Genomic DNA, 72,089 nt, shown 5'->3' with positions numbered 1-72,089 from the left:
AAGACTCCTGACCGAAAGAAATCAATCTCTGAGAAGCATACCAAGCAATGAGTAGAGGGTTACCTAGAGACCCTAGAAACCCTAGAAAGAAATTGAGCTTCGAACACATATTAACAAAGCCAACATACAATTGCAATCATACAAGCATAAGAATCAATATAAATACATTGTAGATACATTGGAAAATCATTGAGAGAGGTCAAAAACACTGAAAACAAGAAGAAACCCTATTTTTATTCTATCCTTTGGGATTAGAGCACCTATTAAAGGAAAAAGGGTGATGCAAGGAAGATCAACAGGACTGTAATTAAAAAATCACCACCGACAAAACTTCTGTTGGAGTAGAAAACGCGTTGGGTGAGAAAACTAAGGAAAAATAAAAAAAATCTTCAAGATCAGAGCTAGCTAAACATTCTCACGAAATAACTAGTGACTAAAAATAGCTATATTGATACACACAAGCGAAGAAAATGAAGGTTGGTTAAACTCATCAGAGAATCTTATTGAAGGAATGGATGGAAAGAATTATAGCTTCCCTAATAGAGTTGTCATTTTGTTGTCTAGGAAAATCCTCTCTGCAGACAGAGACAATCCCTGTAGCCCAATGAGTGGGAATAGCAACCTACATGACAATCTACAAGGCACTCTCCTAAATTACAACTGAAATGAGAGAAGAGGAAGATGGCCTACCTTGTTTTGATGCTATAACATACTCCTTTGTTGATGACCTCAAATCACCTACGCTTAAAGCTAAACTCTACTGCTCACAACGTTTGGATACCTACAGAAGCGATTAAAGACACAACATAGAATACAAGTGTAAATAGCATAATTGAAAGTAATCCACTTAATAGATCAGGAAGCATTAAGATAAATGATGCATTAACATAAACATTTATGAAAAGTGAACCAACAGTTGTATATATTAATGAAATAAAGGAGGAAGCATACAACTATGCCTTGATGTTAATAAGGTCTCCTTGAGTGAAAGTCCAAGTCCAAGCTCAAGCTCTCCAAGCACTCCTTCTCTAAGCCAAATGAGTAGCATGTACGCACTATCTCAGCATAAGGGTGCAAATAGCCAATGACTAACCATTTGTGAATGGGAGAAGATGAATATATAGATAGGGAGAGGGAGTTAGGATCTATCCAAATATAGGGGAAGGCCCTCATCTCAAGGAGGTAGCTCATAGGGATAATATCAAAGGCCAATATTGGGAGAATTCAAGCACATCCACACTAAAAAACCTCCAGCTTGTCGTTCTTGAATCCTTTAGATCATGAAGCTTCTTGTCCTCTTTGGGAAAATTTTCCTTTTAGGGATCATCATGGGTATCCAAGAAAAAATAGAGCTGGCATCTTGTCCTATTATAGTGCAACTAGCAAATTGCATGAGTTGCCATTGTCAGGGTCGTTCTGATCCTAAAATTATGGTTTTAGAGCTCTCATCTTCAGGGGAGGCTCAAGGAATTTTTCCATTAGTGTTTTAAGGATGATCTGAGCTGCATATCAAGATGGGTATACTGCATGATTGCCAATTTTTGGGCACTTCGGGGTATGACACAGGGAAGTGCAGGGGGCGTGACAAATACTACGTAACAATTAGGCGCAACCCATCTTGGCCAAGTCTTGGTCAAAACTATACATTTTAGGGAGCAGAGTGTGTGGTACTGTGGAGCTATGTACCACGCGATGTTTTAGGGGCTTCATGATGGGTCAAATTCCCTTCTTTTTGTAACAGGTTTTGGGTAATAGTTGATTGTTCGTAGGAGAACCATGGTATTTTGATGTACCCGTTGATGTAATTAGTATATATAGGAGAAAATATGTAAGTTGAAGTAAGGAAGAATAGTAAGAATGATATGATACAAATGTCTTTGTAATCTCTTTTGGGTCTTGGAGGAAAGGCTCCATAGCTGAGTGCACGAAGACCTAAAGTCTGTAGCTGAGTGCACAGACACCTGTAGCTGGGTGCACAGGTCAAGGATTTGTATGTTCTTTCAAAGAATTAATATAAGAAGTACAATTTTTATGGACATAACTTGTGTATGATTATTGTGTATCTTTTTCTTTCTGTTTAGTATTTATTATATTTTACTTCCACATAGTATTGTTTATGGTTGTTAATGACATGGTTAAGTAGATAATCTAACATTGCGAAGTAATCTATGTATGTTAAGGATAAAAGAACATAAAAAGGCCACCTCACATCATCCTTCAAGGCTACATAAACCTGGGTCTACATCCTCCCATAATCAATTTGGGTGAGACTTTGATCTGCTTGTAGGTCATTGTCGATAGGGCCAGTGATTGAGGGTTTTTTTGGTGCACAGTAGTCTATGAACCTCGATCAGCCCACCCAAAGCCAACAACATCATAGGAATGCATATAAAAATCCCTTTTTGAAGCTGGATGTCAAGTTTGATTTACCTGTATTTAGTGGAGAAGATAATGCAGAAAAGCTATATAAATGGATAAGACAGGTTGAAGCCTATTGTCACATAAAACAAATCAAAGAGGTTGAATCCAAGTTCTAGCTAGCATCCCTCTGATTGACTAGCACTGCTCTTGTCTAGTGGGAAGGAAATCTATAGCAAGGTGGTAAGAGTAGTCGTAAACTTCTTTCCTCCTCGTTTGAGTTCATTTATGCTTTAAGAGGATTCTTTTACACATTGGGTTACAAACATAAGGCCATGATGGAATGGAAACATTTGAAACAATGTAAAGGTAAAAATGTTCAAAATTTTACAGAGAAGTTTAGAAAACAAGCATTCGCATTGAATGTTCCACTAGACACTTCTGAGACATTGATGAAATATATTGGCTCTTTACATAGTTATTTGCATCATTCATTGTTATTATTTGATCCTAAGTCTCTTGATCAAGATAGTGTGAAGGTTGTACATCTTTAAATCAGGGGGAAGCATGGGAAATATGACTGCCTAAAGAGGGAAATAGTAGCTAAGAGAATATAAGAAAATCCCTCTTGTACTCATTATGATAAATAAGGGCATGATGATGTGAATTGTGGGACACTGCATCCAGAATTGACGCCTAAGAGGAATGACAGAAAAGAGAAGCATAATACAGTTGCAACTGTGTAGCAAGACCAAGAATTTGAATCAAAGGATCACAGCTGTAGGATTTGCAGGTGTTGGACCAATTGACCTAAGATTGGATTCAGGTGATGAAATGAATATTGCATCCGTTGGGATCGTATAAGATGGAACTATGGACTTGGGGTGCGATTTGGATGCTAAGACAAATATTTCAGTAGATGTTATGTCAAAAATGAAAAGGACACCAAATGCAGCATGGATCCAAGAACTCAAAGAGGTCAACCAAAGAATTAAAGAAGATAATTCTGAACTAAGAGAATTCCTACAAGAAGAAGATAAGGAGAAACAAAGGTTGTAGCATTAGTTACAAGCCAAAGATGATGCCTTGGAAACATTGCAGCATAACAAACCTGAGGGAAAAAGTGATTCTTCAATTTCATGTACTTTTTATGATGATGATTTCGTTGCTTTTGAGAAACATACTACAGGAATTGGATCAAAATTATTGAAGAATATGGGGTATTAGGGGAAGGGCGTTAGAATTCATGGCTAGGGCATTGTTAATCCCATCAAAGCAGATGGATTGCCTCGTTATGATGGACTTGGGTATGTCAGAAAAGATGTTGGAGAATGCTCAAGGACAACCAGTGACCAACCAACAACAGATGATAGGAGCACCTCATCACGTTCCAGTGATAGTAAGGGTTCCATGGGAACTTATCAGAGGAACTCCAGGAATAAGTGTTCCACGACAATATGAAAAGTTTGGAGGAGGAAGAATAATTATAGTTACTACAACGAGGATGGACATGAGAGAGCCATGAGTCAGACACTCCATGCCCAGAAAGCACTGCTAAAGAAAACAGTTGGAGAACATGTTCAACAAGTGAATCCACAACATTCATGGTGGTCCACATTGTTGAGTAAGAGATGTTTTTACTAAAAATAGTAGGTTTCCATGGCTGCATTTTGTAAAGCATGCATTGCAAATAATTGTAAAAGTGATTATATGTTTTCCATCACTTGTTAAAGAAACAATGATTTTTCTGGCTTTTTTGTTGATAGTTCAGGTATTTGTTTCTATTATGATGTAAAATTAACCAAAGAGTGTGTTTTATAAACGCCTTGGCAAGAGTGTGTTGTTTGAGTCATGTGTGGATTTGTATGTGATTGCAAAGAATGTACTAGATTTGCATGGAATGTAGATGTTGAAAGTGTGGCTTGACAAGGACATAGGTAGTGTGCAGAATGTATGCATTCTTTTGGAGGACCAAAAGATCCTCCATGGGGAGGAATGATCCAAGCTCCAGAAATAAAAGTGGCCTTGAAAAGGCTCAAAAATAAAATTCAACACATGGAAGCAAAACTAGGAATAGATCATAGTTGTCCTTGCCCTAATTCCAACATTGTGAATGACACTTAAATCTGAGTTCATATGCTCAAGATATAGTAAGTCAAAGTAAGCCAAGTGGTAGTCACTAAAAAGGAAAAAAATTGGTAGAGTCTTGGCACACAGAATATTGGCACTAGAGTGGATGAATTTATTGCCTCTTTATTTCACCCAGTGACCCTTAAAAACAGGATCCAAAATTTTAACTACTATGTTATCAAAAATAAAATAAAATATTAAAATTTGGGTAGCGGGTTGCCACCCCCGCCACCCCCAACAACATTGAATATATATTATAATAAAATGGGGTGGGTGGGCCACTCACTGAAGGACCCGCCCGACCTACTGGTTAACAACTATGTAACGACATGTTATAATATATGTGGTGGGTGGGCCACCCCCTGTGGACCCTCCCAACCATCAGGCAATAGAAATCAACCACATGTTGGAGGATGGCGGGGTTCGAATCCACACAACCCATGTGGGATAGCCATGAATTTCAAAGAAGAGATGAAATAAAGAAATAAACAATGTCGCGTATTTTAAACAAGTCTAAACCAAATTTGGGGTGGGCGGGTTTTGAACCCAGCTTGCCTCCACATAACTCGCCACCATTTGTCAACAAGCCAATGACTTGCTTTGAAAACTCTGCCACGAAATCCTATATAAACCTGAACTTCCCATTTGACTGGACTAGTGGAGAAGTAGAGTGGGGTCCCAAATGGAACTAGGAGCATTTCAAGACGATGAGACCCTGAAGAGGGGTATCCTTTGATGTTGAAAATATTCCTTTGGGATCCAGAAGTACTGACGTCAAAACAAGGTAAATTTATAATCATTTTTACACGTTCTGTGCCACGAATCCAATGGTGATGTATGTTTCTTCATCTAAGCTCCGAATTTTTCATGCATGACTGAGATTGGAGGTATAAGGGTCATTTATGTAATGATTATTGTAATTAACTTTTGATTACATTTAGTGAAAGAGGCCTCCCCACATTGAGAAAGGCATGGAGACATAGCCCACATTGGGTGAACTATGTAATTAAATAATTGTGTCCTTTTGATCTCATGGTTTCTTTATGATTTCCACTTATTTTTCAAGTGTTTAGGTTACTTGGTTACATTCTCTTTTATATGAAATTCTATATCCATCCATGAAGTACGAAGATATGGATCAACTGCATAATTTTCTTCTTGCACTTCTTCCTTGTTTAGGGGAGAGTTTCACTACTCCGGAGACAACCAATCAACCAAATCCTCCTCGTCGTGTCCTCCAACATTAGATTCCAAACTATCATTTTCAACTACACAATCATATTTCTTATTTTCAATTGTCACTTCAGGGTTTCCATTATCAATTATAACTTCACATTTGTCACCACCAATTGCAACTACAAGATTTTCATTTGTAATTATAGCTTCAGGTTTTTCTGGAGAATTTTCTAAAGGAACTTCCTTTGTATTGTTTTTTTCATTCTTAGGTTGTACAGTTATCCCCATGAAATTCTACCAAAATTGTTGGGCCTACTGTAATCTTCTTAAACTAGAAGCTTGATCAATCCATGGTGAGTTATGACTACAAAAGGCTTTTTAGCTTTCATAACTCTATGTGCAGTTTCATGCAAAATTGATATCAAGAAGAAAGGACCGTTAAGGGATAAATTTTGTCTCAAATGTGCCACTCATTTGAGATGGTGAGCTTGAACCACGTCGAATCACCCATCGCAAGTAATAGATCCTTGAATTATTTATACCAACTCTTTCCATGGTTCTGAAAGAGAGTTGGGATTGTAACCTTTCCCCTTCTTAACAAATTCTTCTCCTTCATGTTGGTTGTGTGTTATATTATTTCCACGAATAGTTGCATGAGTGGGGGAGTGATAAGGCCCCTTGTTCATTGTGTTGAGCGAATTAGGGGGGTCATAGGGGGGCTATAGACCTCCTTGTTGGGGGGTTTCAGAGGGGTAGTAGCTCCCCTACATGGGGACTAGGGAAGTGCCCTAGAAAAATTTCTTTGGACCCAATATTAGGTGGGCGGACCTACCTATGGTTTTGTGCATGGGTTTTGCACATGGTTTAGGGTATGATGGTTTTTTGCACATGATATTTTGTAGATATGATCAAGGGAACTATTGTTATGTTATAATGTATGGTTAATGGATTAGGGTTAATGAATGCTTTGGAATGTATATATATGTATTTTAATATTGAAACAAACATAATGAAAATTCAATCTGGTAGTCATGGTTTTGGGATCCAGGGGAAATCTCTGTGTATTTGTTTTATATTTTTATCATTATTTATTTTCTATTTTTAGAATTTGGCTGCAAGTAATTTATGTACAAGGTTAAAACTTACATTTGGTCTTAGAGTTGTTTCAGCATCAATGGGATGCCTTTGCTACTGAGGGGTTTTTCTCCGACTTGTGGTAGATCCTGTTCAGTGGGAGATCTGTGGGATCGATACTTGTGGTGAAAGAAGATGGCGAGTTGTGGAAAGATGGGGATTGAGAAATTTAATGGTTAGATTTTTGAGATGTGGAGGCTCAATATGGAGGATTTGTTTGTGGATAAAGATCAGTGGATCACAGTAGATCGAGGTACTAAACCAACGACAATGTCAGCAAAAGACTGGGCGAAGCTGGGTTGGAAGAAGAAGAGCACAATACAGTTGTGTATCTCAGATTCAATATTGTTGAATGTATCAGGGGAAGCTATGACAAAGGATTTGTGGGTCAATTTAGGGACTTTATACATATCTAAGTCTCTGGTGACCAAATTGTTCCTATGGAAAAAGTTATATAACCTGAGGATGAAGGATGGATACTTGGTGACAAAGCATCTAAACTCATTTGATACTATAGTAAACTAGTTTTTATTTGTTGATATAAAAAATTTAGATGAAGATAAGTGCATCATTTTGTTGTGTTCTCTACCATATTCATGCGATAGTCGAATTATTGCAATAGGTAACAACACAACTACTTTGAAGTTTGATGAAATAGTCTCATCCTTGCAGTCAGAGGAGATGAAATGGAACAATATAGAGAGCTAGAATAGAGATGCCTTGTCTGTACGAGGATGGTCCCAAAAAAGAAACAAAAATAAGTCCTCAAGTAGGAGACCTAAATCTCTAGGAAAACTTGTAAAGATATGCTGGAAATGCGGAAATGAAGGATTCCACAAAAAGGAATGTAGATCTAAACCTCCTGAGAAAGGAAAGGGATTTGGTGATGCTCCTTCTACAGAGGAAAAAACCACCTCAGATGAAGGTGAGGATGTGTACTTGGCTTCTTGTTCAAGTACTTATGTAGATAATGAGGCATGGTTGATTCACTCATGTGCATCATTTCACTTCACTCCCCATAGGGAGTGGTTCTGTGAGTATGAGAAATATGATGGTGGTGATGTCTTCTTAGAGGATGATAGGAATTATAGAATCATCGGATGTGGAAAATTCAAGATGAAGTTGCAAGGTGGAAGGATTAGAATAGTTCTGGGTGTTCTACATATTCCTGCATTAGCCATAAATCTTATTTATGTAATTAAGATGGTTGATGCAAGTGTAAAAATAGTGTTTCAGAAAGATACTTGCAAGATGGTTTGAGGAGAACTAGTATTTATGTGGGGAGTTCATACTGGAACTTTGTACAATATTTTGGGGAGTGTTGTTATGGATGGGTGCAACAGTTTTGTGGCTCCTGAAAGTGGAGAAGAAAATCTAGTGATCTCTAGAGAAAAGAGCATGTTATGGCATCAACGGCTTGGACATATTAGAGAGAAGGAATTTTGAATACTTCATGGTAATGGTATGGTAGAAGGTATGTCTAATTTCGCTATGGATTTAGATTTCTATGAACATTGTGTATATGGGAAGCAGAGTTAGGTGATTTTCCCTTCTAGTGCTAAGAGGGAAAAAGAGATATTAGAGCTTGTGCACACTAATGTGTTTGGACCTATGTCAGTTCAATCATTGGGTAAGTCTGTGTACTATGTATCATTTAAAGATGACTTCTCAAGGAATACATGGGTACATTTCCTTAGGCAGAACAATGAAGTTTTTGTCAGGTTTAAAGAATTTAAGGCTCTGGTGGAAAACTAGACATAAAAGAATATAAAGGTGCCAAGGAAAGATAATGGTGGAGAGTTCTACAAGAAGGAATTCAAAGAGTTTTGTAACAAGTGTGGTATAGAACAAAAGAAGACTACTCCATACACATCTCAACAAAACAGAGTTGCAGAAAGAATGAACTAGACATTAATGGAAAAGGCAAGGAGCATGCTCAATGGTGTCAGGTTAGGACATGAAATCAGGGCAGAGGCAATGGAGACTACATGTTACTTGGTTAATAGATCACATTCATCAATGTTGAGGGTTAAGTCTCCACATGAGGTATGGACTAGTGAGAAACCCTCTCTTTCACATTTTAGGGTATTTAGCTGTGATGCATATGTACATGTTCCAAAGGAGAAAAGAACCAAGTTGGATAGTAAATATGAAAGGTGCATCTTTATTAGGTATAAAGATGGTTTAAAAGGCTATAATATTTGGAACCCATAAACAAGGAAGTTTGTGTACAGTCAAGATGTGGTGTTTAGAGAGGAAAAATATGTTATTAAACATGATGTCCTACCAAAGGAACCTAAGAAGATAGATTTCGAGCTAAAGGAGGAAGAATTAGACTCTACAATAGAACAAGAATCAGAATATGAAGAGTAACAAACTTCATCTGTGTTGAAATCAGTGAGAGAAAGAAGGTAGCAAGAAAGGTATATTCCGTCTTCTTTTTATTCAAAATTTTCGTTATCTATTATTGATTATGATCCCAAAACTATCAGGGAGGCAGTAGATTAAGAGGATGGAAAACTCTGGAAAGAGGCAATGGTTGATGAAATGGCATCTTTGGACAAAAATGAGGCTTGGGGTCTGGTGGAGTTGTTGGCTAGAAGGAAACCCATTAGAAGAAAATGGGCTTTTAAGAAGAAGATGAATGTAGAAGGTAAGGTGGAGAAATACAAAGTTCAGTTGGTAGAAAAATGTTATTCCTACGTATCTGGAATTGATTTTGGTGATAATTTTTATCCTATTGTGAAGGTAGCTTATATTAGATTACTTTTATTTGTTTCTACTGCGTTTGATTTTGAGGTAGAACATAAGGATATGAAGAAAAAATTTCCTCACAAGTTTCTGGAAGAAGTGATCTACATGAAGCAACCTAAAGATTTTGTGGTGAGGGGAAAGAAATAACTAGTATGCAGGTTAAAAAAGTCTCTGTATGGGTTAAAATAGTCACCAACGATATGGTATTAGAAATTTGATACATATATATATGGGGACTTGGCTTCACCAGAAACAAAGAGGATCACTATGTGTATTTTAAGCTAATTGGTGACCATGTTATTTATCTTGTAGTGTATGTGGATGATGTGTTGCTCCTTGGAAATGACAAAGAAATTATCTAAGAATTGAAGACCAAATTGTCCTCCAAATTCGACATGAAGGATCTTGGTGTTACAAACTATATTTTGGGCATCGAAATTACACGAGATTGGGAAAAACTTAAGCTTTGGTTAAACTAACGGAAGTACGTGTTGTAGCGGCTACAACCACCCTCCAAAATTTTGCCTTAGCTTCATTTTGGAGCCTCCCTACCAACTGTCCTTAGCAACATGTCTTGCACTATCCAGGTACATATGCTTTAGTTGAGTTTTAGTGGCTTACTAGCTTATGTTTTCTATCTCGTTTTCCTCCCACCCACAAGCTGACATCCCGGAAGTTGGTCATATTCTGGTTTTTGTGCTCCCTTGGAAAATTGCACAGAACTGGAGGGGAACAAGCCTTCCTCTCCAGAATTGTAGAGACCATCAAAGCAACCTACTTCTCTCCAGAAATGTGGAGAGAAAGTAGACATCCTTCGCTCTGGAAATTGTGCAGAATAGCTCAACACTGGTCTTACTCTCAAAATTTTGCGTAGTTCTGGCTAACAACTAGGGCTTCAGTCCAAAAATTGCATAGATCCTAAGGGATAGCCAGACCATCTCAGACTAGAAACTCTGCAAAATTCACTCTAAGGCTTGCAGTCTATTGCATGTACTCCCAAGTTGACTGGTTACATCTAGGACTGACCGACCTTGATTTGCATGCATGGGTTGCTTTTCTCGAAAAAACAAAAAAACATTACTAGATTTTAGGGATGCATTTTTAGTAGCTGGGGGTTTTCCTACATCAGTTCCATGAACATCATAAGCCTCAATCTTATCGAAACCATTTATTCGACGCTTCAGAACTCATTCTTCACTTTGATCTTGGAGCTCTAGCATCCCACATTACATCTAGGAGCATTCAACACACTCAACTCAACTTTTTTCGGGTAAGTTCACTTTTCATGTCTTTTGTTTCTTTTCTGTCTCTTTTTGTATTTCAGTTTGTGTGAGTGTTGATTGACTATTTTTATTGAATGCTTGCTGTCATTTTAATGCATGTTAGCTAGTAGAAGCATTGTTTCAGTTTTCCATTGCATCTCACTATTGATTCATGCATGACATTGTTTCTGCACTAACAGTCGTCATTGCGGCGACTCGCTTGACACACTTACTTGTTTCCAATTTACCAAATCATGCACTCAATGTTTGTATGCATGATAATTCACTCTTGTCTGCGCTTAGCTTCGCACATGCATTCACCCTTTACGAGTTTTCAGTTGCCCATCGGCAGGTCTGGGATGCTTTGGCCCAGGACTTGCTTTACCTGGCTTTCACTACGCATTTCTGAGAGTGAAGGCTCTTCCTTCCTCCTAGAAATTGCGTAGATATTGTCTAACACTAGCCTCTAGGCTTACTCTATGCAGTTATGAGAGGTAGTACTTTCCTGGCCCCTAGAATTGTGCAAATGCATTTGACCAAGTTCCAATCATTGTTGACTAAAAATGTGCATTGCACAATTTCAGTCATCAGTAGGGCATGTTGGACTATGCTCTATGCATTTTCAGTAGTCAGTCAACCCAGTGACAGTCCAAGCTATGTTTTTTGTAGTTTTGGCAATCAGTCTCCCAACCTCCCAGTGAAAATTGCACAAATCTTCCAGTCAATCACCTGGGTGTGTTGCATGATAGTCCTCAAGTTCCTTTTGGTTCTCAAATGACATTGTGCTTGCCATAAGTGTTTCTCTGTCTCCAGGTTTAATAGGTGTTCATCCATCTCTCAACAGTATAGGTACCATGGCTTCCAAAAGAGTAGGGTCAAAGGACAACGTCGAGAGTGCAACTAGAGATGCAGTTGAGAAAGTGTCTCTGAGCTTTCCCATCTATGAAGACACTAAGTTGTTCATAGACAAGGAGATCAAGATGAAATGGAAGGACATCAATTAAACCTTTTCATGCACATTTGAGGAGAATCTGGAATACCATAGTCTCTATGTTAACATACACAAGTCTAGCTTATACTGGATTGCATGCAGGTATCACACATTTCCATGTGTGGGCATGATCCATTGGATTGTCTCTCAGACTGATCCATAGATGATGGTGTTGAGTAGTGTAAGTGGAACAAAACTTGATACCTTCAGGGAAAAGGAACTTCAGGAGATGTATCACTTGCTGCAGCCAGTGATCATGATAGATACACCCTTCACTAAACTTAGCAGCAGTGCAAACTCAAGAGACATCTTAAAGAGCTGGGTGAAAGAGACATCCAAGCTCAGAACAAAAACCAACCAAGTGTACAAGACAAGGATACTGCGGAAGGCATATTGGCTCTTGGTCATCTTTGGATGCCACCTATATAGGCAAGAGAGCACAGAGACCTTCCTACAGAGTTTGTTGATTTTGTTGGATCAAATAAAGAGAGAAGGAGGACCTTTCAACTGGTCTAACATGTTGGCTCTCAGGTTAAAGGAACAAGTAGAAGCCCGACATCTACCCAAGTGTCAACAAGAAAATCTATTCATTTATGCTTACACACTTTATGTGATTTGTGCCCGTTAGCAGTTCCCATGATTTCATTGGGCATGGACACCTTCAAAAACATTAGTGAACACTTATTGCAGGTTTTTATCTGAATGCAGCTTTTGTGGAGTTATGATATAGCTATCAAACCACTTCGTCACCTCAGTGTAGAAGATTATGTTTGAGAAAGATCCACCTTACATGTTGTAGGCAACAATGGAGGCATTGATTGAAATATGAGATTGGTATGCATCACCCCTTGACACCTTCATCTAGATGTACAACGCAGAGAAGGCTTTGCATGTTTTATCGAAGTTTTCCTTAGATACACTAGTCATGCAAGAAGTATCATATCACATCTCAACAGGCTTTTTAGTGAGAATACATCAGAAGGAGGAACCTTTGGTCACTCTTCCTTTGTGGATCATGTTTTATGACATCCAAAATCTCAAGCATGTTGAGGCCGAGATGGAGGAATTCAAGAGATTCACCTTCATCACCAAAACTTTCAATTAGTATGACCCACATTTCTTAGTGAAGGACCACTATGCGAGAGTGCATCATCCTTGGATCCACAGGGCGTGTCATTGGCTTGAGGAATACCCATGGAGATACTGTTATTAGTTCTCAAGGTTCAATGAACTGGTCAGCATAGCTATAAAATGGTTAGTAGTGCAAAAGGCATCAACATGTTAGGGAGAAACATCATCAACAACTACAAAGGGCAATTGACCTACACTTGGCAAAGGCAAGAGGAAGGTTGCAGACAATGCAGAGGCAGAGCAAAGCTACAAGTTAAAAGAAGTCCCACTTATGTTGACAGCATATTTGGAGATTTGGGAAAAAAGGCGATAAGAGGATCACACATAGGCAAAGAGAGAAACAAAATCTATAAGAAGTAGAAAAGGAGTTGAAGGAGTTGAAACAATAACTCAGGGAATAACAAGAGTTGCGTAGAAGAGAGAAGGAAGTGCAGCAAGAACATGAACAGTAGGAGTTGTAGCATGCACACATTGATGAAAATGCGACTATACAGGTTATTGATTCATCTGAGAAGTTGGCACATAGAAGACATGGTGAGCAGTCATAGGAGCTGGAATTTTCTCGGGAGATTGAACAGATACTAGAGTAGATGGACACGGATATGGTTCAACCTGAGTTAGATCAAGACATTGACCTCATGCCTCAGAACCAAGAGGGCCCTTCACTGGATTCACTAGATCCAGAAACAGAGAATGTCCCAAGTGATCAAGGAGACATTGAAATCCTTGAAGACAATCTGAAAGTGGAGATGCACAACATATCTTTCAACGAGTCACAACACAGAGTTGTGCAGTCACATAGAGTGCCCACTCTGGATGTCCATGTATCTCCTACGTAGTTTGAATAATGAGTGATCACGTCTGATGTGCACATGCATCCAACTGCATTGATTGATGCTACAATATCATATTCCAAAGCCACTAGCTCAAGTGTTAGATTCTTGATATATGAGAATGAGTGCATGGCTAAGGAGTTACAAGTGGCCAGTCACGGAGGAGAGAAAGTTATAACAACTGCTAGATAAGAGTTGAGGAGAGCGATACTAGATGAAGTATCGTCTCTCGAGACAATCATGTGGAATATGTACTTCATATTCGTCACCATTCATAAGTCAGTTTTCCATCTCAACGGTTGGCAGCAACGTTGTGCTAGGAGATCACACATCTTGTTATATTTGCACACTATTGTTGATCACATGCAGATATCGACAATGAGGTATAAGGGAGCCTCATTAAACTTTCCAAAGATGATGAAGCCAAAGGTGGTAGAGTTGAAGGCATGCATCTAGAGTCAGATCTGGAAATATGAGGAAATCTTGCAGCTTATCACCAATTTTTAGGATTCACATGCATGAGTTTTCAAGACCATGGATGTCATTGTGCGCATGCATGTGATCCCATCCATTGGAACACTCACCAAGGTGAAGTCAAAGAACCAAATCCAATTGGAGCTGGACATGTACTTTGATCAGTTGATATGCATAGCCACCAATGCAGACCTGCAAATGAGTGCAACCACTATGCATCAATATGTTGCCGGTCCGGCTACACTCAAGAGTCTGATCCACATGTTATCAGACGATTTAGAAAAAGGTACCAAATTAGTGTGCCCAAAAACAACAGAGGTAAGAGCTCTCTTTTAGAAGGATGTCACCATAGAGCATGCAGACACCATAATAGAATACCAATCTTGCATCAGTTCTCCACAGTCATTCATCGCGAGGATGCCGAAGAATTAGTCTTCCCACAATTGTTTGAGTCTTATTGATGTATTCATGGCCTACTCAATCCTATTTTTGTCTCACATGGATACATGTGCATATTGTAATGTAAACATGTTGTAAAAGTGAAAGACCAATTGTCAATAGTAAAATGTAATAGTCATGTGTAAGTTGAAGAGTCATGAGGGTAGGTGAAGAGTCACTAAGGGGAATGTCAAGAGTCACCCCACCCTTTGATATTTATAGAACCTCATAACTCATTGTATAGGCTTTTGGGAGCTAAGTTTCCTATGGGATAACTTAGAGAAAGCTTGGAGTGTATTGTAATGAGCCTTGGCTTCTGTACAGTGTAGAGCTAGTACATCTCTTTGGAGGAGTAGGCAGCAGTGACTGTAATGTTTCACTATCGGGGCTAGTGGAAGTCATGGATGTATGTATGATTGGATCATTCACTCTTTTAATATAACAAAGCCATCACGTTTCATGCATATGTTTTTATTGTAGTTTGGTTATCCTGGTTACTTTAATGATGTATGTAGTTGTTATTTACACATGTATTTATGGAGTATTTCATATGTGTTTATATGAATCTTATTGAAGTGTGTTGTTAATATAATCCATCACTTTGGATGGTCGGCTATCCTGCTTTCCATGTTATGATGTCTTTTTTCTTGTGTTTTCCCTTTCAAGCTGCGTGCTATCATAGGTTTCTAAGGGGCGAACTCTTCCCCCCTTTCGTGTTTTAGAGCCTTTCATACACCTTCCTTGAATTGCTGCAATATCACACCCTTTCTACCAATAAGGACATCTTACTTACCTTTGCGCATGTTGGCTTGAGGGGCCCTGACCTAGGTTCAACATTAGGTAGCCAAGAAAATCCCTACACTACTGGCCCTTTCGGCATTAATCTGTGGAGCGCAGACTGATGTCACACCCGAAGCAGTATGGGGGGTTGCAGGAACCAAGTTTCCACACCCTGAGATGGTTGTGATGTATTTTTTATACACTAACCCTTCCTTCATGCAAACCTATAAGCCCTCTAGGGATTATCAATGTACTTCTCTTATTCGTCCTTGAAGCCTTCACAAAAGTCTGTGATCATCCATTGTGGACCCTAAATAGCCAATTCAGATGCTTACACGCCTCCGTAATTATTATTACTTATGTGTTGACCCTAATTAACTTAATTATTGGTTAACTTCAACATGGATTATGATTATCTTTGCGTAAACAAATATTCTTACTTGTGTTCATATGACAAAGTAAAATACATAGATTCGCGCATCAATATAGCATTAAATCATAAACCCAATATTCAACATAACATAATTGCAACATTCATAACATATGTAAAATAACTCATTCACAGATATCTCCAAGATAATTCTCTTTATTGATGGTTCAGATCTCTAGTACAGACTCTAACTTTCTTGTGCACACAGATGTAGGGGTCCACACACTCAGCTGTAGACTTCTACCCTACTCCTCTCTGCACTCAATTGTAGAGCCTCTTCCTATGCTAAGACACTTTTCTCTAGCTCTCACAGACCCAAAATATTACTTAGAACTCTACTTACTTCCCTTTTTCATAATATTCTAAAACTCCCTTTTTATACATTCCCATGGCTCGCGGACCAAGGGCGGATTTCATCAAGACAACACCAATGATCTAAAATAAGGGTAGAAACCCTTCTTAACTGTTTACATCTTCATGCTCTGTGACCAAAAAATGTGGAGACTTCACATTATTTATACATAACTTGGGCCTTTAGCCCCAAAACTTGGGCTTTTAACCCCAAAATTGACCCAGGGGACCCGTTCCTAACAAGCCCCCAACACAAATCTAGTGACTCGCCTTGAGTCACTCAGCCGATGCAGAGATCTTGTCACGAAGACCTCCTAGCTCCACCTGTATGACTATGACTTCGACGATGCACTGTGTTGCTGCTTGCTTCACCTACTAGAACAACTGCTCTGTCACTAGCCCCACGCTATCTGCCTACATTTTCCTGTTGTGTTTCTTTCAAACTAGCTAGTTTTCCTTCAATGGTGGTCATGAGCACATACGCTTCATCTAGCCAAGGCTTCAATCAAGTATTCAGTACTGCCTCCTTGTGTTGTGCTGCATCCACCTATTCTTTAAGAACCTTTGCTTCCTGTAGCTTCGCTAACCTTTGTGTAATGGCGATGGCACGTGCCATTACTTTAACCTCATCATATCTCTGTTGTAGCTCCTGTGCCTCTATTTCCAACCTATGCACATTGGGATCCTCCTGTAGTCTAGTGACTACTTCAAGTGACTACTCAAAGAGTGCAGTGCAATCCTTCACTACAACATCTACAGTTGCTACTACATCTTTGACAACAGTCGCGCACTACACTTTAACCTCTAGTGGAGTCGAAAGCTAGGCCCTCAACTCGGGCTCTATAATTTTAAGGTATAGTTCAAACTGAATCTTATCTAGCTCTGTTCTCTCTTCGCACACTCTGACAGTGAGCTTTTGAATTGTCACATCCACCGGTACATCTTGAGGAATATCTAGCTCTAGAACAGTACTCCATGCCTCAGCCACCACCTTGGTCATGTGCTCATTATTTTTCATGATGGCCTTAAGAAGATCAATGGCAGAATTATTTTGTGCAGCCATCAAAGTGTTTTTCAGCTTCTTCTCACTGATAACATTCAGGGCACACTGTTCTCGAGCCCAAATTTCCATAATCACACCATCTTGCAAGATGTGAAGGGCTTCACTTGGAAGCACTGCCGAATTTAGCCCATCTTTCTTGAGGGTGCTGATAATGGCCCTGTCAGCTTCTACTTTGGTATTCAACGCTCCATCTAATAGTGCCTTGCCTTGGGGATCCATTGTGTGGACCATTCTATTGCCTTTAAAGTTCCAAGCGCAAAACTAGTTGATGCCACACTACTTCACCCCACACTAGTCTGTACTTGTGACCCTTGGTTCTGTAGCTCACACTGACTCGTTTGAATGGAAACCAAGGCATGTTTCTATTGTTGCTTGAACTTCTGCAACAGTTTCGTGGTTGCATGCCTCACCGTATCACCAATGTCATTCAAATCACATTCTGTCAAGGTGATTAGGTCGAGGGACATTTTGCTAGCCTTGGAATTCTTTCGCGGCCCTACTTTATCCTACTCCCTATTGCACTTAACCTGGAATGGAGTAGTCTCTGGGTCTGCTCCTCCCTATCTGGATCACTGCTCTTCCTCTTCTATCTCTCGGGAAGGAGATTGATAAATCTTGTCGGAGTTGCGCTCCTCCTCTTCTTCCTACTCTTCTGTCTGCTTTTTGACAATGCGCTCCACTTTGGCTTTGTCCTAAACCTATTTCTTTCTCTTTTCAGCCAACTGTTCCATATTTACTTTGGCCTCTTCCTTCTTAGGCTTCACTGTAGACTTGCTAGACCTAGCTGTCAAGTCTGAGGATGTGCGCCACTCTGCTAGCCAGTGGTCAAGGACCATTGCGATTGCATCGTCTATGGCCAGGTATGGAATGTAATACCACTTTTGATCAGGGCCCTTCCACACTTGCATGGAGACACAGTGGAATTCCGCCTTGAACTCAACGTACCCTGCCAACTGTTTGAAGATATTTGGTGATAACCATAATTTATAGTTGATGGCCATGTTTATATTCATCTCCATTAATATCCAAAATATCTTGCTATCCTTGACACTTTGGGGGTCCTTGGTGGCCCAGAGCGAAGTGAACCTCGCTGGTTCTAGTAAATCCTGCATGACTGGAGGAAACTGACTATCCTCCAATAACTCCCATGCAACCAATACTATGGATAGAAGTAGGCATGCATAGTGAAATGTTTTGCTCTGATCCTACGCGTGTCTGTAGTTCACGAGGAACTCGCTGCAGAGGTAGCATGCCCAGTTGAATTATACGCCCTCTGTGCACTGGGCCGCTAATGATATTGCCGGTGTCGGCACTTCAGCTGTGTGACACTTTCTCATAATTTTCCCAACTAGGATTTGGGTAGCTACTTTGACCACGGGGTCAGTTATACTAGAAATGGAGTAGCCACACAGCTTCTTGGTGAGCTTAAATTTGTCCTTCATTTGCTCGGTGAGTTTTCACTCACCTATCTTTCTGCCAAATGCCATGGGCAGATTTATTCCTGAATGCGGTGGCTGAGTGATCCTATGGATCAGCATGTGAGTAATCGATATTGGTTCTTCTAACCACAAGTGCCCATCGTGCACCAAGCATAGTAGCTGTTTGATCACTATCATGGTTATGGGCGTGCATTGTAATGCAGCACCCATAGCATGTTTAGAAGTCCTACCTTGTCCACCCCTTTTATCCACTTCCTTGGCTCCAAAGCAGTCACACCAAAGTCCTTATAGAATATACGGTGCATAAATTGATCAGTCGCTAAGTAGGGAAAGCGCTCTATATCGGCCAAATCCCAATCCTCCAACTTTAAATGGGGGAGGGGCGCCAGGCGCTGTCCTTCAAATGTGATCTTGTCCAACAACAACGGTGTATGCATTGTGACTTTTCTCTCATCAATGGCCTTTGGCGCCTTTGCCTTGCCTTGGCATGGAGGAATTTATTCAGACAGTTTAGAGATAGGGTCAGACCCTTCCAAGTCAACGTCCTCTACCCCCATGTCAATGTCTTCCCCACTATTGGGCCTTGATATTTTCATTCACTTCCATTACATTTTCACTTATATTTCCATATTTTCACCTTCACTCCACCTCCATTTCATTATATTTACCTTGCCATTATCATTATTGGGTAACATTTATGTTTTCCCAAACTTTATTAATTCTTAGCATTTTTAAGTGAATTTATGGTTAAGAATTAGAAATAATGTGCATATGCTTTTACCTAACAAGTGGGATGAGATTGTTGACATGTGTAGGTCAAAAGGAAGCTTCTAAAAGACCCTTATGTGGCCTCCTAAGGCCAAATTCGAATTTGAGTGGAGAAGATCATGGGATCATAAGGATATGTGTCTCATTTCCTATTTGTATTGAAACTCTAAGAAGATATGTGTCTTATCATTTCCTATTTTGATTGTAACTCTAAATATCTCATTAATGAGATAGCTTCTCATCTTTTTGTATAAATAGGGGAAGTTTTCTCCTATCATTTTATGTGTAAAGTTGGGGAATTGCTCATGTTTTGAATAAAGAAGAAGGCTTGCATTTGGAGCTTCTCAACTTTCCATCCTCATACTTTTAGATTGGCCATCTACAATGTGTGATATTTATTTGTTTTCATAGATTGAGATTTATTTTCTTTCATAGATTAAGATTTATTCCTTTGTTAATTACTATGTAATCTTATGCTAATCAAAGCATCTCAAAAAAAGAATTTTCTTTTTTCCAAAATTGGATTGTGTTTGAAGCATTGGAGCATACAGTAATCTTAGTTTTCCTTTGAATGTTTTTACAATGCTTTCTTATGATTAAGTTTTACATTCACTATTTAGTCTTATGTAGAGCATTTCAAGAAGGTAGTTCTTCCAAAATTGATTGCTTGAGGCATTTAGAATAGACAGTGATTTAGTTTCCTTTCTCATGCCTTTTAGATTAAATTTCTTATCTATTGTGTCATCTCATGTTTAGAATTTCAAGAAGGTAACCCTTCCAAAATTGATTGCCTAAAAACATTAGATTACACAGTCATTGCAAGTTTTTACATGTTTTCTTTTACATGCTTTCTTTATGCTTTCCTAGGTCATGTTTTCTTTCATTTAATGTATAATCAAGTACTTAATCACTTCAAGAAGATTTCTTCCTAAATTGAATTGTTCATGGGTATTTGATCATACAAGAGATCATAGTTGTCTTTTCCATTTGTTTTATAGTCATTGTTAGTTTGCTTTCAATCCATGAATAGGATTAGTTTGATTTTGATCAAGAGCTTTCAAGGATAAGAAAGGAAGTGATTTCATTTTCATCTTGTCATATGAATGCAATTGTATTTAGATTAATGCTCTGTTTTTCATAGATTAGTTCAAGTACATTTCCTTTTCTTCCTTCTTTTTCATAGTTTAATCATTTCATTTAGAGTAATTCCTAGTTTAGTTTCTTTCATCAAAACATTTCCTTTTATTCCTTCTTTAGAAATTAGTTTTCAACATTAAAATTCATTAGATTTTGTCCATTAACATTTAAAGATTTCCTCTAGAAGAATAACCTTCATTTCTTAGATTAATTTCCTTAGGCACAAGAAACAAAACCCCAAAACAACATAAAAACATACTCAACGAAGTAAGAAACAAGGTTAACTAAGAACATATTGTGCACCACACTTCATTAGTTTACTAACCCTGGTCGATAATTTATGTTAGCAATTTAAGACATTAAATTGACTGAACACCCACCCATATTGATTTCTTCACTATCTTCTTTAGGTTCCAGGTCAACTACCTTGCCCGTCTCCTATGCGGTGGGCTTTTCCTTCTGTGGGTGTTTTCTGGGTGACGCGTGCACTGGTGATGTATTTTTCTACATATATTTCTTTGTTTTCAAACCCTCTTTGGTTGGCATAGGCCTCGGTCTGGGCGACCTTGGCGATTTGGGTACCTCTGCAGGTACTTCGACGCTTCCTATCTCTGGGGCAGCTTTCCTCAGCAGCCATTGCTACCTCCGAGGTAGCTCCCTCAACTCCAATTGCTTCTCCAGCACTCACAGTTTCTGTGGGTGCCGACATGATGCTAGTAAAAAACTCCTATATTTCATTCAACAACCTCTCAAATGCTGAACTTGCTATCAAAACTTCAAAGTTCTCACGGTTCATGCACGCCTAAGAGATAAACATATAAATTCTAAAAATGCCAAGTGTTTTTCATTGGGCAGCCATCTATAATTTATAGGCATTTTCGAATTCAAATCTGACCGTTCAACAAAAAATTCATTCAAAAAATCCTAAATTGGTGGCATATTTTCAAATATCTTGCTCTTAAATTCTAACTTAATTGCCGCCCCCTGCTCCATTTAGTCATTTTCCCACTGTCAAGTCATGAACAATGATGATAATGGTCACTTTCTAGTTGTCTTTTGTGGTCTCTCCTACAATAGAACAGATCCCCTTGTGCTTATGCTAACACCATGACAATCCTCCATTGCATGCAGTACCTCGATCGCGCAGCTCTACAACCTCGGTAGTGTAGTCCTGTGCCTCCTTTCAGCTGCCTGGAGCACTAAGATTGTGCTTCCATCATATAGTCCGTTATACTCCTATACCAATAGGTGTCATATTTCATGATTGACTGGTTAAAATCCCAAATATGTTCATCCTTTCCCTGCTGCAAAGATTCCATATTTTGAAAAGATCAAAAATTAAAAAATGAAAAGAGGGTATGCCCTAAAATAAAGATCAAAGGGCAAAAAGAATGAAATGGTCAAAAGGAAAAGAAATGAACCCCAAATAAAGAAGACCAGGAAAGTGTGCTAGTCCAAAATGCCACTACTAGTCTATTTTTGCAAAGAATCTCATTGTGTGCAGTTGGTTGACTCTTGCCACAATTGATGGATGGCCAAACAACTTAATCTTGGACACTTCATGTTTGAATTTCTTGTTTTAGAGATAGAGAATAAAATTTGTCCAAACAGTTCAATATTGGCAGATAAGTAGATAGGTAGAGAAGCAAAGGAGCTCAACAGTTAAATCTGAGCCCTTGGAAGAAATAAGGGCAGACTTAGATAGGATTCCCATGAAAAGAAAAGAAAATTTATAAGGGTTTGCTAGTCCAAGTGCACCCATGGAAGAAGAAGAAAAATGTTAGGTATAATAGGCTGGGTAGGCAGTTTTGGTGTTGCAGAAGCATGCTTATGATTAATTTTTGTTTCTCAAGAGGTTCATCTTGTTGTTATCATAAGTACAATGGCAATTGTTGGGCTACAAATCAAGTGATGCATGTCTAACTTCCCTTTACCCTTTTCCTTCCTATAAAACACTTACTAACTCCCCCCAAGAATATTGAAATCTGCTCAATACTCTTAAATCACTCCATTTCATAAAAAAGCCTGAGTAAAAAAACATTCTTGCTTTAGGCAAAGAAACCACATTTCTTGTGTAAAAATACTTTGGTTCCCTCAGCCTAAGTTATCAAACTTTATAACTTAGCGCCTTTATTTCATAAACCCATGTTAACTGCTAACATTAATATATAAATCCCTTATAAATTCCCCTTCCCCCGTATTAATATATCTTTACAATAGAACCCTCAATCTGTAATAATCCCGCCCCAGTCAACTACGACCATATTTCTGTCTAAAACGAGGATTAGAGGTTCATCAGGAACCATATAATAACCCTCCCCACGCGCAAATATTTGAAAATTAATTAACATCTAGTTAATTAGCTGTTAAATACCCTGACAACCAATAGAAATTGCCCCGATACATTTAAATCAACATTTATATTACAGGGGCCCCGCGTTGTAACCCTTAGCCACCTCAGACCTGTGCCAACCATTGGATCTGGGCCCGCTGATCGGACGGCTCGTGATCATATCGCAAGGCCTTCCCCCGCCGATGTTTACCACCTAGGGAGCCAGTGGTATTGCCGCCGTACTTGCGACATGCGGTGCCCTCCCTCTATGCTCGCGGCCCCTCCCACCAAAACTGCTTGGGCCGATAAATTGTGTGGGCCAATACCGCTTACCACCCTCTCGCTGACCCCGCCCGCTAACGCCATCGCCACATCACCTCCACGTCAGCATCCATACCCCATGTCACGACAACATTTCACGTCCCGATGATGTCATCCGACCGAAAAGCACCAAAAAGCCTCGCGAAGCCAATTTTTGTTAAAAAACCGGTAAAAACTGTCATTTTCGTCCATTTTTACTCGTTGTTTTCGTGAGATTGTTGCATGTATAAATGAGGAAAAATGTAAGAAAAGGGACAGAGAAGAAGCCACACCTATCAGTGGACCTGCAGAACAGCCAGGTGCAAAAAGGAAAAGACTGAATCCTCTATCTGAAGAGGAAATCATTGAAGAAACAATAGAAAGCCTAAGAGGTGAGAGGGCAACCAGCCCACACACTTCCCCAGTAATAGACACATCAACCAGCTCACACAAGCAGGAGCTGGAAAGGCAACATAGTGTGGAAGTTTCATCCACTAGGCCACTAAGTAAGCAGACCTCTGATATCAAAAATAAATTCACAGAGATAAAGGCTGGAAATGATCCATTGAGGCTGCAAATTTATAACCAATATCTCAAGATGGCCCCCACAAAACAGCAAAGATTGATGTCTGCCTATGACATAAAGGAGGGAAAAATCATCATGAGCTATTTCAAGCCCAAAGTGCAGCAACCACAATCAGCAGCTGACTACATCAGGACAAATCTAGAAGTCTTAACCAAAGACAATCATCCAATAGACCAGATTCAGTTGCACAAACAGGCTGGAGAGATGGTGTATTCAACACTAGCTGACAAGGCAATGTTGGCTCATAAATTGCAAAATTCATTGGAGAACACCTCTGCTCAGCTCGACTTAGAGAAAGCTTCCTCCCTAGCAAAGGACAACAAGATTAAATCCTTGGAGGATATTATCATTGAACTGGGACATGATCTTAAAGATGCCAAGGGCATAAAAGCACTAATGAGGAAAAAGGAAGAGGACATTGCTGCCCTCAGAAAACAGCTCAAAATGCCTCCGTCTATGCATCCACATACATCAGATGTTGTATAGCAGAGGTCCGAAGAGGACATGATGGACCCGCTCATGAGGCTGAATGAGAGATTGAGTGAGACAGAGCAGGCATTGGAGAAAGCATTACAAGAAAAGCAGGGAGAGTCGACCTCCCAACCACCTAAAGTAACTCCAACACTCACAACTACCCCTTCCATGGTGATAACAGCAATGCCTCCCACTGTCCTGACATCAACATCAACAGCACCAGGCAGCAGTATAGCTATGACTACAGAGAAACTAATAAAATACATGGAGGAGTTGAAACTCCAAGTATCTGAATTAAAGCAAGTCAAAGAAAAATTGGCAAAGGTTGAGCAAAGCTATGATAAATCTAAGATGAATGTGGTAGAGAAAACAAGGGAGGTCAAAGCATTGGAGAACAAGGTAAGAGCCTTAGAAAAGGATCTCTCTCTACATAAGCCTCTGGCAGAAATCAGAGGAATTTTGTGGACCAACATCATTCAATCCCTTAGTGGTGTATGGAGGTATATTCAAACCATTTATGAACAGATTGATTTGATAGGAGTATCCCAAGTAGAGATTCAGAAAACAAGAGCCTTATTGGGACAGATGCCTGAGCAAGCTAACAAACTAATACATTTTTTGAATACCAAGATCAGTGAAGAACTGGAAGCACTGGATATCAGAGATAGAATAGATACCATTCTGGACATCAAGAGAGTTCTAACCATGAGAACTCTAATGAAAAACTTGGACAGAAGATGCCAGGACATGCAGGTGGAGATTGACTCTTTCATAGAAAAATTTACACTCCTGCATCAAAAAGGTTTGCCAAGTCCTCTGGGAGATAATGATCGTCTGATGAAGCTCAAGGATTATGTACATAAATTAAATACATATGATATCAACCAAGCTAATGCATCTTTAATTACTTCAGGAGAAAAAGCACTCCCATCTGTCTAGTCCCTTTATGACAGCCTAGAAAATCTATTTTATATAGAGCATGAGGTGAAGCATCTGTTCACCATCCCACCTAATTTCTTCAAGTACACAGAGATTGATGAGACTTTAAGGAAGCTACAGAGACATAAAATACCAAGACCAGTGTGGTGGCAAAACATGTTAGAGATCCTGTAAATTGCTCCATATTTTAGTACCTTGCTCTGTGATAAATCCTATGATAAGAAACCTATCCCAGGAAGCCATCCTTCTTTGACTCCATCAAGCCCAATGGACTGAAATGCTTCAGTTTTACCTCGTTATTCTATTGAGTCCCCATCCTTCCAACCAAACTCAAATCAAAACCCTTGTACTTCATAACTAGCCTAAAATACCTCAAAACAAAGCTAAATCATAAAGAGAGAGCCCTCTCTGGATGCAGACTGGCTAGAATATGTATCTAAAAGATTGGTCTGTAGTTACCTCAGCCGTATTCCCTTTCTTACAACTTTTGGGAACAACTTAAGTGATAACATCATTGGCAACTCCACTGGGGAACTGAATAAATTGATTGTTACTACTATTTAATTTTTGAAGCTACGGATGGAGCCTGAAGTTGGCCAGGTAGCGTTTGAAACTGCTTTTGCTATGCAATTGCAGGAGTAAATAAAAGCTGCTTCAGTCTGTCTCCAGTCTAGTTTTAGGCTTTGAACAGTTGTCTCAAATACTTGATCAGTTACCTATTTCAATAGATCTTTAGGAAAATTTAAATCTCCCATATTTTAAACACTTCCTACAAGACACTGTTAAAGTTGTATCCTTCAAATATTTCAAGAAAAACCAAAAAATACATTCGGAAGTTGGCTCCAAAGAAGAAGATCTGTTACATTAGATCAAATCCAGATCCAAACCCCCCACCTGTGTTTAAAAATCCTAACTTGATTTCTAAGAACCTTAGAAGCTAGCAGAACCTCGTCCAATCTGAGCTTACTCCTGGAAAAGCACCAATCCTTTCTGCCATTACTGTTGCTTCTCCTAGTTCATCATCAGCACTTCAAACCATCTTGTCCACTCCCCCACCCACAACACATATTTCAACTGGTATCTCTGCTCTTCCACCCCTTACACTTATCTCTGCAAATATGGCAAACCAATATGCTCCCCTCCAATTACCTGCCAATCCAGGAGCTATGCTTCAAGATTATCAAAGAAAAATTACCTATTTTGATGGTACTGGAACTTACACAGCTAAACAACACACTAAGAAAATGATGGATTATTTTGAAAACTATGAGATTGATGATGATGATGTGAGAATGAAAGTCTTTGTCCAAAGCTTAACTGGAGATGTTAGAACTTGGTTTAGAGCACTCCCTGCAAACACTATCAATGATCCTGAAGCTCTTTATCAGACTTTCTTAAACAGATGGGAAAAGAAAAAAGATCCTCTCCACATCCTATCAAAATATGAAAACTTGAAAAGAGGTCCACAAGAAACTGTTCAAGATTACTGCACCAGATTTAACAATGTATACAATGCTATTCCTCAGAATCTCAGACCTCCACCAGACTTGGCCTTGATCAAATTTCCTGATGCATTTGACTCTGACATGGCATACCAGCTTAGGGAAAGAGCTCCTTGAAGCCTAGAAGACATGCAAAGTATAGTTGTCAGTGTTGAGGCCAACCTGATTTCTAAACGAGCACGGGCTAGTGCTGAAAGGAGGATACCCATCAAAGAAGAACCTTCTGCCTTTGAACAAAAATTAGATGCTATCACTAAGGGAATTGACAGACTTGGTGATAGAGTATAAAAAATTGAGAGAAAATCCCCTTGGGATGGCCAACCGAGCAACACTGGAAGAAACCCAAATTTCAAAAAAAATCAGAATCCTAATACTGGAAAGGCTGGCCCTAACCAAAACATTAGACCTCCATTCCAAGAAAACTATGCTGAAGCTTCAACTTCTAGTGAACCAACAGAAGACACTCAAATTAATTTAATGGGGCTCAATAGTAAATAACAAATTTTCTTAACCCAAGAAGACCAAGAGGCTCACACTCTTAACCAATTCCAAATCTAATCAGGGAATCATTTGATTTTAGGGAGAGATATGACACAACCATCTATGAAGTTCACAAGCAATATAATCTGAGAAGCAGGAGAATATATGTCCCTGATGACAATAAACAGAAAGAAACCAAGCAACCTACCAGAGCTAAAATCAAGAACCCTCATATAAAAACTCCTCCTAAAAAAATTCCCAACCCAAATAGTCCAACAGTTGAAGATGTTTCAGATAATCAACAACCTAATAAGCCATCTTCAGCTTCCATTCCTTCCAAAGAAATTGCGGGAGAACCTCCAGAAATTGACATAGAAGTAACTTCAGCCCATAATACTACTCCTGATAAAGGAAAAAGCATTGAAAAAATAGCAGAAAAAGAAAATCTCACTGCCCGAAATGAAAAAATTTAAACAGAAAAACCTTTCAACCTTGAGACTGAAATAAGCAAATTAAAAATAGCAATTCCATTGTCAGAATTGGCTAAGCATGATGTCTATAGAGAACAAATCAGCAGATCACTTCAAATTTCAAAAAACAGAGATGCAGTAAATGTCCTTGATGACCAACTAGAATTAATTTTTGGCCCTGAAGTCAACGGTAAATCGGTAGATGGAGGGGTTCCTCCTTTCTATGTAAGTCTGAATATTCATGACAAAATACTGCACAATGCAATGTTTAATTTTGGAGCTTCCCATAATTTAATGCCCAAATCTGTAATGGAAAATTTGGACCTAGATATTACCAGGTCATACAAAGACTTGTTCTCTTTTGATTCAAGCCAGGTCAGATGTATAGGATTGATCAAAGATTTATGTGTATCATTGGTTCAATACCCTGCCAAGACAATTTTAATGGATGTAGTGGTAGCTGATATTCCACCAAAATATGGCATGTTGCTATCCAGATCTTGGGGTGCAAAGCTCCAGGGATCTTCATAGTTGGACATGTCCTATGCTACCATTTCAGTATTTGGTCAGCCAAAGAGATTGTACCGAGAAACTTTGATGAAATACGTGGTGAGTAGCCAGGAGAAACCCCAAAAGTTCCCTATCTATTTCCTGCATTCTAATATGGACTCCTTCATCCTATACAATGCTGAAACTCACCTCTCAACTGATGTCAAGGCTTTAGCTTTAGAGCAGAAAAAATTCATAAATGAGAAATCTAGTGTTTAGATTCAAGAAATTTCTATGAACAATGGTATATCAGTCATACAAGGGAAACCACATGAAACTGAAAATCCAAATCTCCCTAGTAAGCAAATTTCTAAGACTCCGTATACTAGCTATAGTCAAGAAATCCTATGGTACTTAGAATTTGATGGATCAGTCAATAAGCTAGGAGCAGGGGCAGGGATTTGGATACATAATATAGAAAATTATCATGCTGAAGGACATGCATACAGGTTGAATTTTAGATGCACTAATAACATGGTTGAATATGAAGCCATCTTGCTAGGACTTAAATTGATCAAAAGTCTAGGGGCAGTTAGGGTATCAATTTTGGGAGACTCTAATTTAGTTATTAAACAAATGAAAGGAAAATTCCTCACAAATGATCTCAGATTAAGGTCTTATAGAGGGGCAGCAATTGAAATACTCAGTACCTTTCTAGAAACACAGCTTGCCAAAATTCCAAGGAAACACAATTTGCATGCTCACAGTTTGGCAACATTTGCCAGCACTTGTAAGCTACTATTTGAGACTAATCATCATTTTATAGCTGAGATTAAACACAAGCCAACTGTACCAGACAATGTGAAAAACTAGCAAGTGTTTGACAATGACACCCAGATTAATAATTTCCTGGCCTTAAAAGAAGAATTTCACAGCACTAATATAGACACAGGCACTATTTGTGAAATTGATCAAATAGACAAAATTGAAACACACATTTCAGCTGAAACAACAATTCAAATACTACATCCAACAAAGTTTACCAGCAAAGAGTTGCAAGAGCTTAAAGAAATAGACTTTGATGAAACTATTGAAGGAGAATATGAAGTTATTAATTTAAAGGACAAGTTTTTACCCATAGGATTAACTCCTCTGGAAGACATTTTTGATTCTAATGATATCCCAAGAAAACCTAAAATGCAGCCTTTAAACATAGACATTGAAGACTGTAATATCGGGACGGATCAAAATCCTAAAATGATAAAATTGTCCAAAACTTTTCCTCCTAACCAAAAGCTGAAATATGTTGAACTATTCAACGAATTCCAGGATGGTTTTGCATGGAGCTATGAAGATCTCAAATCCTATGACACTTCTATGATTCAGCATACCATACCCCTCAAAGAAAATCAGAAACCTTTCAAGCAAAAACTCAGAAGGGTCAACCCTGTACTCCTCCCTCTAATTGAAAAAGAAGTCAAAAGAATGTATGAAGCTGGGATAATTGCACCCATTAGATTTTCAAAATGGGTCTCTAATTTAGTGCCCACTAGGAAGAAAACAGGAGAAATCAGACTGTGTGTGGATTTGAGGAAACTAAATAAAGTCTTTTTAAAAGACAACTACCCCTTACCTAAGATGGACCACATTTTACAAAGGGTAGTAGGTGCCTCTAGAATTTCACTATTGGATGGGTTTTCAGGCTTCAACCAGATTTTAGTTCACACTGATGATCAAGAAAAAACTGCTTTTACAACTCCATGGGGAACTTTCAAGTATGTTAAAATGCCATTTGGAGTCAAGAATGCAGGGGCAACCTTCCAACATGCAATGGACATAGCTTTTGCTAAAGAAATTCATGATTTTCTAGTCATATACTTAGATGACCTCACTGTGTTTTCCAAATCAGATCAGCAGCACCTAGATCATCTGAAACAAGTGTTTTTAACCTGCAGAAAATATGGTATATCACTAAATCCAAAAAGTCATTATTTTGCCTAAAAGAGGGCAAACTGTTAGGTCACATAATCTCAAGAGATGGCATCAAAATTGATCCTGACCGAATACAAGCCATTTTACAAATACCACATCCCAGAAATGTCAAAGAACTCCAAGCTTTCTTAGGGAAAATTAATTTTTTAAGAAGATTCATACCCAACTTGGCTGAACTAATAAGATTGTTGAATAATATGTTGAAAAAGTATTCCAAGGTCAAATGGACATTAAAACCTAAACAAGCATTTGAAGAAATCAAGATAGCCTTGACCAAAACACCAATCCTTACAAGCCCAAAATTTGACAGAGACTTCATAATATTTTCATTTACATTAGAACAAACTATTGCTGCTATTTTGCTATAGAAAGATGATCAAGGATGTGAAAAACCCATAGCCTTCTTTAGCAAAGCACTGAGGGATGCACCTCTAAAATACCAAATCATGGAAAAACAAGCTTATGCACTTGTGAAAGCCATCAAATATTTCAGAGTCTACATACTATACTCTCATATAATAGCTTATGTGCCAAGCACTGTTGTCAAAGATATCCTGACCCAAGAGGGGATTGAAGGCAAAAGAGGTAAATGGATTGCTACTATATTAGAGTATGATATTGAAATAAAACCCACAAAGCTTATAAAAGGACAGGGATTGGCTAAACTCATGACTGAAACCAATTGCCAAGCCCTAGATATTAATGAACTGGATAATGAACAGGAGATGGCGACTCCACAAATCAGCCAGGCCTTCCTTGAATCACCTTGGTATGCTGATATATGTTATGTATTATTAAACCTGCAGGCTCCTCCAGGGTTATCTAGAACAAAGAAAAGGTTTATAAAAATGAAAGCTTTAAAGTTTTGTATTTTAGATGGTGCTCTCTTTTGGAAAAATCATGAAGGTGTTCTATTAAATTTTCTAATAAAGGATGAAACTGACAAAGTACTCAAAGAATTTCATGCAGGGAACTGTGGTGGACATTTGTATTGGAAATCAACTGCTAATAAACTCCTAAGGGCTGGATTTTACTGGCCAACCTTGTTTGCTGATGTCAAAAAATTTGTTACTGCTTGCCATAAATGTCAAATCTTTGAAGGCAAGAGGAAACTTCTGCCTCTACCCCTTAGACCAATTTCCACTTCATTGGGGAAATTCACCCTCTTTCTTCTGGCCAGCATAAATGGATTTTGATTGCTACAGATTACTTCACCAAGTGGATAGAGGCCATCCCTTGTAGACAAGCCAATGATTCAGTGATCATGCAATTCTTAGAAACCAACATCCTGTCTAGATTTGGCTGTCCTGAAAAGATTATAACAGACAATGCTGCTGCTTTTAAATCCAAGAGAATGATCAATTTCTATCACAAATACCACATTACCTTAGGCCACTCCACAGCCTATTACCCCCAAGGTAATGGTCTAGCTGAGTCATCCAACAAAAGCCTGATGAATATCATTAAGAAAGTATTGGAAGAAAACAAGAAAAATTGGCATAAAAAGCTTATAAATGCATTATGGGTAGACAGATTGACTACCAAAAGATCCATTGGAACTAGTCCATATGAGCTTCTCTATGGTATGGAGGCTGTATTTCCCTCCTCCTTGGGAGTACCTGTAATGAAATTATACAAGAAGTTCAAATACAACCAAATGACATTCAGAGGAGGATAAATCAGACTATACATTTGTTGCAGACCAGAGAAGAGGTATATCAAATATCTCAAGTGCTACAATAAAACTCAAGAAGATATTTGATAAAAGGACTAAGGCAGAGGATTTTTTCATAGGAGACAAAGTTTTGAAATGGGATTCCAGAAGAGAAGATAAAGGAAAACATGGGAAGTTTGACTTCCTATGGAAGGGACATTTTATTATTCAGGCCTCACAGGAAAACAATACCTACTTTTTGAAAGGCCTGGATGGTACAGAAGCAGAAGATGGACCAGTTAATGGTCGGATGTTGAAACACTATTTTGATCTAGTTTTATGATATGTCAGGACTCTAACTTGTACATAAAAATGTTTACTGTCTGTAGTTTATCACAACAATAATAATGGGAAGGAATGTGTAGGAAATTTTGAGGAGCAGCCAGGGAACCTTACCACCTTCTTGTGTTTCCTTTTTTTAAGTTTAAACAGAGGTTGAAGAAGAAGACTTGGGAGCTGAAAGTATGAGAACAAACATTCAGAAAAACCATCCAAAGCAGAAGTGCAATTTCTTGAATCAGCTCATAAGAGATGTGTATATTTTACAGGGTCCTCTGTACAGTAAGTTTACTTACAGCAAAGGAAAATTTCAGAGTGCAGCAAGAATTGTCTAGAAGGCCATCTGACTTGTTGTTCTTGACTTTTCACCGGGAAAAGCCATCCCCAAGTGGAGCTAGTGTTATAATCCTATACCAATAGGTGTCATAGGTCATGATTGACAGGTTAAAATCCTAAATATGTTCATCCTTTCCTTGCTGCAAAGGTTCCATATTTTGAAAAGATCAAAAATTAAAAAATTAAAAGAGGGTATGCCCTAAAAGAAAGATCAAAGGGAAAAAAGAATGAAATGGTCAAAAGGAAAAGAAATGAACCCCAAATAAAGAAGACCAAGAAAGTGTGCTAGTTCAAAATGCCACTACTAGTCTATTTTTGCAAAGAATATCATTGTGTGCAGTTGGTTGACTTTTGCCACAATTGATGGATGGCCAAACATCTTAATCTTGGCTAGTTCATGTTTGAATTTATTGTTTTAGAGATAGAGAATAAAATCTGTCCAAATAGTTCAATCTTGGTAGATAAGTAGATAGGTAGAGAAGCAAAGGAGCTCAACAGTTAAATCTAATCCCTTAGAAGAAATAAGGGCAGACTTAGATAGGATTCCCACGAAAAGAAAAGAAAATTTATAAGGGTTTGCTAGTCCAAGTGCACCCATGGAAGAAGAAGAAAAATGTTAGGTATAATAGGTTGGGTAGGCAGTTTTGGTGTTGCAGAAGTATGCTTATAATTAATTTTTGTTTCTCAAGAGGTTCATATTGTTGTTATCATAAGTACAATGGCAATTGTTGGGCTACAAATCAAGGGATTCATGTCTAACTTCCCTTTATCATTTTCCTTCATAAAAAACACTTACTAACTTGCCCCAAGAATATTGAGATCTACTCAATACTTTTAAATCACTCCACTTCATAAAAAAGCCTGAGTAAAACAACATTCTTGCTTTAGGCAAAGAAACCATCCTTTGGTTCCCTGCCGATGTTTACCACCCGGGGAGCCGATGGTATTGCCGCTGTACCTGGGACACGTGGCGCCCTCCCGCTATGCTCGCGGCCCCTCCCACTAAAACCGCTTGGGCCGATAAATGGTGCGGGCTAATACCGCTTACCACCCTCCTGCTGACCCTGCCCACTGACGCCATCGCCACGTCACCTCCACATCAGCATCCGTACCCCGCGTCACGACAAAATGTCACGTCCCGATGATGTCATCCAACCAAAAAGCGCCAAAAAGCCCCGCGAAGCCAATTTTTGTTAAAAAGCCCATAAAAACTGTCATTTTTGTCCATTTTTACTCGTTGTTTTCGCGATACTGTTGCATGTAAATTATGTCCAAGCGACTACAGAAGCTCCAGTCTGCCACCCGGCCAAACAAAGACCAGCCTCCTACCGGTCAACGCGTCAGTCAGCCTACCAATTACATGGGTTCGCCTCCAAAACACAGTTATTTACCCCGTCCCGCCTCCCGAACCTATATTTTCAGTTTCCTCTACAAATTATACCTATAAGGGCAAAATTCAAACTGAAGCAGTCCGTAATTGCCATACCATCCCATTTAGAACTGCTCTTTTATACTTTTTTCACAGAAATTCAACTTCCGGTATTAAAAACACAGATAATTGAACAATGGAAGCCCCTATGGCCCTCAATGTAGCACCCCTCAATGCACCTCATACAGACCAGCATCATTTACCCTTGGCTGACAAAGATTTCCAAATAAAAGACCCCATTGGTTGCTAAAATCATCTTCATAATTTCTGCTTAATCAGAAACAGTCACTTGAACTACTCTGATATCTATGGAATATGGGAATCCAATATCCCCAGGTATTACCTTCACTCAGTCAATGTATTCCCAGATATTTTTTGCCACTACTGTGCAAATTATGACCTTGTCAGTAAAGAAGTTATGACTCCATCACAAACTGTTCTCTTTTACATAACTGCTGAATCTATCAACGAGATGCTACACTTCCATCCAGTTCAGCCTCTTGCTCCTCTGTCCATGGGATTTTTGCTTGAGCAAGGCTCTCAACTTTCCAGTGCAGAAATAGCCTGGATTGCTAAGATATTCATGATACCAGATTGCTAGCCCCAAGGCCCACCTCCTTATTTATATGTCTCGTTTAGTGAGACTGGAAGAATTATTCTTGACATGATATCAATGATCTTGGGATTTAAGTCCAGTGAATATGTTGATGAGATGGTCCTAGTTCTATTATCCACCTTTATTCTGGGACATCCCCCTGCTATTAAGTATGACTATGCATCTTTCATTGCTGACAAAATCCATGCTCAATTTATGAATTTGGAAAGAAAAGGAGTGTTTAAATACACAACTTTCATATACCATCTGCTGTTGTATTATCACCCAAACATTTTTATATTTCCCATCAGGAAATTGGATTCCAAAGGAGAGAGGAGGTTTGTAATCTTTTGGACCTCAGTCTTCCACAAGGTTGGTCAATCCCATTATACCTACTGTGAATTCATTGACTTGTTTATACATCCAGCCTCCACTCTATTGATAGGAGCTCCTCCTCCTAGGCTCTCTGATGACATAAAGAAGATTTTACAGCTCTCTAAGAGCTACAGGATAGGTGACTGGTACTTCTACCAGGATCAAACTGAAGTTAGGATATATGGCTGTGAACTATGTCCTTATAAGCTACCCAGATATGTGCCCATGAGATTATTTGCATTAGAATATTTCAGGCAACTTATCAATGCATATTTAACTCACTTTTGCAATGTAAATAAAAAGGCTCAGCTGAGAATAAGAAACCAGTTAGGCCCTTTTATCATTAACAAGAGGGAAGCAAGGGAAGATGCTGATAAGATTTTAGGGGAAGACCTTAAATTTAAGAAAAGCTTCTGGTGGGTACCATATCACCCAAATAGCTTTATAAGTGACAGAAAAGTGAGAAACCGACTGTCAAGTTACACACATCATAGGACCCCTGAAGTAGAAAAATATGCTAATCAGAATGAGTGGGTAGAGGGTACATTAGTAGAAGAACTTACTCAGCAAGAAAAGATGGAAAATGTTGGGTCCCTATAATACTAGTGATTACCCCATTACTATTGTAGTTATACCCCTTATTTATATTGTTGTGCCCCTATTACCCCCATATTATTATTTCTGTGCCCCATAGAATCCCTCTATTGTTATTTTTGTGGCTTTATATTATTATTGTTAGGTCGGCTGGATTATATTGTGACTCCTTAGACTCCTATATATAGAAAGGAGGTTTTGTCATTTGTACATCCAAGAATTGTTCATTTATGTAATGTAAAGGAGGTTGCCCCCTCGAAGAGGCTGAATTCTAAGGCATTGATCTATCTTTTCTATCTTTTCTTGAGCTGGTTTCATAACATTTGGTATCAGAGCTTTGGATTCTAGGGTTTTGCTGCTCCAAACAGGTCATCGTGGCATTTTCACTATAAATTTGTTTTTGTGACGTTTCAGAAGTCGCAAAAAAAACCCATTTGAGAAGAAATCGCGCTGAACTTTGGGTCCAAATTTCAGAGCTTGTTTCACGATATTTGCGGAGATATGATCTGAGGAAGTTGGTCTTTTTGCAGACTCCTGAATTACATTCAAAACAGGTGACCTGGGGAAAATCGTCATAACCTTCTCTCTGGGGATCGGATTAAAATTTCGTAAGAAGGTACAGAAAGAGGACGGATAGTAGTTTCTTGTGTGTGTGTTTCAGATTCAAAAGTTGAAACAGTGACTCGTGGCACGTCGTACAAGTTCTCTCTATTGAACCAGTCTAAAAGCAAGTCACTGTGGGAGATTTCACATAACTCTTCCTTGGAGAATCCAATTTGGATCAGACTTGTGGCATTGGAAAGAGGACACAGAAGGATACTACAGGTAGCAATTTCAGAACTAGATGATCCAAAATTATAGAGATACATCAGATTCAATATCAAGCTTCTATAAAGTGAAAAAAGGTGTGTAGTTTTTTTTTTAATTTTTGTGTAAGCTTGGTTTAACGGAATTCAAAGGGCATAGTAAAGCATTATTATCGGTAACTGATGCCCCGAGGAAAGAAAATACAAACACCTAGTAAGGAACCTGAAAGCTCTAGCATGACTCATCAAGAAGAGGAAGAAATGCTACATGATATATCAAAATTACAAGAACAAGTGCAACAAATGTCACGCTCACAAAAGTTAACAGATGCTAAGATAAATGGCGTGGAAGCTAAGATAAGTGGCGTGGAATCTAAGGTAAATGGCGTGGAATCTAAGATAAAGGGCATGGAAGCTAAGATGGATGAGTCGAAGACAGATTTGAAGAGAGACATGGCAGATTTGAAGATAGATTTGAAGACAGACATGGAAGAATTGAAGAAGTCGCTACAAGAAAGGGTCATTAATGGTGACAAGGTAGTAAAGGAAACTCATGATGAGAACAAAAGAAATGTTAATCATGATTCCATAGACGTGAATGTTGGATCGAAGAATCACCATATTCCAAAAATTGATATGAGGAAGTTTGATGGCAAGGATCCCGCCACATGGATATTACAAATGGAGCAATTCTTCGATCTCAATAATGTGCAAAACGCACAAAAGGTACGTTTGGCAACTGTATATTTGGAACCAAATCAGTTTGTATGGTATCAATGGCTTTGTTCTCGTAAACAATTTATTACTTGGGCAATTTTTACGGAAGAATTGATAGCACATTATGAAGATACAAAAAGCAACACTTTTTTTAGCCAATTGATAAGTCTCAAACAAAAGGGTTTAGTAATGGAGCACATTGAGGAGTTCCAAAAATTGAACAAAAGGGTAAAAGATATTCCCGAGGAGCATAGGATTGATGTGTTCTGTTAAGCCCCTATACTACTAGTGTAACCCCTTATTGTTATTAGTATAGCCCACTTATTATATTGATGTACCCATGTAGTGCCCATATTGTTACTATTGTGCCCCATAGAAGCCCACTATTATTATTACTGTGGCTTTGTATTATTATTGTTAGGTCGGCTAGGTTATATTGTGACTCCTTAGACTCCTATATATAGAAAGGAGGTCTTTTCATTTGTATCATCAAAGAATTGTTCATTTATGTAATGTAAAGGAGGTTGCCCCCTCGAAGAGGCTGAATTCTAAGGCGTTGATCTATCTTTTCTATCTTTTCTTGAGCTGGTTTCATAACATTTGGTATCGGAGCTTTGGATTCAAGGGTTTTGCTGCTCCAAACAGGTCATCGTGGCATTTTCGCTATAAATTTTTTTCTGTGACGTTTTAGAAGTCGCAAAAAAAACCCATTTGAGACGAAATCGCACTGAACCTTGGGTCCGAATTTCAGAGCTTTTTGCACGATATTTGCAGAGATATGATCTTAGGAAGTTGGTCTTTTTGCAGGCTCCTGAATTACATTCAAAACAGGTGACCTGGGGAAAGTCGTCATAACTTTCTCTCTGGAGATCGGATTGAAATTTCGTAAGAAGGTAAAGAAAGAGGACGGACTGTAGTTTCTTGTATATCGTTTTCAGATCCAAAGGTCAAAACAGTGACACGTGGCACTTCATACAAGTTCGCTCTTCTGAAAGGTCTATAATCAGGTCATCTTGGGAGATTGTGCATAACTCTTTCTTGGAGAATCCAATTTGGATCAGACTGGTGGCATTGGAAAGAGGACACAGAGGGCTACTATAGGTCGCAATTTCAGAACTTAAAGATCTGAAAGTACAGAGTTATAGTTGTTTCAAGGTCAAGCTCCTAAAATCAAGAAAAAGCAAGATGAGGAAGTTTGATGGCAAGGATCCAGTAAATTGGATACTTCAGATGGAGCAATATTTTGATCTACATGGTGTACAACTGTTACAAAAGGTATGTATTGCATCTTCATATTTAGAACCAGATCAATTTTTATGGTACAAAGGGCTTTGTTCTCGTAAACAACTTGTTACGTGGTCAATTTTCACGGAGGAAATGATAGCACATTATGAGGATACAAAGAGCAACACCTTCTTTAGAGCAACACCACAACAATTGGAAAGAGTAAAAGGGCTTTGTGACATAGTGGAAAGAAAAATTATGGAAACCAGGAAGTGTACCCCTCACAACTATAAAGATGGAAGTGCTGTTTCTCCTAGCCTTCCACAACCTACAAGGGTTACACCACAACGATTGGAAGAAAAAAGAGAAAAAGGGCTTTGTTACAATTGTGATATCAAATGCACTAAAGGTCATAAGTGTGCTGAGAAGAAATTATTTTACATAGAATATGAAGAGGAGGAAGAAAAGGATCAAGAAACATCAAAAGAAGAAGATATACGCCAGGACCCCACCCCAGAGAAAGAAGAAATGAATCAGACCATATCATGTAAAGCATTGGCAAGAATTACCACTCCTCAAACTCTCAAGATAGAAGGACATATCAAGAAGAAAAAGGTGCAAGAAGTGAAAGATCACATCAAGAAAGAAGAAATGAATCAGACCATATCTTCTAAAGCAGTGGCAATAATTACCACTCCTCAAACTCTCAAGATAGAAGGACATATCAACAAGAAAAAGGTGCAAGAAGTGAAAGATCACATCGAGAAAGAAGAAATGAATCCAACCATATCTTGTAATTCATTGTTCGAAATTACCACTCCTCAAACTATCAAGATAGAAGGACATATCAAGAAGAAAAATGTTCAAGAAGTGAAAGATCACATCGAGCATCAAGAAATGAATCCGACCATATCTTGTAAAGGATTGGAAGAAATTACCACTCCTCAAACTCTAGAGATAGAAGGACATATCAAGAAGAAAAAGGTTCAAGTAGTGAAAGATCACATCGAGCATCAACAACAAGTTCTCCAACTTTTAAAGGATAACGCCACTTCGATGCAAAATCAAACGAAACAACAGGTAGATCAACATTGTAGTGAAAAATGTTTTGATGTAGGTGATTGGGTATTTTTACTGCTACATCTCAAGCAAGCTATTTATGAGAAGGAAATGTTGGCAATACTACATGCACTTAAAAAATGGCGACCTTACCGGATGGGAAGACTCTTCAAGGATGAGGATGTGGAAGCATTGTTTTGTGCTATTTATATTATCCAACCAGATTGGATAAATGAAGCAAGGGATGAATGGAAGAAGGATGAAGAAGTATGGCCACTTATTCAAAAGTTGCAAAAGATCCCAATTCAAATAATATTGCCAGAAATTGAAGAGGAAGGAAAAATCATATTGGAACCTGGAGCAGTCACAGGAAAAAGAACCAGACAGCTACGAAATCGATCAATTTCAGAGTATCTCATCAAGTGGAAGAACTTACCCGCTGAATATTCTGCATGGGAGGACAAGAATTTTATATAGAAGCATCAAGAACTACTCAAGCGTTGAGGACAACACTTTTTGAAGGAGAGGGGCATGTTAGGCCCCTATACTACTAGTGTAACCCCTTATTGTTATTAGTATAGCCCACTTATTATATTGATGTACCCATGTAGTGCCCATATTGTTACTAGTGTGCCCCATAGAAGCCCACTATTATTATTACTGTGGCTTTGTATTATTATTGTTAGGTCGGCTAGGTTATATTGTGACTCCTTAGACTCCTATATATAGAAAGGAGGTCTTTTCATTTGTATCATCAAAGAATTGTTCATTTATGTAATGTAAAGGAGGTTGCCCCCTCGAAGAGGCTGAATTCTAAGGCGTTGATCTATCTTTTCTATCTTTTCTTGAGCTGGTTTCATAACATGTTCATAGGGTCTTTAAAAGATAATATCCAACATGATGTTCGCCTTTGGGAACCTGATTCATTAGAGAAGGCATTCAGGTTAGCAAGAAAAATGGAAAGAAAAATTATGGCAACTAGGAAGCATACCACTCACAACTATAAAGACGGAAGTGTTGCTGCCCTTAGTCTTCCACAACCTATAAGGTTGACACCACAACAATTGGAAGAAAAAAGAGCAAAAGGGCTTTGTTACAGTTGTGATAGCAAATACACTAAAGGTCATAAGTGTGTCGAGAAGAAATTATTTTACATAGATTGTGAAGAGGAAGAAGAAAAGGAGCAAAGAGGTGTAATTGCACAATTATGCTCGCTAGATGTTTCCACATTGGAATCATCAATTTCTCGAGAGCTCCAAAAAGTCCTGGACAATCATTCCAAGGTATTTGAGACTCCCAAGGGTCTCCCACCTATGCATGATCATGATCATGCTATTCATCTGATTCCAGGAAGTGTTCCTCCAAACATCAGGCCGTACAGATATCCCTATGTCCAAAAAAGTGAAATTGAACGTATGGTTGCAGAAATGCTAGAGGCTGGTATAATTCAACCGAGTCAAAGTTCTTTCTCAGCTCCAGTAGTATTGGTGCACAAGAAGGATGGATCATGGCGCATGTGTCCAGATTATAGGGAGCTGAACAAGCTCACTATTAAAGATAAGTTCCCCATTCCTGTTATTGATGAATTACTGGATGAATTGCATGGATCAATTTACTGAACCAAGTTGGATCTTCGTTCGGGATATCATCAAATTAGAATGAAGATTGAAGACATTCCGAAAACGGCATTTAGAACTCATGAGGGTCATTATGAATTTTTGGTCATGCCTTTTGGCCTTACCAATGCACCTTCAACATTTCAAGGTTTGATGAATTCAATTTTCAAACCATTCCTTAGAAAATTTGTGTTAGTATTTTTTGATGATATACTAATCTACAGCAAGTCTTGGAAGGATCATGTTGAACATGTTGATAGGGTGCTACAACTATTGGAGGAGAAACAATTATATGCAAAAAGATCCAAATGTTTCTTTGGAGTCCAGGAGGTGGAATATTTGGATCATATTGTATCTCATGAAGGAGTTAAGGTCGACCCTAGCAAAATTAAAGTCATTAAGGAATGGAAAATTCCCACATCCATAAAGCATCTGCGAGGATTTCTTGGGTTGACAGGGTATTATCGCAAGTTTGTTAAGAATTATGGGAGAATAGCAGCACCTCTAACAACATTATTGAAGAAAGATTCATTTTCATGGACTCCGGAAGCAACAAAGGCCTTTGAACATCTTAAAGAGGCAATGTGCCAAGCACCGGTCTTAGCTACACCGGACTTCACAAAAACCTTTATTGTGGAATGTGATGCTTCAGGAAATGGAATTGGTGTTGTTCTAATGCAAGATGAAAGACCCATTGCTTTTGAAAGTCGTCCAATCAAGGGAAAGTTTTTAAGCAAAGCTATTTATGAGAAGGAAATGTTGGCAATACTCCATGCACTTAAGAAATGGCGACCCTACCTAATGGGAAGACACTTCAAGGTAAAAACTGATCGTGATAGCCTTAAATACTTTTTAGAACAAAGATTATCCTTTGAAGAGCAACAAAAGTGGGTCACAAAGATGTTGGGTTATGACTTTGAAATCATCTACAAAAAAGGGAAGCAAAATGTGGTGGCAGATGCACTCTCAAGAAAGGATGAGGATGTGGAAGCATTGTTGTGTGCCATTTCTATTATCCAACCAGATTGGATAAACGAAGCAAGGGAGGAATGGAAGAATGACGAAGAAGTGTGGGCACTTATTCAAAAGCTACAACAAGATTCCAGTACTTCTGATACATTTAGCTGGCAAAATGATTCGTTATGGTACAAAGATCGCTTATACCTCTGTAAGAATTCCCAGCTAAAACAAAAGATTCTTATGGAATTGCACACTTCTCCCTTAGGAGGGCACTCAGGATTTTTAAAAACTTACCACAGGGTTAAGAAGGGATTTTTTTGGGATGGCCTTAAATCAGATATTCAAAAATTTGTGGCGGAATGTTTGGTTTGCTAGCAAAATAAAGTTGAAACAATTAAGACACCGGGTCTATTACAACCTTTATCCATTCGAAGCCAACGTTGGGAGGAGGTTTCAATGGATTTTATCACAGGTTTACCCAAGTCTGAGGGAAAGAGTGTCATCATGGTGGTAGTTGACAGACTTACCAAGTATGCACACTTTTGTGCATTATCACATCCATGTAAAGCCAGTACAGTTTCTACTGCCTTTATGAAAACAGTTCAAAAGCTACATGGAAACCCAAAGATTATTGTAAGTGACAGAGATCCCATTTTCACTGGAAATTTTTGGACATAATTATTTTCTTGTCTTGGTACTCAGTTAGCTCATAGCTCATCTTATCATCCTCAATCTGATGGGAAAACTGAGATAGTAAACAAATTTTTGGAAGGATATCTTCGTTGCTTTGTATCTGATAAACAGACACAATGGGTCAAATGGTTGCCTCTGGCTGAATGGTGGTATAACACTTCCTTCCATACAGCAACAAAAATGACCCCATTTATGGCACTTTATGGGTATCAACCACCATCCATCACATCATATTTAAGAGAAAATTCTAAGGTTCAGGCAGTGGAACATCACATTAAACATCAACAACAAGTCCTCCAACTCTTAAAGGATAACCTCATGTTGGCACAAAATAGAATGAAACAACAGGCAGATCAACATCGCAGTGAAAGAAGTTTTGATGTAGGTGATTGGGTATTCCTACGGCTATAACCATATAAGCAAATGTCCCTAAAGCAAGCTAAGAAGGATAATAAATTATCACCAAAGTATTATGGTCCGTACAAGGTGTTGCAAAAGATTGGTACTATGGCATACAAATTGGAGCTTCCTGCAGCTTCTCGATTGCACCCAGTTTTCCATGTTTCATGTTTAAAGAAGGTTATAGGTGACAAGCTCCCAATTCAAACAATATTGCCAGAACTTGACGAGGAAGGAAAAATTATATTGGAACCGGAAGCAGTCACAGAAACAAGAACTCGACAGCTACGAAATCGATCAATTTCAGAGTATCTTATCAAGTGGAAGAACTTATCCGCTGAAGATTCCACATGGGAGGATGAGAATTTTATGCAGAAGTATCCAGAACTACTCAAGCGTTGAGGGCAACACTTTTTTGAAGGAGAGGGGCATGTTGGGTCCCTATAATACTAGTGATTACCCCATTACTATTGTAGTTATACCCCTTATTTATATTGTTGTGCCCCTATTACCCCTATATTGTTATTTCTGTGCCCCATAGAATCCCTCTATTGTTATTTTTGTGGCTTTATATTATTATTGTTAGGTCGGCTGGATTATATTGTGACTCCTTAGACTCCTATATATAGAAAGGAGGTTTTGTCATTTGTATCATCCAAGAATTGTTCATTTATGTAATGTAAAGGAGGTTGCCCCCTCGAAGAGGCTGAATTCTAAGGCGTTGATCTATCTTTTCTATCTTTTCTTGAGCTGGTTTCATAACAGAAAAGGCTATGAAAGATTTAGAAATGATCCTTGACCTGGACTCTTTTGGACTGGTATCTTTCAAGCTACCTCAGCAAACCGGAGCAGGTACATCTTTTGCTGGAACTTCACAGCAACCTGTACAAGAAATCAACACACCAGTTTCAGGTTCTTCCAAGGGCAAGGAAGTAGCAGGCAGAGAGCAACGAACAATGACTGAGAAGCAGGAGCAAATTCCTCTAGTACAAACCAAAGCAGAAGAGATCCCTACACTACAGACTCCTCTAAATGAGGAAAAAGGCAAGAAAAGGGACAGAGAAGAAGCCACACCTATCAGTGGACCTGCAGAACAGCCAGGTGCAAAAAGGCAAAGATTGAATCCTCTATCTGAAGAGGAAATCATTGAAGAAACAATAGAAAGCCTAAGAGGTGAGAGGGCAACCAGCCCACACACTTCCCCAGTAATCAACACATCAACCAGCTCACACAGTCAGGAGCTGGAAAGGCAACATAGTGTGGAAGTTTCATCCACTAGGCCACCAAGTAAGCAGACCTTTGATATCAAAAAGACATTCACAGAGATAAAGGCTAGAAATGATCCATTGAGGCTACAAATTTATAACCAATATCTTAAGATGGCCCCCACAAAATAGTAAAGATTTATGTTTGCCTATGACATAAAGGAGGGAAAAATGATCATGAGCTATTTCAAGCCCAAAGTGCAGCAACCACAATCACCAGCTGACTACATCAAGACAAATCTGGAAGTCTTCGCCAAAGAAATTCATCCAATAGACCATATTGAGCTGCACAAACAGACTGGAGAGATGGTGTATTCCACACTAGCTGACAAGGAAATGTTGGCTCATAAATTGCAAAATTCACTGGAGAACACCTCTGCTCAGCTAGACTTAGAGAAAGCTTCATCCCTAGCAAAGGAAAACAGGATTAATTCCTTGGAGGATATTATCATTGAACTGGGACATGATCGCAAAGATGCCAAGGGCATAAAAGCACTAATGAGGAAAAGGGAAGAGGACATTGTTGCCCTCAGAAAATAACTCAAAATGCCTCCGTCTATGCATCCACAAACATTAGATGTTGTACAACAGAGGTCCGAAGAGGACATGATGGACCTGCCCATGATGCTGAATGAGAGATTGAGTGAGATAGAGTAGGCATTGGAGAAAGCATTACAAGAAAAGCAGGGAGAGTCGACCTCCCAGCCACTTGAAGTAACTCGAACACTCACAACTGCCCCTTCCATAGTTATAACAACAGTGCCTCCCACTGTCCCGAAATCAACATCAACAGCACCAGGCAACAATAACTATGACTACAAAGCAACTAATAAAAGCCATGGAGGAGTTGAAACTCCAAGTATCTGAATTAAAGCAAGTCAAAGAAAATTTCAAAGGTTGAGCAAAGCTATGATAAATCTAAGATGAATGTGGCAGAGAAAACAAGGGAGGTCAAAGCATTGGAGAACAAGGTAAGAGCCTTAGAAAAGGATCTCTCTCTGCATAAGCCTTTGGCAGAAATCAGTGGAATTTTGTGGACCAACATCATTCAATCCCTTAGTGGTGTATGGAGGTCTATTCAGACCATTTATGAACAGATTGATCTGATAGGAGTAGTCCAAGTAGAGATTCAAAAAACAAGAGCCTTATTGGGACAGATGCCTGAGCAAGCTAACAGGCTAATACTTTTTTTGAATACTAAGACCAGTGAAGAACTGGAAGAACTGGATATCAGAGATAGAACAGATACCATTCTAGACATCAAGAGAGTTCTAAAAGAACTCTAATGCAAACTTGGATAGAAGATGCCAGGACATGCAGGTGGAGATTGACTCTTTCACAGAAAAATTTACACTCCTGCATCAAAAAGGTTTGCCAAGTCCTCTGGGAGATAATGATCATCTGATGAAGCTCAAGGATTATGTACATAAATTAAATACATATGATGTCAACCAAGCTAATGCATCTTCAAGTACTTCAGGAGAAAAAGCACTCCCATCTAGCCAGTCCCTTTATCACAGCCTAGAACATCTATTTTATATAGAGCATGAGGTGAAGCATCTGTTCACCATCCCACCTAATTTCTTCAGGTACAAAGAGACTGATGAGACTTTAAGGAAGCTGCAGAGACATAAAATACCAGGACCAGAGTGGTGGCAAAACATGTTAGAGATCCTGTAAATTTATCTTTGGTCAAATGCAAAATTGGACCATCTACTATAATGCACAGAACAACAATAAATTGCAGTCACGTGGGTCAAAGTGCATCACATCAACATTAAGGAAAGTCCAGCCAAAGCAGAAAAATAAGCACAGAGGATCAGTAGAAGACAGCTGGGAATCGTCTTATAGAACCTACCTCCAGTACTTCTCATAAAGACAGAACAACCAACATAGCATGAATTTATTGCATCTATTGATTATCTCCCTGTTTTCGAGACTGTCTGTCTCTATCTATGTAAAAGAAGCATTAATTGTCAGCAGATATTATTTCTATAAGATATTTTGCATAGTATCTTGACATTTTGTATAAATAACCCCCCAAACGAAGTATTTGGGGTTGGTTGGTGGTGGATGTTCATAAGTTTTGGCTGTAATACTGAACAATTTTGGAAATAAAAAGGTTGTTGGAGCCATTTTTGTCAAGCTCACTAGATGAAGAATTGATGCTAAGGACCATTTTACAGAATTCTTGAATCGTTTATGGATCAATAAGTTCCTTCTAACTTGTATCTTACAGTTTCTATGCTTACTATATCATATATGTTTCATGATTTGAATAATAGAGAAAAAGAATAATTCATAATTTGCTTGTTTGCACTCTGTGTTCAGTCTCTATTATTATTAATGTTTTCTTCAAAATCAGCATAAACAGTGAATTCTTAATTGCTCCTGTTTCCCCTGGTTCTTTCATCTTGAATATTAACTAAGGGATTCTTAATTGCTCCTTAGCAGTAATCATCCATTTTCCCTCTGTCAACATGATGAAGGATTCTTAATTGCCCTTCACCCACTGACTCCATTCCGTCATATTTCAGCCTATAAATTGCTCCATATTTGAGTACCTTGCTTTGTGATAAATCCTCTGATAAGAAACCTAACCCAGGAAGCCATCCTTCTTTGACTCCATCATGTCTAATGGACTGAAATGCTTTAGTTTTAACTCATTTTTCTATTGAGTCCCCATCCTTCCAAACAAACTCAAATGAAAACCCTTGTACTTCATAACTAGCCTAATATACCTCAAAACAAAGCTAAATCATAAAGACAGAGCCCTCTCTGGATGCAGACTAGCTAGAATTTGTATCTAAAAGATTGGTCTGTGGTTACCTCGGCCGTATTCCCTTTCTTACAACTTTTGGGAACAACCTGAGTGATAACATAGTCATCTAGTAGGATCACCAGTGTATGGCTTCAATCGGCTGCCATTCACCTTTCTTGGGAAGGGTTCTCCATTTAATTTTACCAACTAAAATACTCCACCATCATTAATCTCCTTGATAACATATGGCCCCAACCAATGCATCCTAAATTTTCCTAGAAATTTATCAAACTTTCTATCATATAAGAAAACTAAGTCATTTACCTTGAAGGTTTGCAGTTTGATTTGCTGATCATGCCATGCCTTTTCGCACTCCTTCTAAACTTGTTGATGGAATCCAACTAGAAACCTATCCTCTTCAAGCTTTGTTAGTTGCACGAGCCTATCCTCTAGGGCTTTGCAATCTGCCATTCCTGTGAATTTCACTATCCACAGACTAGTTACAATGTATTCCATTGGAATCATAGCTTCAACACCATAAACCAGCCTGAAAGGCGTTTGTCCAGTAAGCTTCTTACAACTTGTTCTATAATCCCATAGCACCACGGGTACGCACACATCCCAATCATTTCTTTGTGTATTGAAAACCTTTGTTAGTGAATTTTCTAGTATCTTATTAAATGCTTCTACTATTCCATTAGCCTATGAGTGATATGGCATGCTCTTTTGATGGTAAACCTGAAATTCCTCTATCATCGCGCTGATCGTTTCATTAATAAAATGCATACCGCAATCACTCATTAAAATTGTTGGACAACCAAACCTTGTCAACACGTACTCAAAGATGAATTTTGTTGTTGTTGTGCTTGTACACTCCTTCACAGGTTGCTCTTCTGCCCATCTGGTTAAATACTCAGTCGCGGTGATGATGTACCATGCACCCGTATTCTTTCCTGGAGGCTGAATTGGTCCCACAAAGTCAATCGCCCACTTCTCAAAGGGTTGTAATGATATCTGTGGATTCAATGGTAGCTCATCCCTCCACGAGGGTCTGCCAATCCTTTGGCATGCATTGCATGCCCTACAATATGATTTTGAATCCTTATGCAGTGTCGGCCACCACAACCTAGCACATAGAATCTTATGCACCGTTGCCTTTCCTAAATAATGACCTCCTACAACTCTACCATGAGCCTCAGTGAGGATGCTTTTTCATTCAAACTCTGGCACATAACATCCCAATATTTCATCTGATCCTATTTTGTACAAGTGCCCTACAATGAGAGAAAAGTTTGTCATGTGCACCACTAGTTCTTTCTTTTGTTGACTTGTATATCCTTCCGGAGTTGTTCCTGTCATCAGGAAGTGTATAATATATTCAAACTGAATATCCACGATACGAACTGCAAAGAGCTATGTGTCAAGCAATCCTTCCTCCAAATTAGTAGGCTCTTCTCCAATTTCAATGCATGACAGATGATCTGGTCCTACATTCAATCATCCTAGTTTCACAATGACCTTAAAATCATATTCCTGGAATAACAACAACCACCTGTATATCTTCCCCCCCAACACAGGCTTGTTGACCAGGTATTTCAATGCAGAATGGTGTTTATACATCTTAAAATGTCTACCCAACAAATAATGCCTGAACTTCTGGAGCATGTACAATTCTTCATGGAATAATTTTTCTTAGCTTTGGAAAAATTCCTACTTTCGAATGCTATAGGATGATCCAAGTCCTCTTCACCAGCCTATGTCAGTACTTCTCCCAACGTAATACATGACGCATCCACATGCACGTGAAATTCCTTCTTCCAATCCAAGAAGACTAGGATCAACGCGGTGACCATTTTATCCTTTAACACATCCAAGCTCTTTTGACATTCTTCATTCCAACAGAATGTAACATCCTTCTTTAACAATTTTTCCATCGGCGTGGTGATTTGGGCCTAAATCTTATTGAATTTCATATAGCATTTTGTATGCCCTAGTGTTGCGCGTAGCTGTTTCACACTCCTTGCCGACTACAAATTGATTATGACTATGATCTTCACAACGTCTATCATCAAGCCTTGTTTGCTTACCACATGACCCAGCAAAATCCCAAAAGGGACACAAAAAAAACATTTCTTCAGATTGAGAGTGATCTGGTACGTATGGCATGTATCTAGCATCAAGTGCAAACTTGCTACATGGCACTTTACCAGTCCAAACACTATCCAATCATCAAAGTATACCTCCAGAAATTTATGAATGAAGTCCTTGAACGCTGCAATGACTACGGGGGAAAAGGTCGTCAACGCATTCTTCAGTCAAAAAGGAATTACAGTGTATTGAAATCATCCCCACTTGGTTGCGAAGGTCCTCTTACTTCTATCTTCTGGCGTGATCTTGATATGATGGTACCCTGAGAACCCAACAATAAATGAATATGCTTCATGGCCACCAACATTATCCAGCACCTCATCAGTTAACGGAGTTGGGAAGGGATCATGCACACAGGCGTCATTCAACTTCCTAAGATCTACACATATCCTTATTTCATCCTTCTGCTTCTTTTATTAAACTACTATTGGGCTCACCCAATCAGATTCTTCCACCGGTTAAATAATACTTTCTACAAGCATCTTATCCAACTCTAAGCAGACCTTTTCTTTATACTTCAGATTGAGGTGGTAAGGTCTTTGCTTCACAAGCTTCACATTCGGTTTTAGGGTGATCTTCATGACACCCAATTCCCCTATTATCCCTTTCAGATCTGAAAACTTCATGGGGAACAGATCCTGCTATTCACGGAGAAGTTTGAAGACCTTATCTACTATCGCATCATCCCAGTAGTCCCCAATCTTTGCAAACTTTGGCTATGCCTCCATGCCAACATTCACATGTCTAGTTTTGAGTGGCTCAGTTATGTCTAGGTTCTCTAATTGCAGTCCTTCAACTTCGCGGTGACCTTCAATCTCTGGAATATTAATCTTCCTCGGGTCTCTGTCTTCTTCTTTCGTTGTTACATTGTAGCACTCCAGCCCATGGCACAACTGGGCAGTCCATGTTAGAAAATTATATATTACGGAGCAATGGAACACATAAAATATTGCAGAAATATAAACACAGAAAAAATGCACAAAACAAGAGAGACACAGATATATGTGTTTCACCCAGTTTGGGCTACGTCCACCCTGAACAACCAGTCCTTCCTTTCTATTATCCAGCAAAATGAAGAGATACAACCTACAACAAATTCACTGTAATATCCTTTGTTTTCTCTCACAGTCTCAGCTCTTTGTTTCTCGCTCACAGATTACACATCTATCACGCAGCCTCAAATACAATGCCCTCATACAAAGAGAGGGGGTTGCCTTCTAGGGAAAAAAACCCTAAACAAACATAAGTTCTACCGTCAGATCATCCGCCTAATGAACGGCCCAGATTGACTACAAATTACTATACTTTTACAAGGTAATTTTACATTTATTTTTGGCTTCAGGGGCTCTACCCCCAAGCCCCCACTGGGGGACCGCTGGCCCCCGGACCCCCCAGCCGGGGGGGATGGGCCCCCCCACACCCCCCCGCGTGGAGGGGTGTACAAAACTTCCTGGGGTATACATCCGACTGAAACAAAGACCTCTGAACAATCATGCTCCACACACAACAGTCCAATCAGGTTGAATAAAATCTAGAGGATTTTGCGGTATCCTAAATATTGTTGCCTTAAACTCCTGCAATGCTTCATTGATATATTCAAGCCCATCCTCAAAGTTGAACATCAACAGAAATACTTGGCACAAAACATCCCATTCTTCAGTGCCATGGCAGAGTTTCGTATCCAAGTAACAATTCATTGGTATAACATCCAAAGTATGACAAAACAAATGTACCCACTCCAGTTGAGGCTTCACTCCATACACTTTAGTCCTTTTGGCCAAATGGTAGCGTGGATCATTCCTTCCATCATGCTTTTTTGTTATTCATACTTTTGGGCGACCAAACCACACTCTTTTCATTTTTCTCTATACGCACCAATCATCAAAATTGTCCTTGTGTGTGACACACCATCTCGTAGGCATAGCAGGCAGTGTCTAGTTTAGGGCCTGGAAGCGATGTTTCTCTGGAACTTCTCTCTGAAATGCATCCACAAAGTGATCAACATCATTTAAACCGTCATAGTAAGGCATATTTCTTACCTTTGATGATGCACAGTGCAACGAATTGGTCATCATATTACAGCACAATGTAGATACTTCATGCAGTTAATTATGCCAATGCTTGAGTTCTTCATTTGAATTTGACGTGAAAGAACTTTCATATTCCCATGCAATACGTCCATCTATTGTCGGATTCACCCAGTCCTGATCTCGCACTGTTATCTTATAAATCTGGTCCAAATCGTCATCACTTTCATAATCTCAGACTGGTTCAGTATAGCACGGTCCTTCTGTAAGGTCCAGTGGCACCACTACATGGAGCGATTTATTCTAAAATATCATCTTCCACTTCTTGAGATTGATTAACCCATTCATGTTAGTGGCCCATTCGATCCCAAGGAGCGTGGGGTAGGGATTGTTGTCATCCACAATTTCTATCACCTCAAAATTAGCTAGTGCGCTCGTGCCTTCAATATCAACTGTTACCGCTTGCAACCTCCCCATTGGGATGATTTTCTGTTGATTCTCTATCCTTAACTGAATCAAATACCATTGTAGCATAGGTCTCCCCATTCTCTCCCATGTCTGTTTCGGCAACACGTTCATGTCTGACCCCAAATCTAAAATAACCGGATCCATCTCATATTCACCTATCTACGCAATAAGCCCCACCTCATGCCCTATTCTCCTCTTATGCCTTCCAATCTTTCTGACTACGCGCAGTATGTCAGTAGCATTTTCTTTCCCATTGAACCTATTGATCATCTCCTACAGTCCCTTCACAACCTTTCTTTCACATAGCAGTTTCATGTAGGTCTCTAAGAACGTGGTAATCATGGATGGGTCCATTTCTTCAGCTAGCTTCTCCTGACTCCCTGAGGTAGAGGCCTCAGTGAAGCTTTTCTTCGCTTCCATAAATGTTTCTTTCGGGTGCTCTAGATCAAACCCAGTCTCCTTTTCTGGTGCTTTGCGGACCCACTCACCTTCTTCAAGCTACTTTTCCTTATTGTCACTAGTCATCGCTCCACTCCGCATAACAATATTTACATTAGGATATTCCTTGGGAGGCTCAGCCCTCATCATCTATAGGTTTTGAGTCGGTTGTTGAGGTTGTGCCTCCTTCTTGCATATCTTAGCTAATAATATAGGGAAATCCTCTATCACGTGGTCAAACTGAGTACAATAGCAGCATGACAGCCACATCAGATGCAGGCAGTATTGTGTGTAGTGTCCTATTCCTCCACAATTGTAACAAATAACCTTCTCTCAACCTCTACCAAGTCCTCCTCCACCTCAGCCTCATCCACACCCCAGATACTCACCTCGAGCTCCTCCAGTGCCTTGGTCAGGAGGCCGTGTTTCTACCTGCACCCTGTATGCAGGTGTTCTATCCATCATTAATTCATAACTACAGAAATTGCAATCATCATGACCCACTGATTGAATGAAGTTGCACAAGAGTTGTTGCGGTGTCTATATGAATTTCTACAAAAAATGGCAATTTTCTGATGCATGTTTCCCAGCTACCTGACAGATAACACACCATAACACAGGCCTTGCACTTGGCCCTGCTGGAGTCTAGCCTGAGAGGATTTGTTCCCCCTACTATAACATAGTTTGCAAAAACCAGATAGTGATCTTTGTCATGCCCCTGGATTTTGCACTTTAGGCACCAAACTTCTTCGTGCACCTCTAGCCAATTTGTTTTATCTTTCTTCAGACTCTACATTTCTAGGCAAAGGTTCTAAAACTTCTCATGAATCTACTAAACCCCCAAATTAGCATCTTGCATTGGCGTCTTATGCAATCTCATCGTGATTTCCAGAGCTTTCGCCTCAGCCCCAATCTTCTGTTGTGATACGCAACCCTTAGATGAGGCAGGAGTGAAGCCACAAACCATTTCCAGTGCTGCCCATCAGTGAGATTCATGTTAGCCTCATGGATCATACACTTCAATCTCTAATCCAAATCCCAGGGTGTCTCACCAAGCTTCATCATGATCTCTTTGAATCCCACAATTGATTGCACCTTAGAATTAGGTCTACTGAATTCCTTATTTAGCGCAGTTTGGATATCTGCCATTGTGGACATCAGATTATCAGTGTAGTATTTAATGTACCACGTTAATGCGCAATCCTGAAACGCACTAACCAATGTTGATTTCTTCATTTGATCATCCGTGATACCCTAAGCTTCCCATACAGCCTTCGCGATGAACCAAAATTGGTCTGGATCTTCATTTCCCATGCCCTTGAACATAGGTAGCTTTACGTAGTTCACCATATTGAATGGTGGTAGAGGTGGCAACAGTGTAGGTGAAGGCATATGCAGTGGAGGTGAAGATGGAGGCGGTGTGGGTGGATGAGGAATTTGCAGGAACCCTTGCTTTGTCAACTGAACAACTCTTTGTGGAGATGCATGTGCTGCTTCCTCGTCGTCACTCAGAGGGGGTTCAATTAGAGGGCTATATTTAGGGCATGTTCTTCCCTTGTTCCTGAATTTACTTCCACTTCACGTAGCCTCAAATATCAAGGTAGTTGCATAACCCGCTTTTCACACAAGACCATCTTAATGCAAGTATTCAATGATTTTAAATACTTACCTCACGGCCCCTTGAGGAATCGGCACTCTGCTTCATTGTAACTGACCAAGGTATTGATTGTGAACTCTATCACAAACGCTCGTATGATACGATTGATCCGATGATCGACAGCGCGTGATCTTATCTTCAGAGGTTTCTAATCTCGAAAATAACTCTAAGGTCCAGAATATTGGACCATCAAGCCTCCACCTTCCTTGGTTGTCTCCAATTTCACAATCCACTCGTAGAACTTCATCGGGAAGGAACATAAAAATATTTCGTGTATTTCTCTGTATAAGTATCTTTCCAACCACATTTCTTTCGTCAATCGCAGATTCCTATTTTTCTGCGCCATGAATTCATGGATCTTTATATCCAACCAGTCTTCAACCTCTTTCATAGTTGGATTCCAATGATTCGACCTCACAAATCTCTCATGCAGATCTAGGTCCCCGTAATGCAACCATTTGTTGGCTTGATGGGCCCTGACCTAGGTTCAGTGTTAAGTAGCCAAGAAAATCCCTACACTACTGGCCCTTTCAGCATCAATTTGTGGAGCGCAGACTAAAGTCTCACCCAAAGAAGTATGGGGGGATGCAGGAACCAAGTTTCCACACACTAAGATGGTTGTGATGTCTTTTTTATACCATAACCCTTCCTTCGCGCAGACCTATAAGCCCTCTAGGGCTTATTAATGTACTTCTCTTATTTGTCCTTGAAGCCTCCGTGAAAGTCTCTGATCGTCCTTTGCAGACCCTAAATATCCAATTCAGATGCTTATGCACCTTTGTAATTATTCTTACTATTGTGTCGAACCCAATTAGCTTAAGTATTGGTTAACTTCAACATGTATTATGATTATCTTCGCGTAAACATATATTCTTACTTGTGTTCATATGAAAACATAAAATACATAGATTCACGCATCAATATAGAATTAAATCATAAACCCAGTATTCAAAATAACATAATCATAACATTCATAACATAAGTAAAATAACTCATACACATATATCTCCAAAATAATTCTCTTTATTGATGGTTCAGATCTCCAATATAGACTCTAACTTCCCTGCACACACAGCTGCAGGGGTCCACGCACTCAACTGTGGAATTCTACCCTAGGCCTTTGCACACTCAACTACAAAGTCTTTTCCTACGCTAAGACTCTTCACTCTTAGCTCTCATAGACCCAAAAACTTAGAACTCTACCTACTTCCCTTTTTGATACTCTTCTAAGACTCCCTTTTTATACATTCCCATGGCCTACGGACCAAGGGCAAATCTCATCAAGCTGACACCAACTATCTAAACTAAGGCAGGAAAACCTTTTTGATTGTTTACATCTTCACACTCTGCAGCCACAAAATGTGGAGACTTTACATTCTTTATGCAAAACTTGGGCCTTTTTCCCCAAAACTTGGGCTTTTAACCCCAAAATTAACCCCAGGGGACCTGTTCCCAAATATGCGCAACTAGAGTCAAGGCAATACCATACTACCCACTCCAAGGACTCCTAATCTAGAAGGTTTACGGTCTATTTGGGACTTCTTACCGGGGAGATCCCCTGACATGTTTGCGAGTCCAACACTGTCAACATTTCTGGTGCTAGAAGGAGCACCAGATGACAACTTGAGTCCTCACATCATGTTTTGAATCTTCACACATATATCATGGATATCGTTGTAGTTAACCCTCCTTGATGTATGTCCAATGCACATTCCCTTGAAATCACGAAGGATGTTTTTGATCACTTGTCTAAAATCACGTATATGGTGAAGGCGAAGCGGCCTCGCCTAAGCACTTAGATGGCTTCCTTACATTCTTGGTGAGTGAGGAATAGCTTGATGAAGTAGAGGTCAGCATGCTTCTTGCAACCACACTTCATGAATCCCCACAACGATGGTGTCGTAGCCTACCTCACAACTGCATGCACTCATTTAAGTAGTTCAGTGATCTAATCGGATTTGTTTTCCATTGGTTTTGTCCTGAAGCTCTTGACAATAAAATGTTCAAACAATGGAAGGCCTCACATGAATAGCCTGTGGATTTTTGGTAGCGCTTTCGTTTAATCTAGTTTGAAGCTCCGAAAAAATAAATGAAATTCCAATATCTTATGGATAGATTTGAATATTTCCTTGCCAAATCAATCTATCCTAATGTGAAATTAATGTTCAAACACCATTGAGCATACTTCAACGATGGAATTGCGCAATCACATCCGGATGTAGTTGCTGTCACAAGTGACTATCTTTCTTTCCCTAATCAAATAGCTCCACCCTTGCAAAGTGATATGGGAGAAAATGCAACCATGTTTGTTCAACTGTCACATCCTCCAACCTCACTACTCTCAATTTCTGCACAGATTTGGTTGGGAAGCCCAGGGGTTGTCATATGCACTTGTTACCTCAACCTCTATCTTCGAATTCTACTGATCTTCTGGATTGCACTGTCTTGTGTTCTTCTGTTCTCGACTCTACATCTCTTATGAATGAGGGTCAAGCCATCGACAAAGTTAATGTTGCACAACCAACTTGCGTTGTCATTTATGATGAGCATGACTGGGGATATGAACATCAACCCGTGATGAGGGATGAGCTCCTTCTGTCTGCGCCAAATCCACTTTTTCTTGACATATTTAGTGATTATGTTATCTCTGATTTTCCTTGTGTAAATTCATCCATGGACGCATACACTTCCAATCATCGGTAGAATACATCCAATGTCAATATATCATTTGACATCGGAGAAGACAAATTGTTCATTGAAAATCCACTTCATTTCTCATATACCTTTTCTGGAAATGCAGAGGGTGAGAATTTATGCCTCTCATTTATCCCTTTGTTTGATTTATCAGATCATGAGGATACCAATGAACTCATTGATTTTTCTAATCATACCTATCATGATATATTTACTCCCATATTTGATCATGGTGTTTATCTTATCACTGTTGATCTTTCAAAGGCACCTGTTTATGATGATCTATCTGTTAATGAAGTCGAAACCCCCAGGTTGTTGAGGCACTTCAGCCCAGCTAATGTTTATGTCAATCCCTCGCTTTCATGAGGTTAGTTTCACTTCCAAATAGGAAATGTTGAAATACCCAAGGCTCCTCATCACTTATCTGTATGCATTGAATATCAATCCAACACACATAATTCTCTTCCTCCACTCGAATCACATGATCCCATTGCTCATGCATTGGAGGAATCTTATACAACAAGCACACTTGTGAGACATAAGTTATCTCTTTTTCTCACATTTTCTTGTATGTCACAGTAAAGAGAGTGCATATGGTTAACATCTGCATGTAATGTACCACAGCACCATGGTAAGTCCATAGAGTGCTTTTCGTGTGCTCTCACTTTTTTCTTTTCTGTGGATGCATTTAAAATCAGAGTGTGTTTGTCTTCATTGTTATATCTTTCATGTTTGTTGGTTCGCTTCAATGTGATTTTCGTAAACCATGCCTTCACCAACATGGGTTAGGCAATGCACCGGTGGCTGCATTGGAAATATCACTTCACATGAGTAGGCCCATGCACCCTTAATTTAGGATTACGAGTAGTGTTTTCTTTTGTCTTGTCTGCTTGAATGCATGTTTGCTTTCTTGATTTGTTTGTTTGATTGCTTTCCTGATTTCTTTTCTTACTTACGTTTCCTTCACATTTTCTTCTGCTCTTTTCTTTTTTTTCTTTTGTTTCTTGTTTACATTCATAGGTTAGTTTCACATGAAACTGTGTATGATTCTGGAATAAAGTAGGGTAAAGTACAAGAGGACTTGTACAACTACCAACATTTGGTTCTATTTTACTCTCTCTTTATGTAGAACTTTTTTTCTTCATTCAATGATACACCAATGGAAAATACGTTCTGTTCAACGTACACAGCGCGAATCTTGGTGAAAACACAACGCTTGCACGCTAACTAGTACCACTTACTGTAGCCAGTTGTTTAGGGTTAACCCTTCTCAGCTCAGTCAAGTAGAATAAGGTGAAGGGGAAAACATTAACAAGTATGCCAAAGGTATATATAAAATAATTCTCTAAAGGAACAACCGCTTCTTCTCTCAATAATTCATGATCCCTCTTCTGCCTTTGAAATAAATAAGTTCTTATGCACAATTCTTGAAAAATAAAAAATGAAAATGTGAATTTTTTTTTAAAAAGTGAATAAGGCAAAAGAAGAGAAAGGATTCTTGTGCAGAGAGGTGATGCAATTAACTCCACCAGGGTACTAACTAGGCTCGCTGGCAGTAGATCAATGCTTGTGTTCCTACGTGACTCCGTCGAGGTACTGTCCAGGCTTGCTGGCAGCAGAGCATCACCAGAGATGAAACTTAAAATTTGACTATCATATTACTTGTGCACCAATATACCCCTCATCCCCAATCGCAACAACTATGTTGACTTGGATTGGAATGTGTGGTGACCGATCAAGAGGATGGGAGGTGCTACATCTTTTAATCAAGCTAGTGTGGAAACCACCATGATCTAAGAAAAGAACAATACTTATGGAGGAGTTAGACTTTTTTTTCATGGAACGAAGTCCATTAAGAGGGATGGAGTTATACTAGTGTGTCGCAAGTGTTGTAGTGGCTACAACCACCCTCCAAATGTTTTCCTTAGCTTCATTTTGGAGCCTCCCTACCAACCATTCTTAGCAGCATGTCTTTCACTCTCCAAGTACATACTCTTTAGTTGAGTTTCAGTGGCTTATCGACTTTTGTTTGCTAGCTTGTTTACCTCCCACCTGCAAGCTGACACCCTAGAGCATAGTCATCTTCTGGCTGTTGTTCACTTGAAAATTGTGTAGAACTAGAGGGGAACCAACCTTCCTCTCCAGAATTACGTAGACCATCAAAGCAGCCTACTGCTCTCTAGAAATGCACAAAGCAAGCATGCAACCTTCCCTTTGGAAGTTGCACAGAGTATCCCATCAATGGGCTTTGTTAGTGCTTGAATCTGCCTCAGGCTGAATGAAGGTGAGGTTCAAGGCAACATAAAACCAAGCTTAGCCTCGTAGCTAGCCCTACGAGTATAGGAGAGGGCTCTCTCCGAATCAATCTCGATAAAAAAGAGTAATAGGGTACGAGATGACTTAAAATGGGAACTAATTTTAGGCTAGTAAATAGATAAGAGAGGGTATTTTGATAAATGATTGGGTTTTCTAGGCAATGTGAGATCAAGAGCAGCATGAACAAAGAGATTAAATCCGAGACACAGATTATCTCAGGAGGCAAGGCAGGCAATAAATTTAGCATTCAATTTTGAAATTATATGGAATGAAAAGACTGCTGAGAGGTTGACAAGGGCAATAGATGAATCCTTATCAAACAGAAGAAAACACAGAACATGAATACCTTCCCAAGGCAGAGCAGTAAACTGGATTCTGCCCTTCTCACTTAAAGACATTCATTTAGAAATGATTATGAAATGAAATGTGAAACATAACAAGCTACATATGAAACAAAAGAAAAGACAAATTCTAAATTCACACCACAAGAATCTCAGGAGTCAAAGCTGTATCTTTTCCTTAAATCCCTGTCAAAAACTGTACAGTGATGTTTTCCTTCACACCTCTCCCAGAACTCAGAACTCTTTACCCCATGACCTTCAATACAATAAATAGACTCACTATATAAAAAAATGAATCGACTCAGAATATGGGATGATTTAATCATTACTAACTGAAGATGAAAAGCCATCCATCGCTAAAAGGAGCAGCATTACATTTTTACTCGGATCTGAAAAGTGACATCTGTAGGTGTGAATCCCTTGAAATTGTAACTGAAGACAAGAGTAGGCCCCGTGGCTTATTTCTCTGCTACGGTTGATTGTCATACGTTTTACATTTGGGCGTTTGGTCTTTGACCATTTCACTTTCCTTTAGCCGCTCCAGTGGCCTTGCTTGCCTTTCAGATTTGAGCTCCGAAATAGCCTCCTCAAACCTCGACTCTTTTCTCGTAATTTCCTCTCTACTTGATTTCAAAGCTTCAACCAATTTCTTGGCAATATTTTCTTTTCACTACAAGCTTGTTCCTTTTGATGGATGGCATCATTCCTTCGCCTTGTAAGTTTCAGCGCTCTTCTTGGTATTATCATCAGCAATCTTCTTCAAGTCGTTTCAATGAAGACTCCAAATCTGCCTTTGCCTTTTCGGCAGCCTCCCTCTAGTGGAGAATGGCTGGGCTTTATAAGTCCGACACTCTCCCAACAAGAAATGTTTACCAGCGTGTTTCCCTGCTCCTCTTCTATTAACGTAGCCAGGATAATCTGCTATAGAAAAGTGGACTGATTCCTTTAAAAGCAACCTATGTTTTTTCTGCTTGTTTTACTAGCTTCCACTTGTCGTATGGATGATGTGATTTGTGGGTAACATGAATTTCTCCCATTGTGCTTAACACAGTGCATGCATTCTTGAAAAAATCCTTCATCAGGTGGCAGTACTTTTGCTAACTGCTTTATCTGTTTCCCTTCCATAGAAACCTGCATGAGGAAAGTTGTAGACAATTCTATCGAAGCTCCTCTTTCCTATGATATGGTGCTTCTCCATTTTTGTTGCATCAACACCATGAAAATATTGTTGCACCGAGGTGTTCCAACTTTGACAGTGTTATATGGGTTGTTTTATACGAAGATAACACTCTCTTTCTACGATCTATAGAGGTAGGAACCATATTTTTGCAACCTGCTCTTAAACCTGCAGCTGTTGTGTCCGCTCCACCATGATGAACCACAACACGACACTGAGGAAACAACCAATCATGTGGAAAATCCTCAAGAAGGAAGACATAATCAGGAACTTGATGATGATTCCCATGTTTTCCCCATCTTTTGTCAATAATTCCTCTCTGCCTATTGATTCTAATGCTTCAAGGATTATGGTAGTAGTCTTTACCGGATTTTCAAGAGGCCTGCTCCCAAAATCCACATACACGGGTGCTGGACCAGCCTGAAACCACTGGCAGAAATTCCTGACAGGGGATATAATTAATCCCCAAGTTCAAGAAACAGAAACCAACTGCATCCACTAAATGTCCCCAGTCATTTGGCTTTCGGTACAAGATGTGGACTCCATATGCATCCTGTTGGCAAGTCTGAAATAGATCCATGGTATGCACTTAAATATCGAATAGGAGGAAGCTTCAGTTTCTTTCTTCTGAAATCATTTATAATACTTCTCATCCCCCACCATATTAATATGTCTGCAACCAGATTTGATAGCCAATAACCAGCACTCCATGATACTCGTGCTAAAGGATGAGGAAATTCGTTCGTGAGCGTCGAAGGCATTGTAAAGAAGATATGCAAATGCAAGCGGAGAGACTCTACCATATGTACATGTCCCTATGCAGGAGGATTCAAAATTATTGTTTGAGCTCTGAATGGAGCACCTGTGTCAATATCTGGTTCAGTACATGCAGGCAGCAATGAATTGAGGATGGCCTTCAGCTGTTTCCTTTGAAAGGAAATTTCTGATGGTCATCTTGCTCATAGAAGCATTAAATTGAATTCCTGTAGGTGATTCCAATGTATCAATGCCCCCCCGGGAAACATTGATTACGACAACCATAAATGCATATCAACCAAATCAAACAAAAATTTGAATAAATCATCTGCAATCACACTAAACATTGTTTCAAAAGGCGATTCTCAGCCTTACAAATCCATTTGGAGCAAGAAATTTGTGTTTTTAGAGAGCAGAGGCGAAATTTATTGTTCTAGTTCTATGCGTCGCGCACTCTGCCCAGTGCGCCACGCCTGGTGAGTGTGCCACGCCAGTGTATATTTTCACTGTGTAAAAGTGCCCAGTGCGCAACGCCTGTTCAATGCGTCGCGCCCCTCTGCCTGTGTGCCGCGCAGGCAAACTCAAGCACATTTTTGCCTTTTAATGCCCAGCATGTCGTCCACTGCTCGAATCATCTTTGGTTTGAGCTTCTCAAATTTATCAATCTGATATCCACTTAAAACTTCCTTGTAGTGTTGAATATCCGCAAAATCACCAACTGGCAAGTGGTACTCCCTTTGCACCTTCGCAAACTCTTCCTCCAGATTCTCAATGAAACGTTGTTGCGCCTTAGCTTTGCCCAACATAGCAGGCATATCTTTTATGCCTTGCAGATGATGGAGTCTTACTACAGTCATCCCCATTTGCTGGTGGAGAATCAGCACCACGAACAATCTTAGGAGCAAAAGCAAGGGGGTTGCGAGATTCTATCTGCTGGCGGGTACCAAGAACCATGTCCTCATATTCAGGTTTGTTAAAGCATTCTTGGCACGTGCAAGGCTCAACGCAGTATACTCCAGCTGCAAAACACTCACAGTGTAATTTCAAACATTTTGATTTCTTTTTTTTTACAATTGCAACGCTTGCAGCCTTCTTTATTCCCCAGTTGTGGTATACTTTCTCTTCTTCCTGGGACTACTTTGACTAAACTCCTCCCCCATACCAAATGAAGATTGTTGAGAAATGTCGAGTAGCGGCAACCTCTTCTTGCCAAGAGGACTTAAGTTTCTCTCTTCAGATTTGAAAGGTAACCTACTCTGCAATGGCTTTATTCCAACAGTTACAGATCGAAAACAGGTAGTCGATCTTGTCACTCCAATCTGCATCATTCCAGATGACTGCAATTTCTTGCTGGTCTATTCTAGTCTTTTTCCACCATTGACATAACCATCCCAAGAGCAATGTTTGAGTTTGATCCTACTGAGATATTTCTTCCTAAGCTTGCAAAAGATAGGGAGCTTCCTACAACATCAGATGAGACCTCCTTTCCACCAGCTGAAGGCGACATCCCTTGTGTGCTAACAGATACCTTTGCTGTCGTTAACGTATTAACTCTAGAATTATGTGACATGGTAGTGGCAAGGCTATTTAAATGTAAACCAATGCCAGAGGGAATATTAACTGATATAGGAGTATTTCCATTATTTTGAACATTACTATTAGATTTATCCGACGTAAGTTCAGTAATTTTGGACGAGAAAGAGGAGAATCGTACATTAGATGTGGACTGAGAAATTCTTCCAATGCCTACACCTGTTTCTCTCTTTAACGGAACAATTTGCTTTGCAGTCAGAAGTCACACCTTTTTCACAAGTGACTGATGATGAAGTATTTGTCTCTGAATCATGAGTTGAATTTAACAATGGAGCGGTTTCAGTCATTAGACTTGTAGACTTCCAGGAACTGTTACTCATGGTTTTCCTTTGAGCTTCTGAGGCCTCAAACTCTAGGCGGCGCCTGCGTATGCCACGTTGTGATTGATTGCCAAGCTTGCATCCAAAAGAGGTCTGTTGTTCCACTACGCATTTTTGTTCACTGTCCGACTTCACATTTGGATCACCAATTGAATTTGTGTCCAGGAAAGAGTCATTCATCAGTTGTGGAGTACTATCAAGATCTCTTTCTCTACAAGCCTTGTCAGAGTGATTCATTATGTCTTTTAACCCTTGCTGAAGGAAAGCACCTGAGCAATCTGCAGATGATGATTCCTTCTACCACTCTTCAATTTCGCAGGTTGAGCCTTTGGATAGAATGAAGTCAAAACTACATGTTGTTTGATCCACCAAATTTTCATCATGGTTGACACCTGTATGTGCCGCGCCAGGATTTCACACAGTCACAGCTTGAAAATTTGCAAGCTTTGCCTTCTCTTCACTAAACCTCAACTTCAATCGACCCTTTGAATGCCAAACTAACATTGATACACATAGAAACATTTTCACAAAGACATGACCTTTATTTCTTCTGATTCGGCAAACCGGGTTGTATAATTTTGGCATTCTGGAATTTGAATGCAAACTCTGTTTTGTTTGATTTTGCTTTGTCTCTTTGTGCTGATGATGTTCTTTCTGTTTGTGCTTTTGCAGGGATAGGGGCAGCTAAAGCTGCTACCATTGAAGAGCTGTACAACTTTGAAACACTTTGACAAAGTACATATTTATTACAAAAACTCATTTGATGATTTCTTCTTCAAAACAGGGTTTTGAAGAAGAATCAATCTCGCATTATTGATGATGACATTCCTGAAATAAAAACTTACTAAACCTCCCTCTGGCTTGCAAGCGTTATTTCACACTTCTAGAGACAAAACCCTAGACTCAAGAATTAAAATGACTCTTTTTGACCAAAATGGCATTTGATCACTGCAAATGACGAGGAATGAACCTTGGTGAATTTGACTCTGACAGAGGACTGACAAGACTGAGTCTAACAGGCTTGATCTAAAATTTTGCGCAGTCCTAGCTAACAACCAGGGCTTCAATCCAGCAATTGTGTAGAGCCTAAGGGACAGCCAGACCAACTCACCCTGGAAACTATGAAAAAGTCACTCCAATTCTTGTAGTTCGTTGCATGTGCTCCCAAGTTGACTGGATCCCTCGAGGACTGACCAATCTTACTTTTCATGCATGGGCTGCTTTTCCCGAAAAAGAAAAAATAAAAAAAGTTAAATGTATCCCTAGATTTTAGGAATTCCATTTTTAGCAGCTCGGGGTTACATGCAAAAGTCATTTTAGAAACGTCTCGCTAAGTGTCGCTTTTTCCTAGATTTGTGGCATGCGCGTCATAAGCCTCGATCTTATCAAAACTATTTATTCGATGCTTCAGATCTCATTCTTCACTTCGATCTTGGAGCTCTCATCCCACATCACATCAAGGAGCATTCGGCACATTTAGCTCAACTTTTTTTGGGTAAGTCCTCTTGTCATGTCTTTTGTTGATTTTCTATCACTTTTTGTATTTTGGTTTGTGTGAGTGTTGTTTTCTTGGTTTTTTTGAAAGCTTGTTGTCATTTTAATGCATTTTAGCTTGTAGAAGCATTGTTCAGTTTTCCACTGCATCTCACTGATGTCATATGCATGGCAATATTTCTGCAATGATGGTCATCATTGCGGCGACTCGCTTCACACACTTACTTGTTTCTCGTTTATCGAATCCTGCACTCACTATTTGCATGCATGATCATTCACTCTTTCCTACAGTTAGCTTCGCACATGCATTCAACCTTTAAAGGTTTTTAGTTGCCCGTTGGTGGGTCTAGCCTCCCTTGGCCCATACTTTCACTTACCCATCTTGAACTGTACATTTATTATGCAGTGATTTCCCAAAACTAGCCTTCAGGATTTCTCTATGAAATTATGGGAGGCAGTGCCCTGTTGGCCCCTAGAATTACGCAGATGCATTTGATTGGGTTGTAGTCATTGCTAACTAAAACTAAGAATTGGATAGTTTAAGTCCTCAACAGGAAAAGTTTGACTGTGCTTTGTTCAATTTCAGCAATCAATTAGCCCACTGACTGTCCAGGTTGTGTTCTGCATAGTTTTGGCAATCAATCTCCCAGTCTCGCGGTGAAAATTGCACAAATCTTCCAGTCAGTCACCTAGGTGTGTTGCATGTCAGTCCTCTAGTTCCTTTTGGTTCTTAACTGAGATTGTGGTTTCGATGAGTGTTTCTTTGTCTCTAGGTATCATAGGTTTTCATCTGTCTCTCAGCAGTATAAGTACAATTCCTTCTAAAAGAGCAGGGTCAAAGGACACCGTTGAGAGTGCAACTAGAGATGCAGTCGAGCAAGTGTCTATGAGCTTTCCCATCTATGAAGACACCAAGTTTTTCATAGATAAGGAGATCAATATGAAATGCAGGACATCAATGACAGCTTTTTAGGCACATTTGAGGAGAATTTGGAAGACCGCAATGTCTATGTCAACATACACAGGTCTAGCTTATACCGAATTACATGTAGTTATGTCGCGTTTCCATGCATGGACATGATCCACTATATTTTCTCGCATATGAATCTAGAGAAGATCGTGTTGAGCAGTGTCAGTGGAACAGAACTTGCTACCTTTAGGGCAAAGGAATTTCAGGAGATGTATCACTTGCCATAGCTAGTGATCATAATAGATACACCCTTCACTACACCCAACAACAGTGCAAACTCAAGAGACATCTTGAAGAGCTAGGTGAAAGAGCCATCCAAGTTTACAACAACACCTAACCAAGTTTACAAGACAAGGATACACTGTGGAAGGCATATCATCTCTTGGTCATCTTCACATGTTGCATATATGGCCAAGAGATTACAAAGACCTTCCCGCAGAGTTGGGTGATTGTGTTGGATCAACTCGCAAGTGAAGAAAGACCTTTCAACTGGTCCGACATGTTGACTCTCATGTTGAAGGAACAAGTACCAGAAGCTCGACATCTGCCCAAGGATCAGCAAGTGAAGCTATTTATGTCCACTTACATACTTTATGCGATTTGTGCCCGTCAGTATTTCCCAGGCTTAGGTTGGGTATGGACACCTTCATAAACCTATGTGCACACTTATTGCGGGTTGTTCTATGAATGCATATCATGTGGATTTATCATACCACTTTGTCACCCCGATGTATAAGATGATCTTTGAGAAGGATCTACCTTGGATATCGCAGGAAGAAATGGAGGCATTGATTGACATAGCATATTGGTATGACTCACCCCTTGGCACTTTCATCTAGATGTATAGCGCAACAAAGACTCTGCATGTTTTACCGAAGTTTTCCATGGATAAGCTAGTCATCATGGATAAGTTTGTCAACAAGACTGCATAGTAAGAAGAAGGCATCTTGGCCCTCTCTTCCTTTGCGGATTAGGTTGTATGAGATCCGGAATCTCAATTATGTTGAGGCAGAGACAGAGGAATTCAAGAGATTCACCTTTGGCACCAAAAGTTTCAATATGTATGACCCGCATTACTTAGTGAAGGATCACTGTGTGAAAGTGCGTCATCCTTGGATCCATGGGGAGTGTCATTAGCTTAAGGAAGACCCATGGAGATACTGTTATCAATTCTCAAGGCTCAATGAATCAGTCAGGATAGCTGTAGAATGGTTAGTAGTGCAGAAGGCAACAACATCATTTGCAAGAGCAGAGGGAAACATACTTGCACTTGACAAAGGTAAGAGGAATGTTGTAGATAGCACAGATGTAGAGCAAAGATTCAAGTTCAAAGCAACCCACTTGTGTTAAGAGAAGCTTTGGAGATTGAGGAAAAAATGTGATAGCGTGACAGGAGGATCACGCAAAGGAAAAGTGAGAAACAAAAGTTGGAGGAAGCAGAAAAGGAGTTGTAGGAGTTCAAACAACAACTCAGGGAAGAGCAAGGGCTATGCCGAAGAGAGAAGGAAGCACAGTAGGAATAGGAACAGCAGGAGTTACAACATGCACACATTAACAAAATTGTGCCTATACAGGTTATCAATTCATCTGAGCAGCTGGCACATAGCAGACATGGTGAGCAGTCGTAGGATCTAGAATTTTCTCAGGAGATTGAACAGATGCTAGAGTAGATGGACATGGATATGTTTTAGCCTGAGTTAGATCAAGACATTGACCTCATCCCTCAGAACCAAGAGGTCCCTCCACCAGCGTCACTATGTCCAGAAGAAGAGAAAGTCGAAAGTGATCAAGGAGACACTAAAATCCTTGAAGACAATTTGAAAGTGGAGATGCACAACATATCTTTTGACGAGTCACAACACAGAGTTGTACAGTCATGTAGAGTTCCCACTCTAGATGTCCATGTATCTCCTATGCAGTTTAAAGAATGAGTGAGCATGTTCGATGTGCGCGTACATCCAATTGTATTGGCTGATGCTACAAGAGCATATGCTAGAGCCACTAGCTCGAGCGTTAAATTCTTGATAGATGAGAACGAGCACATGGATTAGGAGTTACAAGCGGCCAAGCAGGGAGGAGATCAAGTTATAGCATCCGCTAGAGAATAGTTGAGGAGAGAAAAACTAGATGAAGTATCGTCTCTCGAGACAGTCATGTGGAAGTTTTACGTCAGATTCATCGTCATGAATAAGTCATTTGTCCATCTCAACGGTTCGCAACAACATTGTGCTAGGAGAGCACACATTTTGTCAGATTTGCAAACTATTGTCAATCACATGAAGATATGGACAATGAGGTATAAGGGAGCCCCATTGAACTTGCCAAAGATGATGAAGCCAAAGGTGATAGCGTTGAAGGAACGCATCTAGAGTCAAATCCAGAGCTATGAGGAACTCTTGCATCTTATCACTAGTTTTCAGGCTTCACATGAAAGAGTTTTTAGGACCATGGAAGTCATTGTGTGCATGCATGTGATCCCATCCATTGGAACACTCACCAAGGCGAAGTCAAATAACCAAGTTCGATTGGAGCCGGACATGTACTTTGATCTATTGATATGTGTAGCCACCAGTGCAGACTTGCAAATGAGTGTAGCCACTATGCATCAATATGTTGCTGGTCCAGCTCCACTCAAGAGTATGATGCACATGTTACTGGACAATTTGGACAAAGGTGCCAAATCAGTGTACCGATATGCAACATAGGCAAGAGCTTTCTTTCAGAAGGATGTCACCATAGAGCATGTAGACACCATAATAGACTACCAAGCTAGGCATCAATTTGCCACCATTCATCATCATGAGGATGTCGAAGAGTTAGTCTTCCCACAACTGTCTGAGTCTTAGTGATGTCTTGCATGGCTTAATCAGGCCTATTTTGCCTCACATGGGTACATGAGTAGATTGTAATGTAAACATGTTGTAAAAGTGAAACACCTAGTGTCAATAGTAGAGGGTAACAATCATGTGTAAGTTGAAGAGTCATGAGGGTAGGTGAAGAGTCACAAAGGGGAATGTCAAGGGTCACACCACCCTTTTCTATTTATAGAACCTCATAACTCATTGTATAGGCCTTTGGGAGCCAATATTCCTATAGGATAACTTAGAGAAATCTTGGAGTGTATTGTAACGAGCCTTGGCTTCTCCACAGTGCAGAGTTATTACATCTCTTTGGAGGAGAAGGTGGTAGTGAATGTAATGTTATGCTATCGGGGCTAGTGGAAGTCATGGTTGTATGTATGATTGGATCTTTCACTCTTTTAATATAATAGAGCCAACACGTTTCATCCATATGTTGTTATTGTAGTTTGGCTATCTTGGTTACTTTAATGATGTATGTAGTTGTTACTTACACATGTATGTATGGACTATTCCGTATGTATTTGTATGAATCTTATCGGAGCGTGTTGTTGATATAATCCATCACTTTGGATTGTCGGCTATCCTTCTTTCCATTTCATGATTTCTTTTTTCTTGTGTGTTCCCTTTCAAGCTGCGTGTTATCACAGGTTTCTAAGGGGTGCACTCTTCCCCCCTTTCATGTGTTAGAGCTTTACATACACCTTCATTGACTTCCTATAAAGTCACACCCTTGCTACCAACAAGGACATCTTACTTACCTCTATGTGCAACTGCACTCAAGGCGGTATCGTACTACCCACTACTAGGACTCCTACTCCAAACTTTTTGAGTTCTAGTTGGGACTTCTTATAGGGGAGATCCCCTGACATGTTGGTGGGTCCAACACAATCAATAGTACGTTAAGAGAATACTATAGAGGTTTAATATGTGAGATAGAAAACCGGTGAACGTTTCTATTCCTGTAGGTTTAAAGTTATATATTGAAAAGTATCCCGAGACATAAGAAGAGGAGGAGGACATGTGCTGTGTTCCATACGCAAGTGCATTTAGTATCCTGATGTATTCAATGGTATGTACTAGATAAGACATTATGTAGGCAGTGGGAGTATTGAGTAGGTTTATATGAAACCCATGAGCATTGGACAATAGTGAAGTGGGTTTTTAGGTATTTGCATGGCACTAGTGATTATGGTCTATGCTACATAGGAAGACTGGGATTGGGTAGAGTTTTGGACATCTATGGCTTTGTTTATGTAGATTGAGCTAGAGATCTATATCAGAGAAGATCTACAAGTCAGTATATGTTTAACCTATTTGGAGGAGCAGTCAGTTGCATGAGAAAAAGACAGTCTGTAGTGGCTCTTTCAACTATAGAGGTTGAATACATGATAGCCACTCATGCAAGAAAGGAAGTAGTTTGGTTGCAGATATTTTGGTCAAGTATGGGTTTGGTACAACAAGCTATAAGGATAGACTGTGACAGCCAAAGTGGAATTTTCTTGGAAAATAACCCCTCTTATCATTCAAAGACAAAATAAATTGATGTTCAGTATCACTTTCTGAGGGATATGGTTGAGGAAAAAATGTTGTTTTTGGTAAAGGTGGATACTTTGAAAAACATTCCAGATGCAATGATAAAGTTTGTGAGCAATGAGATGTTGGTGTAGAGAAACAATGGGCATTACAAGGTTGGACCAATGAATAAAGATCTCTTGTGACCCCCTGTGTGGAAAATAAAACAAGAAGTGGGATAATGTTGGGTGTGTGTGATCTGAATTGGATCATTAGATTGTTTTTCATCCATATCGATGCATTTGGAGTGGAAAAAGTGGAGGAATCAACTCACATGATTGTTTTTACTAACAGGACCCAGTTTGGTGAAATGGGGTCTAAAACACTTTGGGAGTGTTTTGGGGAATCAAGCGACATTTTTTGGGGTGTCAAACTTTTCCGCTAAAGTTCCACACTTTTTCATGCTATTATACACACAGATATATTTCCAACAACACAAAAATCGTGTCAATCAGAGTTTGTATGCAAAAGTTATGCCACTCAGAAGTTGACCTTCTTGTTTTCACACCTATAGTTCGGGAGGATTCCATACCATCCCCCATTATTCATGGAAAAGGGGATAGCCATGTGTTTTTGATGTAGAAGACACTATAAGAGTCTATTTTGTAACTCTAGTTAAGAGTTGATATAGTCAAACTTAACCAGTAGAAGGCTATCGGGTTGTGTTATAACCGGGCCACTATGAGGTATAGGCATTCCATTCTTTTGAGATAATTGTGTTCCATAGTTGAGAAAATAAATCCAAGAGAGGTAGAGCACATAGAGAGGATGTGTGCACTGTAGCAGCCCACGGGTCACAGACATTACTTCTTTGTATCTGCAACCATATTTCCAGGCAGAGAGAGAGTGAAGTAGCCTCACCTTACTATTGGATTTTCTCCCGAAAGGGTTTCCCAGAGAGAAAATCTTGTGTATTATGTGTGTTTGAACTTATTATGTTGTTCTCTACTTTTATTATTGATTTAATTTTACATGCATGCTCTAATTACAGATAATTTTACACATCTAGAAATTAAATAAAATTGTAATAGTGTAGAATCTCAGATTTTTAATATAATATTATCAGATCTGTTATGAGGAACTGTCCAATGGAATATCCATGGTAGTTTACGGATCATTTGGTATTAGAGCAAGTTTCTTTTGGAATTTTGTGGAGATTGTAGTGATCTAAATCGGCATGGCTAAAAATCATAAAACCCTAATCATGTGTGACAAATCTGTAAACGAACCTCGTGATCCTACAAAGGTGAGGTTTTTGTGGCTTGAAGAACAAGTCATGCATATAAACCACAATGTAAACCTCCTCATGGTGGCTGTAAGAAATAAGCTAGGGATATTTGGAGAAGAAGGGGGTTCGAATGCAGAGGAGAAATCAGAAGGGGGATCAGGAGATGGTGAAGACACAGAGAACCAACCAAAGAAAGAACTTGGAAAATATCAACCCAGTTCAAGTGTTGTGAACCAATCCCTATTTAAAGTGGAAGAAAAAGTAGATATCAAGCCATACTATGGTGATATTGACGTTCTAAAGCTGAACCGTTGGTTGCAGAAACTGGAAGTTTATTTCAGTGTCCATCAGATCAAAGAAGGGAAAAAGGTCTCATTTGCGTGGCTAAAATTGGAGGGCCATGCACTGACTTGGTGGGAGATCCACATGAAAACCCTGAGGTTGGAGTGAGAACCTCTAGTGACTAAGGGGGAGGATTTCAACATGTTATCACTTATAATTTCCCAAAATTTGTAAGAAATGGGAAGGTGGCCTAGGTAACCACTAACCAATCTTTTAGATACATAATCTAGCCAATGTGTATCCAGAGAGGGCTCTCTCTTTATGATTTAACTTTTTTTTTAAAGGTATTAGGCTAGTTATGAAGTTCTGGAGTTTTTTTTGAGTTTGGGTGGTGAGACTCAGTAGAGTAGATAGGTAAGACAAAGTATTTCAGGCCATTGGGCTAATGGAGTCAAAGGAGATGGCTTTCTGGATTTGGTTTCTTAACAAAGGATGGTTTCACAGAGCAAGGTGGTCAAACAGGGAACAAATAAAGACTTGAAACAGATGGAATGGGCTCAAATGGGGTGAAGGGAAGTTGAGAATCCTTCAACCTATTTAAAGAGGGAAATTGGATGATTACTGATAAGGAGCAGTTAAGTATTCTTTAGCAAATAATCAACATGAAAGAATTAGGAAACAGGAGCAATTAAGATTTCACTGCTTATCCTAA

At 39.4% G+C, this 72,089-nt stretch overlaps 1 pseudogene; it reads right to left on the bottom strand.

The window, feature by feature from the left end:
- Positions 1-18,923: 18,923 nt before the first annotated feature.
- LOC149243709 (sterol 3-beta-glucosyltransferase UGT80B1 pseudogene) lies at positions 18,924-61,251 on the bottom strand (annotated as a pseudogene).
- Positions 61,252-72,089: the final 10,838 nt, after the last annotated feature.

Source organism: Pinus tabuliformis, chromosome 8, assembly GCF_031772625.1.
Source record: "Pinus tabuliformis cultivar Carrire ecotype Pingquan chromosome 8, CPIR1, whole genome shotgun sequence".
In the NCBI taxonomy this organism is placed as follows: Eukaryota; Viridiplantae; Streptophyta; class Pinopsida; order Pinales; family Pinaceae; genus Pinus; species Pinus tabuliformis.
The sequence above is the reverse complement of the archived record's forward strand: the minus strand, read 5'-3'. Positions and strand labels throughout refer to the sequence as shown.